The 72089-nt window shown below is 44.7% G+C and overlaps 1 long non-coding RNA gene across 1 annotated transcript; it reads right to left on the bottom strand.

Moving 5' to 3' along the window:
• Positions 1 to 24759: 24759 nt before the first annotated feature.
• Positions 24760 to 48223, bottom strand: LOC144768281 (uncharacterized). Its single transcript, XR_013598521.1, has 3 exons — positions 48067 to 48223; positions 33522 to 33657; positions 24760 to 24922 (listed from the first exon to the last, which is right to left on the bottom strand). It is a non-coding gene; the product is annotated as an uncharacterized LOC144768281 (long non-coding RNA).
• Between the last annotated feature and the right edge of the window lie 23866 nt (positions 48224 to 72089).

The raw sequence follows: 72089 nt of genomic DNA, 5'->3' as shown, positions 1-72089 counted from the left end.
CAATTCTTGGGGAGAGGTCAAATCTGAGTCCACCAGGTGCTGGTGTAAGAGCTGGTTCTGACAATTACTTAGGATCTGCTCCCTCATAATCAAATTATACAATCCTGTGAAGTCATGTACTTTGCTGCCATTTAGCCAACCCTCCAGAGCCTTAGTAGCACAATCTACAAAATCAGTCCAGTCCTGTGTCTGTGTCTTCGGGGTGTCTCTGAACTTCAACCTGTACTGTTCAGTGGTTAAGCCAAACCCATCTATTAGGACACTTCTCAGGACTTTGTAATTGTTTGCATCCTCATGTCTAACAGGGAGGAGCTTATCTCTCCCTTTCTCTGAAAAGGAGTACCATAAGATTGCTGCCCACTGTTCCTCAGGAACCTGCTGTACCATGCAGGCTCTCTCAAGAGCAGTTATCCACTTGTGGATGTCATCCCCTTCCTTGTAGGGGGGCACAATCTTTGTCAGGTTTCTACTATCATAGGACCTGGGTTTCTCTTTAGGAATATTGCTGCCACCAGTGGCATCTAAGCCACACAATTTCTGCTCTCTTGCCAAGGCAAGTCTAGCTTGGGCCAGGGCTACCTCCAGTCTCTCTGGAGGCGTGGGTTCGAATCCCACCGCTGCCACCAATGTGAGAAGTTGGCCTGATAGGTGATGTTTCCAATTCTGGAACCACCTGTTATCAGACCAAACAATCCCTTATCGTGTCTGGTTGTAAGTCAACCTTACTAGACAAGCTATCCTAGGGGTAGCATGGACTAAGCAGCCTAAAGGCTTAACTTAAGAGGTCGTGTTAAGCGAGCTGTTTTACCACATACAATCCTGTAATATCAAATGAAAGGACACCACACAAGTGTATATTATAAAAATATATGTATTTATTACTAAAAACAATCCCCAGTATTCTTTATGGATAAAGGGGCACAAGCGTTAAATCAAAAGCACAGTATAACATACAAAGTTGCACAATTATGGATGAGGGCGAGGGGCCACTCAGACCATATACTAAAAAAATGGTATAAGAGATACCAATCGATCAGTGGTTAGGCCTAGGGCCTAGGGAATCGCTGGGAGCAGTCGGGACAAGCAATGCTGAAGTCGGGAAAAGCCCGCGGGATTCGGGTGCAGTGCAGAAAGTGCACGCATGCATCAATGTTAACCAATGGTGCGTAAAAGTTACAAAGTTAAAGTTTAAGGACACTTCCGCTGAACCTAGAGGAACAAAACTTAAGACACAGACCCTAGAGGTGTGTACCAGTGTGGGAACACCGGCGTTGCAATGTTACCTCACCCACAGGAAGCGGGTGCAGAGGGTCGAAGTTGAGTCGGGTTTCGTCACGCAGGCTCTTGGTGCTTGAAGCTGAAAGGGCTGCAGGCAGGGTGAAAGAGAAGTGTCCGGTGGAGTCCAAGGGTGGACTCAAGTCGAAAAGTACCTGAAAGCAGAGGGGACAGAGTCTGGGTCACTCAGCAGTGACCAGGGTGGAACCAGGACGGAACCAGGCAATGTCGGGCGCAATCAGGTGGTCGTCGAGGAGCTTCTCTCCGCTGTCACGTGGGCTCTGGGGCATCTGCGACGTCCAGGAGCGGGTCACGATCTGTCCCACGCAGGCTCTCGCCGTCGGCGCTGTCGGCTTCAAGTTTGGAGCAAACAACACTTGGCAAAAGCAATCCACGCGGAACCGGGAGATTGCTTCTCACTCGAACCAGGAGGGTCAGAGTGGGGGCTCCTTTTCAGGGGAGCTGGTGCAGATCTGGAGCAACCAGAATCGCAAGTCGATTTTCAAGTTTCGTCGGCACAGGGGCCACTAGCTGGCTGGCAAGTGACCGGGCCATTGCGTTGAGCCAAAAGAAGCAGGAGGGCCCCACGCAGCACTCGTCGAGTGTGGAGGGCTGAACTTCGGTGCAAGAGTGGCTCAGGGTTGGGGCTTCTCAAACCCCGGTGTACAGCTGCGAGGGTCACTCGTGGGCTGCACGGTCAGCGTCTCGTGGTCTTTCCAAGATGGCGTGCCCCACGCTTCCGGTCGCCTCCACGGGTCTCAGCTCTGCAGGGACTGTGGATCGGGCTGTTGGAAGGCAGGCAAGCTTGATCTCGTCGATCTCTGTCGCTCGAGTTCCGGCGGGAACTGCATAAAGCAGACGTCGATGGCTGGATGGTGCCTGTTTACACAGGGTGGTCACTCCTTGACCACAAGGGAGATTCTTCAGTCTTCTACGTCGAGTAGGATGTCGAAGGGTCCAGAGTTTCGTTTCTTATGTTTCATCAGGATAATCTGAAGTGCATTGGCACTGCTCCCATTCTTATACCAATCTAGGGGGCTGGATTACCTGCTAGGTCCCCTCCTATGGGTGGGACCCAGGAAGTGGGTGGATACACCCCCTTCCTTTGATCCAGGCCGCGCTGGCACGAGGGCTGGAGTGCCCCAGAACCGGTTTAGCCGGATTATGCAAGGGGCAGCCTTGTGCGCCCCCAGCACTGTCTGGTTTCTTTCAAACCTCCCTGCTACAATCCACTATCTCCTGTCTGGGGAGGTGTAGCACCTCCCTGCGACAGGAAACCCTTTGTCCAGGCCCCCTTGGCTGAGTTTCGGTCAGCTGCAGGGGGTCAGACCCGTGTCTGTGGCAGAAGCATCCATCTTGTGGATCTGAGGCTCTTTTAAAATTAACCGCATTTCAGTAAAGTAACATGTCTTCTCCCTCTAGAGGGGTGGAATGCTATCCCCGTCGCCAGAACTGGCGAGGGGATAGTATTCCAAATCGTATGACACCTTACACGACATGTTTTGATAAAGCCAAACCAAAGTTGCTATATAACCGCGAGGATTATAAGGCACTTAAGAGTATATGGTATGGCATTATCCTGAAACAGCTTAGGGAGTTGTTCCCGAAGGCTGCAGACAGGCTCAGCTCATGCTAGAGCTCCATCTCACATTAAACCACGCACTCTGCCTCCAGGATTGGTGAGGCCTTCCATAGGAGTGGCTCATAGGTTTATATGTGTCCAGATATAGGTTTAGATATAGGTATACTATATCTAAGTAAGGGGTGGTTACACCACCTTACCCCAGCTGAGGGATCAGCCAGTTGTGTCAATTTAAGAACCAGCCAGGGGTGGCAAAAGATATGCTGCAGCCCCTGGTAGACCTTGGTGGCTCCTATGCCCTGGGCACCTATAGTGCATTATACAGGGGCTGACAAGGAGTCCATTTCCAATTGTGGTATGTACCTAGGGTACATGGAATCCATTTTACAGAGAGAGCAGATGGCCTGGGGCCCTGATTAGCAGGGAACCAGGTCAACTAAGTCAAAAACCAGCTAAACACAAGGCAAAAAATCTGGGGTAACCATAGTAAGGTAGCCACCTTCCTACAATCATGATCAGTGATTGTATGTCCCTGATGAGTTTACAGAGAGGTGAACTATGAGAGGTGGTAAATACCAGAGTTTCAGCTGCCCTTTCACTAGATTTTCTGATTTTTTTGAGAGAAGGTGGGACGCGTTTTAAAAACTCCAGTGCTCACGCATGAGTTATGCCTTTATCATTCTGGGGAGATTAAAAATCACAGCCTAACAAGGGCGGTGCTATGGCAAAATATTTTTGCCTTTAAGAGAAGTATTTTATGTTTTATATATTTAACTCCATTTAACTCTCACTTCTTCTACACTCTGCCTACTTTACTCTGTCTATATGTAGCTCCCCAGGCTTTACTCCACTTTTCTTCTGTCTTATATTCTGCATAATTACTTTGCAGATAAGCGAGGACAAGGCTGCCATCAAGCTTCTGCTGTACTCTCGCCATAGGATTGGCCATTTTAAATTAGCAAAACATCAAGGGAGGTACATCGAATGTCAGCTTAAAAAGAAAAGTCATATTTAGGAAGTAATTTAGTGTACTTTCTCGTTTAAAGTTATTGATATCGATTAAATTGTACAAATAATATACTACAGAAAGTAGCAGCCATTTTTGTTTCAGCACACTACTACTAGTATCCCTTGGTATTATTAAGAGTTTAACAGACTGTCAGTGAGCTCAGTCCGCGCATGCACTCTTCACAGCCTTCATTCTGTTCAGCAGGGCAGAGAGGAGCAATGCAGCACCAAGAGGGGTAGGCAAGCAGCCAGGATTCCTAGTTCCAGAGGCCTCACCTGCACGCTCCAGGTTTCAACAGGTAATTATCAGTTCAGCGCTGGGCAAACACGCTCCTTGTTAACCTTTTGCATTCAGGGTCCATCCACTTTCAATGACAACAATCCTGCCTGTGCCACGCCACTGTCAATGTTCCTTCCAGCTACCCCAGCTTCGGAAAATCAGTAGTGTAGTGGGCGAAAGGTACACGCCACGGCTGTGCAGCAGCTCATACCACATTTACAGCCTAACCCCCCCCCCCCCCATTAAAAGTGCCCAATACTCGCCACTGCCCATGCTTGAATAATAAAGGCCTCTTCATATTATTTTCTACCCAAGCCAGTGCCACCCTCTGGGGTGAGGAATGAAGGCTAGTTGTACAGGAAGACCTCACAGTGCAAAGCACTTCTAGGCCTCCTTGCATGGCCAGACTGACCAGCCGCCCCCATTCCCTTGCCCCAATCTGCCGTCTTTAACAGCCTATAGGATGGTCACAGCCAGCCTGTCATTAAGTGGTAGACCCCCATATCTGCTACATGCTCAAAATCTTGTCCCACGCTCATGTTGTGAGTAAATTACATCACCCTAGCCTACCTTCTGTCTGCAAGTGCCATTGACAGGTCTGACCTTATGAGTCCCATCACCATGGAGTTAGTGGCAGACACTGTAGTGTCTGTCACTAGAATTGCAGTAAGCTCACCAGGCCTTGCTTGACCTGTTGATGCCCTTAAAATGCAGTGTTCCTTACAATGGTAAGATAACTATACCATGTCACTTCATTTTTTCAATAAATTCTTTTTTGATCTTTCTCCAAAAAGTGAGTGTGTTCATGTTTAACCTAGGTGGTGTAATTTCTCTGGTTAGCTCCAGTTATGTGACTGCATCTCTGTGTAATTTACTATTAGTGTGAAAGCTTTGTTAAAAAAAATACACTTTTTTGGTCTCGGCCTGCGAAAGACTGCCTCCATGCACAGTAGAGCTGGCGAGATTTATTTTTCACTAGCGAGGTTAAGCCCCGCCCCTCTTTTCCATTGGCTGGCGTCACCGTTTATGCTAAACAGTGGCCAGCCATTGGAGAAGAGGTCCTAGTGACGTTCTTATTTCTCTTCAAGCCCCGTCCTTTTCAGACTGGGTTCCTTGACTTCCTTCTGCCGTGCGGCCGTGAGAGGGAACAAGGTAGCGGAGAACTCTGGTGAGTGTGGCGGCTGCAGTGAAGGCGGGCCCCTGTGTACCAGGCGCCAGAGGTGGTGAGTGCGGCGCGGTCTAGCACAGGTTCATGGTGGCAGAGGGGGGTGTGGGAAGTGTCCAGAGAGCTGCAGAAAGGTGCTGGCGGGCGTGGGTGGCCCGGGAATTCACTGCGTGCGGCAGCACCTATATACGCATTGAAAACAGACACGCTGCTCTCTGCCCTTTAGGTGTTCAGTCTGCTGGTCCCTCTCTGGTGGCGATTGGGATGGATCATGCCCATTTTTAGGTCGAGGACCGAGGGCTGGCTTGCCAGCCGGAAGTCGGAGATTTCATGATCTTCAGGAGGGCAGTTTAACCCGCCTCTCTCCTCTGTCTCTCCTCCATTGGCTGGCTTCCTAAACGGAGGCGAGCCATTGGAGGAGAGAGGCGTCCCTCGAAAGAAGCTCCGTCTCTTTCGGATTCGGGGGCGTGTTTTTGGCATTCTTTCGCCCTGTGATGTCATCCGTCACTCAGAACGCCAAAAGACACCCCCGAATCTGAAAATGGCAGCGCTTTTCTTTATGCCATTTCGCGATGACCGCTGCCCCAAGAAGTAGCCGAGTCCTCGCCCCTGCTGCTGCATTACTGCAACAGAGCTCGCAATGGCCGGGGAGTTAGGCGGAGGCAGCCCGGCCCAGACAGAAGACACGCACAGGATCACAGGTACGGAGCGGGAGCCGGAGCGCACAAGCAGCAGCCTCACCACACCCCGTCCTGCAGCGCGCACAGCCTGCACTCCCCATGGCCACCAGCGCCGTGCTGAGCATGTCCTCCCGGCTGGGCCCGCAGCGTCTCTACCCGGGAATGCACCAGGAGGAGCCTCCCGTTTTCGCCCAGCTACAGCAGGCAGAGGTGTTTGGAGATCCAGCCTGCCTCGGAGGCCTTGTGGTGATGGGGACCACGAGGGAGCCTGAGGCCGGGGCAGTGGTGCTAAGCTGGGTCTCCTGTCTGCCCAGGCCGTCTGGCCAGAGGAGCAAAAAGAAGCACCCTCACTGCCGCGAACAGCCTAACCTGAGGCGCAACACCCATCTCCGGGACCCAGGTGAGTGAGGGGGGGGGGGAGGAGGAGAGACGGACTGCACACAGCCCAGTGAAAACACTAATCGTGAGGGCTCAACATAGCGTGTTCAGCACGGAGATCGCCGCCCTCCCCCTTCTTCCCGGGCTCCGCACCACCTGCAAGGACCCCCCACCGCGCTGAGACAGTGGGGTGAAGCGGGTGGAAGTAAACATTGCAAGGACTCGATGCGGGGACCTGCGCGGTCGGGGATTGGGACCGCCTCCCCTCCTGGGCCCGGTAATCACTCTCGCGGGCCCCACGCTGCACCTGGATTGCCAGTGAAGACACGGTGGAGGAGATCAGCACAGAGGCCTGTGTGGCGCAGGGTCATCACCGCCTACCCCCCGGGCCCAGCAGCTTTCCGCAGGCCCACCGCTGTGAGTGCACGACCCTTCCCCCTCACTTTAGAGACAAGACATAGGAACAGCAATAGGATAACTTTTAAGGGGGGTTGCGGACGCAATCCCAGAATACCGGGAGAAGTCTTCACACACCTGAGAGGCACCCAAACACGCTGGTCTGGGGGTACGGACCGGGCAGTTCGAAGAGGAGCGGTGGCGCTTCAGACCCGAGAGGTGGCCGCCATTAACCCAGCACCAATAACCGCCTGCCTAACTACAAGGGGAACGATGCGGTCCTCCGCCTGGCTCGGGAAAAGGCTCCGGTGCTGTACCAGAGCGCCACACTCTCCTTCTGCTGCATCTTCTCAGGACACCGGCATAGAGTATGCCAAGTATGTGGCATGCAGCTTTAGCGTGGAGGTTGCTTGAATTCCCGCCAGGGGCCCCGTCCGTATTTACACTGTTCCTCAGCCGGCTGCAGGGAAAGTCACATCCAGTCCTCACCGCAGCCGCTTCCGCAAACTCCTGCAGGAAGTCGGGCCACAATACAATCTCCGCTTCGTGCAGAGACCGTGGAGCGCTGGGTTTCCATCGTCGGGTGGACGCCCCCTCCCTCCTGTGCCCTCCTCACTTCTCCTTTTCGCTGCCCAACTCTCTTCACTGGCCGCGTGTCCATGTTCCTCCCCTGCAGACTCCTCCCAGCTCCCGGGTGTCCCCCGCCTCTGCCGTGTTTTTTTTTATTGTTCTTCCCTGTACCTTTCGTCTGCCTGTCTATTCCCTCCTCCCCTTGCCTGTCACCTCCATCTCTGCCTGCTCTGTCAGATCCCCTGCCCGTGTTCCTCGTTACCCACCTACAATCTCCTGCGCCCTCTCTCCTAACCCCTACTACGTATATTCCACCCAGACAGTCAAAGGCTTCCTCCGCGACGAGCCATGCCTGCAGGAGTCTGGAAAGTTTCAGCCCCTTGGAGGGATGCCCCCTCTGACCTCAACAATGTCCCAGGCGTGGGGTCATGTTTTGGAGAGCGTCACATCTGCGTTGGAGACAACTTTCGCGCCGCACATGACTGAAAGTATTGTGTTCTGCTCACGAGCGTCAGATCCAGTGTACTTTTAAAATAGCGAATTTTATAGAGGCGATGATGCAGTTTATTCCTGACAGAATGGTTTGGTCGGTTAATGCACCTGCTGCATCTTCTCAGGACATCGGCATACAGTATGCCCAGGGCTTTAAGTGGGCCGGGTCCTGCTGGTCCTCAGCACCGGCAGTTCTTAAAAGCAGGTGCTGAGACGGGTTCCTATCGGGCCCTTCCTTTTTGCCCTCACCCTCAGGAAGAAAAAGAAATTCTTAACTGAAGCAGTGCCACTCCTCAACCTCTGGCTGGGCTCTGATCAGCTGGGCTGGGTGCTGAGAGGAGGAGCTGCCTGACAGCATACAGGAGCAGTTGTGAAAGCAGACACTAGCACCTCAGTGGAAGGCAGGGGCAGCCAAAGCAGCCTCCCGAGACTGGGAGATAACGGACGAGCGTGCCTGCGGCTTTCCGAGGGACATTCCGTTCTGCCACAGTTCTTTCAGAGTGCTGCTACCTCTGGGGTGTACGGATCCCTGCGAGGTCCCCTCCTAAATAGGAACTGCCCCTCCAGTTCTCTACCATGTGGCAAGGCTGTGAGCAGGGCGTGATGACTTGAGGGAAAGAAAAAAAAGTTGAATATTTAGTTGCTGCTCTGCCCGTCACTGCATGTTCTCTTTAAGATGACCGCAGCATGACACCAGGAGTGCGAACTGGGGGGGGGGCGTTACAACACTGCCTCCAAGACGTGGGAATGTGGACTCCGCTCACTGGTCCTTATACTAGCGCCAAGAAGCACACACTGTTTGGGTTGACCGGCGCCACACCAAAGTGCACTCTAATGAGGTAAGGAACATCTTTAGGTAGGTGTGTGTGTGGGGCTCTGTGTGTGGGGGGCTCTGTGTGTGTGTGGGGGGCTCTGTGTGTGGGGGGCTCTGTGTGTGTGGGGTTCTGTGTGTGTGTGGGGGGTTCTGTGTGTGTGTGTGGGGCTCTGTGTGTGTGTGGGGCACTGTGTGGGTGTGTGTGGGGGCACTGTGTGTGTGGGGCTCTGTGTGTGTGTGTGGGGGGCTCTGTGTGTGTGGGGGGGCTCTGTGTGTGTGTGGCTCTCTGTGTTTGTGTGTGTCGCTCGGTCTGTCTGTGTGTGTGTGTGTGTGGGGCTCTGTGTATGTGGCTCTGTGTCTGCGGCTCTGTGTCTGCGGCTCTGTGTCTGCGGCTCTGTGTCCGCGGCTCTGTGTCCGCGAATACTCTCTACTACTCTCTAATGCTCACCTATTGCCATTGTAAATGACAATACCATTTATTTATGTTTAAAAAAAAGGAATAAAAAAAAACGTCATGAGCAATGCCAATAGCTCTACCTTTAATAATGCCGAGACCATTGCATTGTAAATGCTTGTTTAGTGGGGCGCTCAGCGACCGACTTACTGCCAGTATCTGGCCCTGCAAAACGGCTCCCAGTCCACGGGATCGACTCCAGTCTTCTATCCCGATACCCGAAGCCTCATGTACTCGGAGCAGCCCCGGCCGAAACAGACTCTGGTGAGTGCCGCCACGCCCCCCCACAGCAAAGACCTCCCGCAGCCCCTTTCCAGTAGCGCCTGTAGATTAATCTGAAGCGGCGTGTCCCGTTTGCAGCTACGGGGCCTGCGTATTTTATGTCTTCTATTTTGCCTGCGAAGTGAAAAGGACCAGAACGAGAAAAAAAAAAGCCCCTGGTCTTTCATAGCTCAGGTGGGGAAGAAACGCATCACACCTGTCAATGAGGTCTCAAGAGTGTGGCACCCCTGCTTTGCAGTGCTTGAAAGGCAAGCCTGGAAACTCAGCTTGTTGCTTGCCCTTCCCCAGGGAGGTCCTGATCATGATTTGAGCCCGTAGGCTCCAAACCTTCGTACAAGTGGGGCTTTTTGCTCAATGCAAGGGGCACTACAGGTAGCAGAGTCGGGGGTTCTCAGAAATGTACTAGCGTGCTTGGCTAGGCGGTGTTTCCTGTTATGAATCATACATTGGTTAATGGTTTGCCTTGATTTTTTTTTTTTTACATTTTATACAGAACAGTTTGACATTGGCAATTTGATTAAAGACTGTGTTTGTGTTGCACTTCAGAACAACCACAATTACAATTAGTAAACCTGGTCAATGATAACATGAGCTTTATGGGAATGTAATAATTTCAAATGTCTTTACCAGAAGCTCCACAGCAGGGGCAGCTTACTTCTAGGTTCGGCTCTGTATGCCGCTTGCAGTAGAGCATTCTTTTGTTTAATTTAGAGCGAATTCATGTTGTGAAACTCGAATAATCGTCCATTTCTGCTGTGCCTCTATCGAACAATATAACCGTGTACCTATCCATGTCGGCCGTTTCTCAAACAAACTATTGCTCAGTGAAAGGGACGCCACAATCAGCACATGTGCATGGCCGGTGTTGATTAACATATAGATTAAACGAGATCTGTAATAAGTATTTAAAAAACACCCCGAGGCCTGCAAGAGTCATTTCCATGTTGGACTATCAGCTGGCGATCGGGGACCGGCACGGCACAGCACAGCATGTCAGAAGCTGATCTTTCACTTGGAAATTCCTGTGCAAGAACAGAAGACAGGTTGATAGATACTCAATATGCAGTTACTGCAGCTCAAGTTCTGGCCTCAGTCATACATCTAAAGAGGGGGAGACCCCCAGGGTAATTACAGCACTGATTGTGCTACATACATATGCATGGTATGTACATAAACGTTTAAAAAACACTAATAAAAGCAAAGCTAAAAGCTACCTAATTAGAAACAGAATTGTTTAAGCTTAACTAAGGCAGAGTCCGTTGCATTGCAAATGCTTGTTTATATTTTGAAGGGAGTTAATCATATTTTCATTAAATAGCACGAAGTCCATCCTTGGGTGTGTCTGGCCATTACCAGCGGCACGTGAAGTAACAGTAGATGTTGTAGCACACAGGATAATATGCTGCATGGCTAAATTCTTATAAAGTCCAAAAGGCAAGACGGATATGCTATGCCTGTGGTATTCCATGTCTTGATGTCATTTAGAGTGACTTTATGTCACTTGGAATGTTTATCCTTGTTCACTGGTTCAGTTGCTCAGACGTCTTACTGGGAGGAATGTCTCTTTCCCACCTGTGGTTGTTAAGCGGTTCTTCCTCTGGAATAAATCTACTCAGAACCTAACTTCTGTGTGGTCAGCAATTACTACACATTTACTGGCGACGATTGGGAGGATTAAATTCAAGGAAGACAGCACTCACACGTTCTTAAACGAAGAAAAGCCTGCAATCCTTGAGCAAATGAAGAAAATCTCATTTAAAGCTTGCAATTCATGAAGAACTACAAGAAAAGTCGTCTGCGGTAATACTTTCGAAATTCCGCGACTCTACAAATGTGAGTTAAAAGACTTTTTCTTCGTTCAATTTAGAATGAATCTCGATTTGCGCTAAAGTCATTTTGTCATTCTTTCGACCGCACATATCGAGCAGTGTTCGCCGTATTTTAATTGATTTTGGCGAATTTGGGGACTGTTTGGCTGGATTGACCGAATGTAAAGGATGCAGGCCAGGCGTTTGGTAAGAACTATTTACATTTGAAAGTTGAAGAAGATTACCTCGAGCCTTCGAGTTCCGTCCCTGGAATCCGCTCGTCGTCCGAGTTTGACAAAGTGAATGCTGGGTATTCTGACGTCATCACGCACGTCTACTGCCGCCATCTTTGTTAAACTTGAAGCTTTATTAGCGTGAACTAAGAAATCTTCGTGTCATGGAAAAAAAAAAAAAGAAAACATAACGAAGGAACAGGCATCTTTGAGTTTCATATATTGTTTGGGCTTTCTTCTTATTCATCCTGCTGCAAGTCAGTAACCACGGTGATTTGCACACCTGTTCAAGACCTTATGTGGAAAACTCCACGTTGGCAAGTCAATAACTACGGTGATTTGCACACCAATACTGTTATTTTCTTTTATTCTTGCGTTTTGTAGCATTATTTATTTAATTGATTTAACCTCTGTCAATTTTATTACAAAATGTCTAATATAGCTGCACCTCCACATTTCCTTCAAGTTGCTGGAGAACCTAACATAGAATGGGATCTTTGGTATCCTATGTTTATTGCGTACGTAGATGTTTTGGAAAAGGATGGTTGTTCTGCAAAAAGGAAATTAGCCCTTCTAAGACATTGCCTTGGGGGTGCTGGGATCAAAGAATTTGATAATTTACCACCTTTAGAGGAAGCTGGTGACTTAAACGTGTTTGATAAAGCCGCAAAACAAATGAAAATTCGCTTTGGTAGAAGAATAAATATAGTAATGGAAAGGTTCAAATTTTATTCTCGTGAACAGAAGGCCGATGAAACAATTGAAGATTATGTTGCAGCATTACGTTCTCTTGCTTGTTCTTGTTCTTTTGAGACTATATCTTATGAACAAGTTCTTAGGGATCAAATTATGATGAAGACCAAAAGCAAAAAGATCCAAGAAAGACTTTGGTTAGGAACAGAGACTACATTAGCTGCAGTGGTGAATATAGCAAAGGGCATAGAACACTCTGAATTATTCGTGTCAGAAATTAGAGGGAAGAATCAGAAGACACATGTACCTGAGACTGAAGTAGCTATTGTTAAAAGTCAAACTACCTCGAGTGTTTCTAGTAGTAAAAGTAATTTCAAGAAAGAATACGTAAGAAATGCTAATGAAAACAGAGGTTTTGTGAAAAGAGGTACAATACTTTGTTATAGATGCGGAAGTTCCAACCATGTAGGCAATTACAGAGGTTGCCCTGCTTGGGACAAAATTTGTGTAAAATGCAAGAGAAAAGGGCATTTTGGTAATGTATGCAAGTCAGGGCAGAAAATTAATTATATATCACCTGAAGAAGAGGAGGTTCTTAATAGTTTGAATTGTATACTTTCTGTGGATGAGTGTTCAAAAGAATTTTCCTTCTTGTACAATTTTAATGGATGATAAACCCGTTGAGATTTTTGTTGATTCATGTGCGTGGTACACCATTATTGGCAAGAATATCTTTGAACAATTGTGGTGTCAGAGAATTATTAAGTCCGGACATATATACTGGTGGGTACACTGGACAAAAGATTGCTCTAGAGGGATTTTTCAGGGCAAAGATATCTTTTAAGAATAGGGACACCAAAGCTAAAGTTTATGTCGCTACCAAAGGGGTATCTATTCTTAGTTGGCCTCATCAACGTGATCTGGGAATAAAATTAGATCCAAATGCTGATCCTCCGGTCTACGTTGATGAGTTTCCTTGTGTAAAATCAAAAATTGACTCTGGTGAATTTAACCCTGAATTCATCTAGCAGTGCTGGGTTCACTGAGAAGGTTTTAGAAAAGTTTCCTGAAATCTTTAATGAGAAATTGGGGAAATATGTTGACTTCAAACACAAAATTATATTGAATGATAATGCTGTCCCTGTTAGGCATAGAGTGAGAAATGTTCCCTTAGCTTATAGACCAAAATTAAAGGAAATGTTGGATGACTTGGTCAAAAGAAACATAATTGAGCCAATTGAATCATCCCCTTGGGTTTCGCCCATAGTGCTATCACTTAAGAGTTCAGGTGATCTTCGTTTGTGTGCGGATCTTCGCAGCCTTAACAAAGAAATTTGGATAGATAAACACCCTTTGCCTAATATCCATGAGTTAAGTACCACATTATCTGGAGCCACTATATTATCCACCATCGACGTAGCTAGTGCCTACCACCAGGTGGAGTTTCATGATGACTCCAGGAAGTTAACAGTGCGGCTTCTGTTTTCCAACGTTTAATGAGGGAGTTGTTGATGGAATGTAAAGGGGCTATAGCTTTCCAGGATGATATATTGATCTTTGGGAAGGATAGCTGTGAACACGATGAGAATTTAGTTTCTGTTTTGTAAAAAGTAAGGTCTAAAGGTCTTACCTTGAAACTTAATAAATGCAAGTTCAGGCAGGAGAAAGTGGAGTATTTAGGCCATGAAATTTCGAAGGATGGTATCAAGCCTAAGGTTAACCATGTGCAGTGCATTGTTAATGTTCCTACACCTAAATCTAAAGAACAGTTGCTTTCCTTTTTAGGTCTGACTGAATTTTATGGAAAATTTGTACGCAATTATTCAGACATTGTACATCCACTGAGTATTTTGCTAAAAAAAAAAAATGCAAAATTTGAGTGGGGTAAGAACAACAGAAATCTTTTGAAATGCAAAATTATTGAAGCTCCATTTTTGAGGCCATACTCGGTGGGTAAGGAGTGCATTGTTTATGTTGACGCGAGTAACGTTGGTTTAGGCGCTGTATTGATGCAGAAAGATAGGTCTGGTGAGTTTGTTGTGTCGTATGCCTCTAGAGCTTTACGTGACGCTGAAAAGAATTATTCAACAATTGAAAGAGAGTTGCTTGCCTGTACTTGGGCATCTCAGCATTTCAGACAGTTTTTGTGGGGAACTAAGTTTTCTTTGAGAACTGACCACAAACCCTTAATCACTATGTTGTCTGCAGGCGGTGGAAGGGTACTTACCGCTCGTTTAGCAAGGTTGGCAGCCAAATTACAGGAATACCGTTGTGAAGTCGTGTATGTTCCAGGACGCTTGAATGTTCATGCAGATTGTATGTCACGTTTTCCTGCGAGTGTAGCCGTTGGTGAAAGTGTTCAACGTGATGTTGCATACTCCATTGTAGATGTGAATGTGATTTTAAGTAGAGGGTTCTTTGGTTTTGTCAGAGAAGGATTGGTTAGAAGCTACGAATAATGATGAAGTTTTGAACTTGGTTAATCAATTTTTGAATAATGGCTGGCCTGAGGAGAGGAAACTCTCTGGTGAATTAGCGTCATTTTATAAAGTCAGAGATGAATTAATGTTGAATCAGGACATTATTGTGAGATCTGATAAAATCGTTCCTCCATTGAAGCTCAGGGAGACTATTTGTAAGTTGGTGCATGAAGGACACATGGGTATGTCCACAACTAAAAGGAGGATTAGGGAGCATTACTGGTCACCTGGGGTTGATTCCATGGTAGATAATTGGGTAAGGAATTGTACTCCTTGTTTGTCGAGTGACAAGTCAGTAAAGAATGTCACTGTTGAGATGACCCCTACTGAATATGCCAAAGGTCCTTGGCGGAGAGTAGCTATTGACATCATTGGACCTTTCAATTATCAATCTGGAAAAGAGTTGTTTGGTTTGGTTTTAGTTGACTACTTTTCGAAATGGCCGGAATTGAAGATTGTAGAGAGAATTTCCTCTGAGAATGTGATTGAATTTCTTGATGAAATATTTTCGAGAGAAGGGATACCAGAGGAACTTATTTCGGACAATGGTCCACAGTTCATCAGTAAGGAATTTGAATATTTTCTTAGTAAATGTGGAATTACACATAAGAGAACTTCAAATTATTTTCCACAAGCTAATGGCCAAGTCGAGAGGTTTAACAGTCATCAAGGAATCTTGTCAGCTAGCTGTGAAGAGTGGTTTGAAGTGGAAGAAAGCTCTGCAGACGACTTTATTAACTTATCGTTTATCTCACAACTCTGTGACTGGTTTGTCTCCGTTCGAGTTATTACGTGGCAGGAAATCTGGTTCTCGACTTTTACCTTGGTGGTTAAAAAGTAATTCTTCCTATGAGGTGGACTTTAAAGAATTGAAAGAAAAAATTGGTAAATACCAGGAAAGGATGGTCCAGCACTTTTTTAAGAGGAAGTATGTTTGCAGATTAAAAGTCGGTGATTTTGTACGTATGAAATTGGGTGGATTATTACACAGGAGGGTATCAAAATGGTCTGATCCTGTTAAAGTAATTGAAGTTTTCAGCAAAGCTGTGTTAGAAAGGCGATCCCGGGGGAGGCAGAAGATGTCTGACTGACCACCCCTAGGTCCACCCCTCCGTCGAGAAGTAGCCGAGCGTTATCGAGAGGCCTCCTGGGTGAGGGTCCTCTCCTAGGATCGTACAGCAGAGTAACCACAACACTACAAACTGACACCACACAAGAGGTTAAAGTCTTAGGCTTTATCAAGAATAAAGGTTGCTGGGTCTCAGCGGTATATACAGGCAGATCGAGGGATCTGTAGAGTCTCGTAAAAGGGACAGGGTAGCGGGACAGTCTCAGTATGGGTGCAGGAAGGGATACCCTGCGCACAGCTCTCAATCCTCGAGCCAGGGGTTCAGAGAGGTCGAGCCGCGGCAGCGCCAGCAGGACTCAACAGGTGGTCTTAACGGAGAGGAGGCCGCGGCAGCGCCAGCAGGCCTCGAGGTGGTTTCGGCAAAGAAGGGCCGCGGCAGCGCCAGCAGGCTCTCAAGATGGTTCAGCCGCGGCAGCGCCAGCAGGCTCTCAGGATGGTTCAGCCGCGGCAGCGCCAGCAGGCTCTCAAGATGGTTCAGCCGCGGCAGCGCCAGCAGGCTCTCAAGATGGTTCAGCCGCGGCAGCGCCAGCAGGCTCTCAGGATGGTTCAGCCGCGGCAGCGCCAGCAGGCTCTCAGGATGGTTCAGCCGCGGCAGCGCCAGCAGGCTCTCAAGATGGTTCAGCCGCGGCAGCGCCAGCAGGCTCTTAAGATTGTACAGCAAGGGTGGGCCGCGGCAGCGCCAGCAGGCTCTCAGGGTATCTTCAGGTTACAGGCAATGAGTTCTTCTGGTGTCGGCCGTGACAGCGTCAGCAGGGCTTCCAGTCCAGGATACAACTAACGTCCTACTCCGGGGCTGGCCCAGATATAGGACTGGAGTCCTTTGATGTCCGGACCCTCTCACCTGGGGGGTCAGAGGGGCCGGGATGATGGTGTCCAGACACCCAGCAGGAGGGTGGAGCCAGCGCCCAGGGAGGCCGGTGGGCGATCGATACCAGGCGTCCGGGGACGGCTGGAGGGCCATCGAAACTCCCTTTCCTCCGGGATCTGTCGAGTGGCCACTCGACCACCTGGGTGGATCTTGGTGCCTCGATGTCTGGGCTTTGCTGGGGCATGGGCCGGGGCCGAGGCCACGTGGTCGTGACGTGGTGGGCCCAAGATGGAGTCGGGCGCAGCCTCGTGCTTAGGTCGTGATGGGCCCACGATGGAGCCAGGCCGGTAGTGGGGGTCCGGGATGGTGACCGGAACAGCAATGTTGGTGCGTGCAGTGTCGGGCAAAAGGGCTGCCCGAGGCTGGGTGGAGGGCCGATGTCGTCCTGGGCCCGCCATGCGGGAGGGGTAGGACCACTCCATGAGGCCGGGTCCAACAAGCTGTTAGATTGGAAGGAGGTAAAATATGGAATTTGAGAAGAATTTCTTTATGTAAGACCACTGTTGTTCCTTTCACTCAAAAGATTTCTTTGCCAGAGAAGAATGTATTGGATCACAACTCTGATGGTTTTTCTTGCACACATGAGGTTTATGACAATCTAGAAAATAAGTTTGGGATTAATCACTACGTCAGAATTATTTACAATGTAAGATCAGATGTTGAAGTGGATAATCATTCATTGAATGGGGATTGTCATGAAATTTCTTAGTGAACGTGTAAAATGTGTTCCTTTAAAGTTTAAAGACTATGTTAAAGTTTAAAGAATATGTTTTGGCTTAACTTATTGCTACTTATTTTCTTTTTGTGGTTTTTTTTGTGGTTTTTTTATTAAAAGGGGGAGGTGTGTGGAATTCCATGTCTTGATGTCATTTAGAATGACTTTGTCACTTGGAACGTTTATCCTTGTTCACTGGTTCAGTTGCTCAGAAGTTTTACTGGGAGGAATGTCGCTTTCCCACCTGTGGTTGTTAAGCTATTCTTCCTCTGGAATAAATCTACTCAGAACCCAACTTCTGTGTGGTCAGCAATTACTACAATGCCAAAGCTTGTTCAATCTCTCTCCAATTGGCGAGGCAGATTGCTCCTTTATGGCATTTGTCATTGGTCCTGTGGCAGAGCCTGCTTCATTTGTTTAAACAGACAAAGTTCTTAACTAACAATTCTGCCAGGAAGAGGGGGATGGGGGAGAGGGGGGGGGAAATCGTGTTCTCATTTGAATGGGTCAATTTCTGATGATTCTCCCTACAACGCTGGTTTTTCATTTGGGATCAACTTTTTCCCCAATAGATCGATCCTGCTTTCACTATTCACGATTGGGGTTCCAGTATTTTTCTAGTCTTCTGTGAAACATTTTTTTGTGGATGTGCGGTGTTCCTTTACTTAAGCGGGACCATTTTTGACCGGACATAGTATCCATCACTTTGATGCTTCATGTAGAGTTTGGAAGGCTTCTACCGAAGGGTTAGGCAGATGGTTCAGATACACAATTTCACTAACTTACTCGAGGGCTGAGAATAGATCAATGAAGGATTTCTGTACCTTATCCTGAGGTCTTGGCTGGCATCTATAAGGCGGACGTTGCAACTTCCCATACTTCTGTAGGTCTTCTTTTTCATGTTAAAGCATAGTCATCTTAAACAGGTTTTGTTTTAGATGCTTATCGTGTTAGCTTACTCCCGAATTTCCACAGCGCAGAGATACCACTTCGAGTTGATTCAGTCGCTATGCAAAACTCATAAATAAACAAATAGGCTTCGAGTCTTGGATCCAGGCTCTACAGGCTGTAGTGAAGTATGTATTGGTTAGGAATAAATATGAGTTTAAGCAGAACTTTGTTGCCACGGTTCTTAGTCTATTGCTCTGGTATTCTTCACCATGAAGAAGGGACTGGACATGGAGCACGGGGTGATGACGAATGTATGACGTTACATCTTATACATTCACAATGCGGTAGTTTACATAGCATTCGTTACAACGCATGTTGTTACAACGACTTGCACTATAGGCGCTGAATTTAGGAATAGTCTGATTTATTATTCCAACTCCAGGGCGCGAAACAGTAGGGAAGGTGTTGGAATAGCAAATCATACTATTCCTTAGTGTAGAGCGCCATCCAGCGCAAGTCGTAACGACTTGAGTTGTAAAGCTATCGCAGTGTAACGACTGCGTGTGAAGTTTGTTCTCCGGTGATGACACAATCACTTACTTCACTGGTTAGAGCTCCTCTTTAGATTACCAGGTGATGGCTGTATAATCCAGTTACTCTTATAGCACACCGTAAGGGGTTAACAGTTGCAGATTGTTTGCATTGGCAAATAGTGTCTAGTCTCTGGGGTGTGTTGGATCGCATTAGTAAGGACTTGCAAAATTTAGTAGTACTGACGAACAAATAGGGGTATTTCTGCTGGAGGACATTCTTACATAACCACTACAAATTATTTATTTTTTGTAACTTGGTTGGGCATGGAGAAATATAATGCCACAAACCCCAACCCCACTTTCATGGAATCAACAATTGAGAGCATCCTTGGACATGAACAAACTGAAATCAGCTTATGTTTTCCATCATCAGAATTCAGATTTTCTCCACATCAGACGAGATGGTCTGTTGAATTAAAACAAGTTTGAACTTAAGCCTTTTTAAACAGAGTATAAATAACAAACCATCCTCTAGGTTTTGCAATTTACATCAATATGGGGAAAAACAAACCAAGAATGTGTTTTCATATTAGAAAGAAAATAAAAACAGCAAGTTTATCTGTTGTCCAAGCGTGCATGGTGTGGCATGCATTAAATTTAAAGAAATAAAACAGCTTAAAGAGCTGAATGCACTCGGGAGGTGAACCACATCACCCCGACGGACGCACCAGACCTATTTAGGCCTTAGAGTAGGACTGAATCATGTTGGTATAAGGCCAAAAGACCATCAGATCCTAACACCCTACATATTTTTAGTTGCATCACCCCTGACCACTCCACCAATAAAGGGATACTTTGGAGTAGTCGAGGAAATTTTAATCTCGACATTACAGCCCCATGTCTTTTTCTTACAAGCGCTCCCTAGAAGATGGTTAAGCCCACCCTGAACTTTAGGAGCCAGGGTGAACCGGATGATGAAGCATGACACTACTAGAGAATGTGAGGGTTACATAAAGAAAAGGAAATCTTTCCTTCCTCCACTTCTAGGAACGCTGTGCCATAGTTAGGAATAGCATTGCCCAACACTTCATATAGAATACTTTAGGTGGGATACCTTTTTGTCTAGGCAAGTATGACCATATCTTGGTCCCCTCTAGAGTCGGACACTGGCGTCCTAGCAAGGAAAGAATCCAATAAAATCTTCTGCACCATACAACAAGCCTTCTATTGCAAAAGTCCTACACTTCTTGGATTGGACGGAGCCATGTGCTTCTCCCACGTACTATAAACTGTACGTCACTGTCTTGCGGAGATTCCTCAAATATAGGAAGTCTTACTACAGAGTCGAGTCCTTTCAAATAATGGGCCCCCACCTCGATTGCTCTTCCTTTTCACTTGGAATACACATTTTATACTAGCTAGTCCTCATGTTCCTTTTCTCGTTCCTTGTTGTTTTAGAGTCCTAATATGTGCGTGCTGGCTTGTCGTTTGTGCTTTTTGTCACAATGATGCTTTTGGAGACTGTGTGCTTTGGTAATAAATGTAATAAATAAATGGCTGTCTCTCAAACACCGTGCTAGCGGAGGCATGACAATTTCTCCCAAAAATAGACTAGGGCATTTACCTGTAGGCATTTAAACGTCAATTTGAATGACGTGCTTGTCTAGTTGTAGCTAATTAAGGGAAGAATGCTATCAAAGTTGCCTAAACTTAAGACTAAAGAAGCTGCCATTTTTTAACAAATAGCAATTGGTCGCTTTGTCCATTGGGAGACCTCCCCGCATGGTATTACCACAATCAAATTCTGAGTTTAAAAGCATTTTTACAACAGATTTACAATTCGTATTCAAATAGGGGACTGATCGTTTGAGATTTTAAAACCAGAATAAGACAGGGCAGATCACTATCCCTAGAAGAGCTTTAAAATCTAAAGTGCACCCCACTCCACTACTAGATTCGTTGCTGTTAGATGTGGAGTCAGGAAGACCGAAAAGTCCAAGAGGTTGAGAAGTATTGCTTACAACCTACATCTTATGACAGGAGCCCTTGAGGAGCAGCTGTGTTTTATCCTCGTTCAGCCTAAGTCCACTGACTTTCAACCAGAAGCCCAATACGTGGTCCTCTCCTCAAGCGATCTATGTACAGTAGGTTCATCAAAAAGGAGTATTGTCGTATGTGTATATATATATATATATCTTTTTTTTTTTTTTAGTTAAAAGCCCATACAGGGCACAATTCTGAAACAGTTGGGTTTATGACAATGAAACTTGTTATTACATATGAATTTATTGTATATACTTGTTTTCTTTTTCCAACAGTGGTTAAGACAAACAGGCGTTGTATATTGAAACTGATGAATTTTTGTATAATATATACACGCTTTGAAATGAATTATTCCTCGTTTTACAATTATGGTTTAAATTAATTTTTATGCTTTGCACTTGCACTTTAAAATGAGTTTAAGTATGTTTTTTGTATAATATTAACCCCTTACAAGATGGCCGCCTTGTAAATTACATCATTGAGGTTGGTGGAAAGTCCATCTTTTGTTTTCATGGATATGACGACGTGAAGGGTTTAAAATGTTTTTTTTTTTTCACATTTGTAATGGGCATTGAAAAAGCCGCGAGGCGAAACGTGTCTGTCGATAGGGGGAGAAGGCTGAGCACCGAATAAAGCATCTGTAGCTTTTACCAAGAACTCCGTGTGTGCCTTTCATTGCAAGCTGAAGGAGTGCCTGCAGAGAGGGATATATGGGAGATATATATATATATAGATATATATATATATATATATAGATATATATATAGATATATATATATATATATATATATATATATATATATATATATATATATATATATATAGCAGCACGTCTCGACGTTGTCCGGGTATGAATTGCTACCGGCCAGTACTATATTGTTTTGTAGGATTTCGTTTTGATAGCATTTCTTATCTGTGACAGGCCTGTGAAACGCTCCGATTCACAGTGCACTGCCGAGGCACTTAAGAGTGCGCGTGAACTCGAATTTTCCTACTTTATTTTTCCTTGCAATATTATATAGCGCGTACTCGACAACATGGCATGAGCACAATTTACATTACAGAAGAACACATTCATTTGTGGTAGGCACGGGGAGACAAAGCGTTTTCCCTGGAATCACAGGATGTTGAGCTGATGCAGAGATTCGAAGGTAGCTCCCCAGCTCTAAAGTTCACAATTCTAGAACTTGTGGCGAGAGGTGTGTCTAAAAGTGTATGTCGGTGCTGGCCATCAATGAGAGAGACCTGTGCATTTTTCAAATCGGTGGTGAAAAAAGTATGAGTATGTTGCTGGAGATGTGGGCCGCCGTGCCACCAATGTACTTACCGGGAGAGGGTAAACACCCATTATTCCGCAACTTTCTTCCCGCATACCATCACTCTGCATACTTTCATTACGAAAGTACCATGACTCCGCAATGCCATTATAACGCATTACAAAAGGGGATGATGGACGGAGCGTTTGAGCAAATCAAACACTCACCCCCAGTAAACTGATCTGGGTTTAATCCATCACCATTCTTTAGCCCACTCAGCCACCCCATTTCAGACATGGCTATATGCAAATCAGTCTGACCCTGTGCCTCATGGGAACAGTCCAGCCCGAACTGCCATGCCATGTCTTCCATGGACCGGACACAAGCATCCTGGGACCGGTTTCGGATTCATAATCTCATCAGCCAGGCTATCTTGAATCCAGTGGCCAAGTGAGCAAGGGACTCGCGTCTGAGCATACCCTGCCACACTTAGGGCGAACAAAGCGATACAAAAGGGGATGATGGACAGAGCGTTTGAGCAAATCAAACACTCACCCCCAGTCAACTGATCTGGGTTTAATCCATCACCATTCTTTAGCCCACTCAGCCACCCCATTTCAGACATGGCTATATGCAAATCAGTCTGACCCTGTGCCTCATGGGAAAAGTCCAGCCCGGTTCCGGTCCAGGGAAGACATGGCTTGGCGGTTCGGGCTGGACTGTTCCCATGAGGCACAGGGTCAGACTGATTTGCATATAGCCATGTCTGAACTGGGGTGGCAGAGCGGGCTAAAGAACGGTGATGGATTAAACCCAGATCTTTTGACTGGGTGTGAGTGTTTGATTGATTCAGATGCTCCGTCCATCAACACCCCCTTTTGTACCGCATTATAACGCATGGCATTACATTTTATATGCTTTTACCACGCATACATTTACAACGAAATTCGTTGTAAATGCATGAATGGTAAAAGTATGTTTTTTTTTATGTTTGGATAAGGTAAGTATGGGTATAGGGGTCTATGTTTTGGGGTACTGGGGTATATGTTTTGGGGTGTTTGGGTATTTTAAGGGTTTGGATATAGTTTTGGGTTATGGGGTTCAGGGGTAGTTTTAGGGATAGGTATGGGTTTTGGGGTATAGGGGTATTTTTTTGGTTCAGGGGGTAGGTTTGGGTTACAGGGGTATTTTAGGGTTCAGGGGTAGGTTTGGGTTTTTGGGGTACAGGGTTATTTTTATGGTTCATTGCTAGGTTTGGGTTTTGGGGTACAGGGGTATTTTTAGGGTTCAGGGGTAGGTTTGGGGGTACTTTAAGGGTTATGGGGTACAAGGGTATTTTTAGGGTTCAGGGCTAGGTTTGGGTTTTGGGGTACAGGGGTATTTTAGGGTTCAGGGCTAGGTTTGGGTTTTGGGGTACTTTAAGGGTTCAGGGGTAGGTATGGGTTTTGGGGTATTTTTTTGGTTCAGGCGTAGGTTTGGGTTTTGGGGTACAGTGGTATTTTAAGGGTTATGGGGTAGGTTTGGGTTTTGGGGTACAGGGGTATTTTAGGGTTCAGGGCTAGGTTTGGGTTTTGGGGTACAGGGGTATTTTTAGGGTTTAGGGATAGGTTTGGGTTTTGGGGTACTGGGTATATTTATAGGGTTAAGATGGGTTAGTGTTTAATGGTGTTGGGGTATTTTGAGGAGTAAGGGTGGGTTATGATTATGGGGTGCAGGGGTATTTAAAGGGAGCAGGGTGGACACCCGGAGCTGGATTGTACAGAACCTTGGAAGAAAAAAACAGTGAAATATTGGGGACAACGCTTGCTTTTTTCCCCCGTAATCCCGTGCCCCGCACACGCCCCCAGCACACGATATGAGACATGGCATGAAGGGTGGAACGTACCACACGCCCCCAGCACACGCCGACAGCACAACACAGACACGCCCACAAGGGGCTACTTGGCTGGCACGGTTCTTTTACCTTTTAAATGTATATGGTGGGCGTCTGCCTAGCCTATGTCCTTCTGCTGCAACTGCCCTTTCCAACGCTGTATTGGGTGTTGTGATTGGTGCTGTGGTTCCTGAGATTACCCGCCTCAAAGGTTTGGGCTCGCTATTATATTAGTATAGATACACATACATAAATACACACTATATATATATACACAATATATATATATATATATATATATATATATATATATATATACACACATACATATATATACACATACACATACATATACATACATACACATATATATACACACACACACACACACACACACTTGCTCTAGTTAGTTATGCATTAAAGCCCTTGCTGAACCTCTGTTTATAATCCACGGGAAGAGTGCACATCACTCAAAGCTACTGTATGCATTATCCATGTGCATCAGTCCAGGCTGCTAGTATACTAGTTTATACCTCCCATTCAAGTAATGGCAGAAGAACGACTGTCCTGGTGCAATTCTCATTTACCTCCGGCTTCCCTATTACAGGACACTTTAAGTCACTTCCATAAGTGGACACATCTGACCACCTACTTTAGCATCTAATAGTTTCATAACAAAAGCTAATCATGCAGAAATCAACAGGAGCGAAAATGAACACAAGGTTAAGCATAAATAGAATACATAAAAGATTTGATAAATAATAGGACATAAATGACAGATGACTTTACTCTGACAATTCGGGAACAAATGGAGACTTGGTAGAAGTATTTAACCTTCACTCAGGCAAAGACTCGTCCTCAGTCATTCCAAAAGTATGGTTTTATTTGAACTTTTCAGTATAAATTACATCTACATTTCAAAGTAGAACCCATCAGATTACTTGTCCCCTCTCTGTAAGCACACGTGCTTCATTTGTCTGTTCGAAGGTGCCGTGTTCATGAGACAGCCATCAATCGGCCAACTCTAAGGAGAAGAAAAACAAAGGTAGTAATTTTTTTATTCATAACATTCTAAAAATTTCAAAAAGCAAACAAAACACCCCGCGACATCAGCAAATGAGTGCATACTTGTGAATGAAATTCATTATTGGTCACCAACTGTGAGAGTACTATCTTGCATAATTAAGTAAATGATTAAAACTGCTGTGGAGGAGGAAATGCCAAACTTGATCACTCAACCCCCAACCCACCATATAAGACAAGTTTTTAGTCTAGACAACACTGCTATTTCTGCTGCAAATGCGAACCATAAAACTGGTAGAGGTAGGTGGGTTTAGTGCAAGAGACTACATTCACATGACACCCACCCAGCAATCAATGTCAGAGCTAACAATTACACAGGCACACCTCTGTACACCTACAGGCCAGGAAGTGCCAGAAGGCGACACAAATGGAATAGGACCACCTGACCTCTGTATATGTGCTATTATTACCCTATTGCTTTACCTCGACACAGAAGGATGAATGACCGGGATAGTAAATCACTATGCAATGAGACAACATTTCTGGGCTGGGCTTATATTTCGCAAACCTGCCAAATAGCTCAAGTTAACTAAACCAAAACTACAAGCCCAACATGCTAGTACGATTAGTGCTGCCTTCCGAATAATTCGTGTCTAGTTCGCGCTATATAAAACTCTGCAAAAAAAAAACAAACTAAGTGGGCTGAACTATTGCCACAGGTATATGCTGTTGTGGGTGGAAGTAAAACATGAACAACAATACAACCAACGAGTGGAGACGGCTATCAGAAAACTCATACATAATAGAAGGGCTTCAAAGTATTTTGTGTGGCAAATAAAAAAGGTAACGTCAGACCTCAAAACAGGAGCAGATCTGGCTGAATGATCATAAAGGATTTTCTAAATGCTATTTTGTTATATAAATAACAGGTGACCGTGAACAGTAGTTATTTATATAACAAAATAGCATTTAGAAAATCCTTTATGATCATTTCATATGCTGTGATTGACTGTGTTCCAGAAGTGGATTATAATTCTTGGCCCAATATTGAAGAGTTCCCATGAACTACTACTAATCTCATCCTTTGCTCCACTTTAGAAAACAGGGAATCCGCATTTGTTTACAGTGAGAGAATGCATAATAATTCCTATTTGTAAAGCGCGAGCATTTCACCCATTTAAGGTTTCATGGATGCGGGGGCCCTCGAGGAGATTAAGTGAGCTACTGCCCAGAGTCACATGATGCGGAGCTACTGCCGGAGACCAAACCGCAAGCCCCACACTCCAGTCAGCCGCTCTGGCCGCTGTGCATGCATGTAGAATGTTTCCTTGGTTTTGTATATCAGATGACCAAATGCTATTTAAATTTTACCCTCATCTCAGCTCAAACTGTGATTAGATTGGCTCATTCGGCCTTTGGATTTTCTATCTCTTAGCAGCAACCAGCCTTGCACCAGGAGGACCTGCCCACTTCTCTTGAGAACCCTAATATTTGCTCGACATTTTATTTATTTTACAAGCAGAGACGTCCATTTGTGATGTCCGCAGAGAAACTTTATGGTGCTTTCAGCCATGATGTAACCGCTAATCCCCTTTAGAGATTTAGTAGCCATAACGGCTTGCAACAGCATCCAGTGCCGCAACCAAGGTTTCATTTTTTCTTTCTTCTCAGTCTTGAAAGTGATCTTCTACTGTTTTAGAACTTAATTTCAATATATTGATTCTGGAAACTTTACTGTGCTATGGTTCACGGTGATGAGTTGGTGGTCATTGAACTGGTCTTATGCAGGTATTATACCTTCTTGATTTTTCTCATTGTTTGGTGCAGCAGTGCCTCTAGCTTTTTAGATCCAGGATGAATATTTTATAGTTGGTGTTTCGCCCAAAAAAAATAATTAATCCAAGACATTCTAATTTACCTTGCCGCACACATCCTAAATTGCAATTAATGATGGCACACGTATCTAAAAGGTATTGTAATCCCACAGGATTGGGACATAAGCATAGTTCTATACAAGTTATTACTTAACCTAGAATGTCTCCCCAGTGACTCCTATTTATCTCACCGGAGAGTCGTTCTGCATAATACCCGTCTATGTACCCAAAGCCTTCATGGTTTATGAATTTGACAAGAGGCGAGTGAGTTTTGTTAAACTACTGCAACATAAGAACCTAACTTGACAGGTCAGACTAGCACCTCAGTAGAAGCGCTGAAATTCTTCACGCACGATTATTCGAGAGCGCCTCTTAAACACCCATTTGAGCCACCAGCTCACTTTACAGACGAATGAGCTCTGAGGGCAATGTCTTATCAGTCTATGGCTGGGCCCGACCTTTTAAACTATGTACAAAGTTAGAAAGTGAAGGACATGGACTAACATCACGAGCAACCCTAGAGTGATGAGAGGGCATTCTGGGTCTTGGACAACCACACTCCTAGTATAATGACCAGTAAGCTACCTTCCCAGGGCACCCATGAGGAGGTCCCCGTCCTGGTACAGAGTTTCACTCTTTACACGCCCTCTAAGGTCCCCAATAGTGTTGAATACATATAGATCCGAACATTGAGTTTTATTAATTTGCAACTATTACACAGATACAGTGTACGGGGTTTCTAAAGACAAGCTAACTTGGCATGTGAAATTAGAATTCAACAATATCACATCCACGTTCAGCATAAAACATTAAGTACACTGGGAAAAACGTGCTTAAAAACTACAGGCCATCACATAAAGAGTGGGTCTAATGAACCGTTGCTGCCCTCTAGTGGCCTTTTGAGACACATTCTACCTAGTGGACAATACAATAGCTAGTTACGGTTTTCTGGAATGAAGAAGAGGCAGTTACACTGTGAACTGGTGAATAAATGACCAAAGGAGTCGATTGTGAATACATGATCACAGGGGCATATGCAACATATTCAATGTTACAGAAGGCTATCAAAATCCTACTGCACTACCCTCGCCACCAGTATGAAGGTACCTGGACAGTGAGACAAAGGAGGCACAAGAGAGTAAACTGCAAGAGAACTCCAACACTCATAATTCTATGTGCATTATTCGTAATAGGTCCACTACTGCGAGGAATAAAGGAACTTCAACCTTTTACTGCTTGAAGTTCTGCTCCTCGGGTAAGAATTGTGTAAATATTGGAAATGCATAAGATTAACGGTTGTCTGCTCTCTTGATTTCTGTTATTTCTTGTAGGATTTCTTTTTATTCACGGTTTGGTATTATTTTTGTTGTGACGTGGCCTGCATAGATCTTTTTTTATATTTTTTTATTGTATTTCTTGTCTCAATACACGTCAACCTAACACTGATAAACAGTCTGGCCCTGATGAAGCAACTTTAAAACGTTAAAGTCACGTAACATGTGTTCGCCTGTTTCCAGTATATGAACTAAAATAAATGGTTCATGACTTAAGAAAACGGTCTAAAAAGCCTGATTAATTACATGACAGACATTAGCCAAACTACAGAACTCAGTTCTTGTCTTTTAATATTTCATTTGAATAGCGCAAGAGGAGAAAGCACTATATCTTGTTTGAGATCTAATATTCTTCCAAAAGAAACTCTTTCCCCAGTTCCGGTCTATCAGTGTAAAGTAGATACAAATCAAATGGTTCTCCAATATTTCTTTATGAGGCGGAGTACTAAAAAAAAATTCCTTATTGGTTTAAGGAGCAAGAGGGTATTCTTATGAAAAAAATATTAGGGATACTTAAATCTGCTCCATATGAATAATCGAAGTTGGAATTGGGCACCACTAGAACAAAGTAATACAGGTTTTCTGCTTCACATTAGAAGATGGGGTGCTAATGATTGAGCATTTGATATACAGAACCTAAGATGGTCTTTTATTTGATTTTAAATTATACAAATGTTTGAGCTAGCTTTTTTGGACATGCTTTTTTGTTCCACCTCCTATGGACTCATGAGAATAATTAATAATATTATGGTGAAAAAGGAGTGCGTTAAAAACAATTTTGTGCAGTCACAGAAAAGACTTACAAGCTTGCATTTTTTTAAATGGACTGCATTTGGAAAAATAAGACCTGAACCATGATATGCTGCTAATTCTTCCGCTCCCAACAGGTCTGACAGCTCTTTTTGAAACTGAACAGGTGTCATTTACCCTTAAGGTTGGTGGGAGCCAGGACTAGAAAGCAGTATGCAGAATGGAGACATTGCCTTTGAAAACTTTCTCCAGTCGTTTGCCTGGTAAAGGAAGCAAAGTTTGAGAAAGATATTACGTCCTTCTCAGTTTCAGCAGTGCACGGTTATATTATATGATCTGCTGCCTCTTACGGTGATTATTGGGGCCGGGAGGGGGAGAGGGGGGGGGGGGGGGTTGGGGAGGGATGAGGGGGGCTGACAGAGCAAGCTCTATTCTGCAGAGTCGTGCCCTGGTTACCATAAATAATTCTTAAACAGATGGTTTTAAATACCCTTTTGGGTTCATTTATTAGGTCTTGCTGGCGTGGGCGGCGCACATGCGCAGTCTCGCTCGCAAGATTTTATGATTTAGAGGGGCTTTCAGTTACGGGCTTTAAGCCCCACCCCTCTTTCCCATTGGCCGGCATTACTGTTTTATGCTAAAGGTGGGAAGAGGTTAGTGGGACGTACACTTTTCTCTTTTTGCGATGGCCCACTTGGACGGGCTCGTTTGACATCCTTTTGGCGTAAAAGCTTTCTTATCTTTATGGGGCTAACAAATGGCCCCATAAAGATAAGAACCTTTTACGCCAAAAGGAAGTCAGACGAGCCAGTCCAAGTGGGCCGTCTCAAAAAGAATGAAGTCTGTCAGAACCGCGGCTGTCTGGCGAGCGCTTGTTAAAAGTTCACCCTTCAGAAAATTTGCCTACCGATCTCTGCGGGAATTCGTCAGGGAATTCACCATGGTTGTTGTTTGTACTGGCCCTGCTCCTGCATGGTTATTTCAGAAGAGACTGAATCGCCTACGTCTTGAATAGAGCTCTCGCTGCAACATCACTTCATTCCAAAGGCATGGCATAGTCACGGGATCTCGTGTACTCCCAAACGCAGGAAAGTGGTCACTATCTGCACACCGTGGTCACCATGGCAACCGCGTTCTTTCTTGCAGGGTAACCAAGTTTGTATTGCGCACGCGGACGAGGCCATTTTAAACTCAGGGACAACAGAACCAGTTCATTCACTAACTCGTGTGGCGTGGCAAAGCCATGTCTCCCATGTACTAAAAACTTCTGTCATTGTTACATTTGATTCGATTATTTTCACTCTTCACATTGGGCTTAATCTGCCCCACTCCTGTGTAGTACGTGGGTTGCTGCACGCAAAGACGGGCTGTTGAAACAACTAAGAATGAAAAGAGACGAAAAACTATGTTCTATATAGACTCTAGGCCGATATCGACCTCTCACGAACACCATTCTAAAATGAAAGTGGACACATAAAACCCAGGAAATAATCAAACGTTCGATTGACATAAAACTTTTCCCCCCAAAATGACATAATACTGAAATCTTTAGAATTCGAAAAATAGGCAAATTATGTAACAATGTGTCAAACTGCATTGTTTTCTACAATGATATACATTTTTTGGGGGAAAAACAAGTGCAGGTCGTGTAAAAATATCGGTTTTCAACTATTTTTTTTTAAAGTGCGAGGCTGATATCTCAATTTATGAACATTAGCCTCTACACGCTTGGGGAGACGGGCTGGGGGCTGCTTCTAAGCCGACATGAATCAGCCTCAAAATGCCTAACGCCTGCCCCCGGCTCATTCACCACGCTTGGATGGCACCAGGGGGGCCGTGCCTGGGGAGGGACAGATGGCATCCCTGGGAGGAGGCCGGCCTGACTTAATCCCGGTTTTCACCTGCAGCGCCCATGGGAAAAACTCCCAGCTGCTGTACGAGAGCCGAGGAATGCTCAGGCGGGGCGATGCGAGGGGTGGGGGCAGACTTCTAGGAGGAGGGCACGCAAGGGTAAGCATCAGACTCTCCTGGGGGAAGTGGAGTGAAAAAAAAACGTTGTGAAGCAAGATAAACACTGCAGCATTCACACGCTTCTGTTCTCCCACCCCCTCTTGCTAACGGCACACATACGTGTACCTTGTTATTATTTCTCACACCTTCTGAGACACCAACTTTACTGCAGGAAGCGGTGGTCTTGGGCCAGTCGTGAAATTGATATTGTGTTGCTCCTCACAGACTGCAATTTGCATACTTAACCTTGAAACAAGTGGCAGGGAGAAAAATATTGCTCACGTTTTATTTTTAACCATTGATTTTTTCTTACATCGGATTAAGGTAGAATACATTGCTTTCTTTACCTTTGCGTCATAATTTTCAATTATTATTATTAATATTATTAAAGTATAGCTATGAAAATATAGCCACATCGATAACAATAAAATAATTTGTTTTTCCGCGCCGAATTGCATTTTACGGATAAATCAGCATTCTCTTCTTTCTGTATATGAATATCTTTTTTTTCTAACTTCACGCTGTTTTACGGATGGTGCACGCTACTCATTTATGTTTTAGATACGGCCTTCTGCCAAGGTTTCTATAGCACATACATCGGGTGTTAATACTCCCCTTCTCAGTAGTATCACCATCCACAAAGATATTAGTTTTGTCGACCTCAGACAGACGAACGTCGGAGTTGCCCCGCTATTGTTCACATCTACTGCTTGAAATTCGCAGAGATCCCAGAAATGACCACTGACTTCATGGGATGCTATATGTCATCATCATTATTGCGTCATTGCACGCGATATCTGCTTGTGAGCAGTTGCTTCGCGTTATTGATTTCAGTGGTGGTGCTCCAGTAAGACTAAAAAGAACTATTCCCACGCGACACAAACAACACAGCGGCCTAACGGAACATGGCGCCCCCTTCCCCGCCCTTCGCCACCCATGTTCTGTCCATCTTGGTTGCGTAGAACTCGCGAGGAGAAGAACCTTGCAAGCCTAATAAAACTATTGTGAAAGACGGAAGAAAGCTCACACCAATCACCAGCTCTGAGAATCAAAGAGCAAAGCAATTCATTCTCACGAACAACCACGCTGGAAGTTAAGAAAGTGTGGAAGGGCGGGAACTCCATCACTGGGCTTTATTTATCAATGCAAACGAGAAATGCAAATCCGCCTTTGCTTTGATAGAAATCTGCTCCGACTAACTAGCCTCGAGTGTGCCTGAGTTTTAATGCGTGGAGCTATTGTTAAATTTGAATAATTAATTTATTTGTATGTTTAGTGAGTATTTGCTGCCAAGGTGTATAAAGACGACCCCAGATAGTGTGATACCGCTTCAGTTTGCTGAATGCCACTTCAAAGTGAAGAATGCAACCTCAAAGCAAAGCGTTGAATGTCCCGCTGGAGCACGGAATTCTGTGTCAGAGTGCTCACTTCAGTGAGCACATTACCACTTCAGTGCATGGAATGCTACTTCAGAGAATGGAATGCCCTCACAAAGCACAGAATGCTAGTTCCCTGGTGTCACGTCAGAGCATGGACTGCCACTCCAGAACATGGCCCATCCCTTCACAATACAGATTGCTGCTTCAGATCTTGGAATGCAACTGACACGGAATGCACACGTTCAGTGTGGGATGCTGATTCAGAGCATGGAATGCCCTTTCAAATAGAATGTTTTTTCATAGGTGTCATTTCAGAGCATGGAATGCCACTCCAGAACATGGTAGGCCCCTTCAGGAAGCAGAATGATGCATCAGAGTGGGCAATGGTGCCTCTGAGCACTGGAGTCCCTCAGTGGACGGAATACTGCTTCTGAGGTTGGAATGCAAATTTAGAGCGCAGAATGCCAATTCAGATTGTGGTATGCCCCTTCTGGGCATGGGATGCAACTTCATGGTACAGTGTTTCTGAGTGCTTCAAAGTGCGATATGCTCTCCAGGGCACAAGTTATAAAAAAAGCATTAGCATAGCCAATAGGTCTCGCTTTTGGGACCTTATAAGTGTTTAATTATCCAGCACAATATCCTTGGTGCAACAACATCAAGTGTTGCATGGCTAAACACTTATAAGGTCCCAAAGGTGAGACCTATTGGCTATGCCAATGCTTGTTTTTAAAGTGGGCGATGTGTGAATCTATTAGACATTGAGGAGAAATGTTGTGTTTATGTTTCATGCAATAGGCATAAAAAATATATTTTAGATGAAACATGACCTCACAGAGGAGAAGTGGGAGGATGTCACAGAAATCTGAAGTAATATTAGTGAGCTGCTGCAGGGGTACAACATTGAAAACACATCACTGCCCCTGAATATCACATGTAAACACATTTAGAATTTGGACCAGTGTGCCTATGCGCCAACAGTGACCTGGCCAAAGAGGGCATGAAAGAGCTGAAATTGTATCAAATTCAAGGCTGTCCTGAGCAGGGGCCCCCAAAATACGTTTGGCCCAGGGCCCCAAAAATAGATGTCCCTGAGCTTACTATCCCAGAGCTCAGTGAACCGTCAGTCAGTGCCTTTGTGGGAAGCATTTCTTTGGCAGTTGTTAGCCCAGCTCCATAAAGAAATTAGGCTTGGCATTTAGAAGGACCCACTAAAGGTGAACAGTTAAAATACTTTAGAGACCGTAACTCACCTTATGGACATTCTAGGTACCCTTGGGTTTTGCAAGTTTGACGCTGGACACAGCAGCTTTTTCGGCCTCTACTTTGAACTCTGGCTTCAAGGCAGCACGTACCGCCTTGGCACAGATGTGAGAGTAACGGATGTAGCTAGAAAAAAAAAAACATTTGGTTAGAAAAAGTCTGTTTTCATAGAGAAGAAATCTACCCAAAATTCAAAGTGTTAATCCAGAAGATTGACAACCCTCAACAACACCCCTGCACAAATAGGTAAGACCACAAAAATCCAAGGCATCACAAGCATCGGCCAACAGGTCCAAAGACCTGGTCCAAGCAAAGTTTTGTTGCTGGCAATCTCATTAAAAGGTTCATGGAAAACTGAGATGGTTGCCATTTCTGACCAGAAATCGTGCATTTTTAGACTATTTATTTCACATAATTTCCTTATTCTACATAAATGTGACTTTGCCTAAAACACACTTTACATACACTGTGTTATTTTACTGTGCTATGTCACTGAGCAGTACAAAGCACTGAAAAAGGTACACGTGAATGAAATTTTAAAAACGCTGCATGCATTTTCCAGACTGGATGGTTCTGACCAAAGCAGAAAATCATGTTGCAAATTTGAGGGGAAAGCAGTACCATCCAGGGAAGACGGACAGTAAGATGTACAAAGTTCGACGAAGGAAAAACACACACCACAACACATTTGCTTAATACTACTACTAAGAACACAAGCTGAAAAATAAATTGTTCACTTTATGAACATCTGTTCTAAGATCATAAACGTCAGCGCATATGAAAAGATGTCGAAGACACACAGGAAAAGTATTCTTTAGATGTAGTTTATTGTAAGGAAAGGAGAGCCGTCCCAGCAGGCAGGTCGATGGCAAGGAAATAACTGCCCCAACTAGAACACTGTACATGGAACATTCACAGTGACATAGGACGGTTCCAAGTTGCGCAATGCACATCACCACACCTCCCCTCTTTTGGAAAGAGAATCACCAAAACATCAATTACAGTGAAAGTAAAACACAGATCATGGGAAAGTAAATAAGAGATACAATAGGGTTGAACATAACTTCGCAGCTTGTTAGATTCAAGTGAAAAGTACAACAGGGTTAAACATAATCTCGCAGCTTGCTAGGTCTGACAGACATTCTAGTGCTTTTCCTAACCCCATCCCCCTCTGAAACATTTTTAAAGTTGACATTACTTGGAAAACCAGAGGGATCTTTTGCGATTTGGGAAGTACACCACCAATTACCATTGGTCAATCTGACCGCATTCTTGCGAGTATCCACTACTTGCTGAGAATCTAAAAACTTTGAAAGACCTTTCCTAACTGAAACAGGATTTTTGACTTTGACCCAATCTCCAATCTGAATGTTGTGAGACATTTTCTTTCCAGGTTTAACCTGTTTAGAACACACGTCAGAGGATTTTCTATGAGCAGCATCCCACATATTGCTCATGTCGCCACTTTGATGAAAATTTCTTACCATCCAGAAAGGATATACTTGTGAACAAGCTTTCCTCCCTCTCATGAGTTCAAAATGAGTATAATTGGTAGCAGAATGAGGGGAAGTGCGGTAGGACCATACAAGATCTTTAACTGCTTTAAATACACAACTTCTAGATTTGAAAGCAGATTGAACACACTCCACAATAACTCTGTTAAATCTTTCAGTCTTGCCATTGCTTTGCGGATGATAAAGAGGAGTTCTGGTGTGTTTGATACCACACGACCTCAAAAAGGAGTTCATTTCATGAGAGATGAATTGAACTCCGTTATCGGTTAAGATTTCCTCTGGATAACCTTCTCTCAAAAAGATACTATTCAAGCAATCAATGACACTTTTAGAATTTGGTATACTGATTGGTTCAACATCGACCCACCTTGACAAATGATCAATGAGGACCAAAAAAATATTTGGAGTTGTTGGGAAGAACATGGAATTGTCCCAAAAAGTCCATTCCCAACTTCTGCCAAGCACGACCTGGAACATAAACCTTAGATTCAACAAGGCCTTCCAACACTAATACCTTGTCACTGGCATTACAACGTGGACATAATCTGACCATCTCATCTATCTGAGAGTCCATTTTTGGCCACCAGAAATCAGATCTCACTTTTCTTTTAGTAATAGTAGCACCGAGATGGCCAGAATGTGCTGCCAAAATAATTTTCTCTCTAAAACATGATGGAGGAAGCAACTTGTCACCACGGACAATTACACTATTTTCCATTGAGAGCTCAGTGTTAATTTTCCAAAACATTTGGAGATCGGGAGAAAGACATTTCTCCTTCGGCCACCCCTTTTTGATAAGAGAGGAAACTTCTTTAAGGATTACATCATTACTTAGTGCTTTGATCCAATCATCCTCTAGAAAAGAAATGGGTTCTTGACAGACATTAGCAACAAAACACTCCTCTACCTCAGTCTCCCAATCTTGTTCATCACTGTCAGTTATGGGAAGCCTGGAAAGGCAGTCAGCTCTGCTGTTTCTTCCCCCAGGTATGTATTCCACGCTAAAGGAGAATTCAAGTAATTTCGTGGACAATCTTGCTAAACGAGCTGTCGTACGTTTGACATTTTTTCCATTTAAGATATCAACCAAAGGTCGATGATCCGTTCTGAGAACAAAAGACCTGCCCCACAAATATGATTTAAATTTCTCCACACTCCATGTGCATGCTAGAAGTTCTTTTTCAATGACGGAATATTTCCGTTCCACAGGACGGAGGGTGCGGGAGGCAAAGCCAACCGTATACTCCTTCCCGCCAGAACATTGAGAAAGAACTGCACCCAAACCATACTCACATGCATCAACCGTGACAAAAGTTTGTCTTCCTTCAACAAATGCTTGTAAAGCTGGAGCCGAAAGTATATGATCTTTGATGATCTGGAAACCTTTTTTGCATTCTTCTGACCACTCGAAAACAGCTCCTTTCTTTAGTAAAGACCTGAAGCATTCAGTAGTTTTTGCAAAATCTTTCATGAATTTTGCATAAAACTCACACAAGCCGAGGAAAGACAAAAGTTGTTCCCTGTTTTGAGGAGCCAGTGCCTCAATAATACTCTTAACCAAACCAGGCCTAGGCTTGATACCTTTTTCTGAAATATGTCCTAAATACTCTATTTCTTTGGCCTTGAAAATACATTTAGTTTTCTGCAGGGTTAAACCTCTATTCTCGAGAACTTCGAAAACTTCATTAATTGCTTGGTCGTGCTCACTCTCTGTTTTGGTGAAGATGAGAATGTCATCTTGAAAGACCACTACATTGGGATTATGGGCAAACATTTCCGACATGAGTCTTTGAAAGACGGCTGCGGCTGATGCCAGCCCAAAGGGGAGACGACAGAATTGGAAAACACCATCAGGAGTGACGAAGGCAGTGAGATGTCTAGATTGAGGGTGCAATTCTACCTGATAGGCAGCTTTGAGATCGAGTTTCGTAAACCACGAAGATGATCCCACTTTGGCAATAAGGTCTTCAATTCGTGGCAAAGGAAACCCATCAACCCAAATGGCTTCATTTAGGGTGCGTAAGTCAACACACATTCTCAAATCTCCTGACCTCTTCTTGGCTAAGACAATGGGGGAAAGCCATAGAGTAGATTCGACTTTTTCGATGATCCCTTGATCACACAGAGCCTTCAAATGTTTAGACAGATCGCTTCTGATGCTCAAAGGAACATTGCGTAATTTGTGCTTGGTGGGAACAACATTGTCTTTTACTCTGATGGTATGCTGAAAGTTAGTGATTTTTCCAAGACGGTTCTCGAAGATTCTACTAAACTTTTGCTCCCAAGTGTTGTGCGCATGAATGCATAGTGTATTATTAGTAATCGTGGTAACAGGAGTGTCTTTAATCTGTTTGTCGATGAAAACTGGATTAGCTAATCCTGGCTTGATAGTTAGACCTATTTCAGCTTGGTGGATAAGACCAAGAACATTAATTCCTTTCTTGGCCACATACACCTTCCCCTTGATGGTTACTCCTAATACATTGATGTCGGCCCAGAAAAATCCAAGTAAATTAATCCTACTGCCTTCAAAGGCTACAGTAAGGATATCTGGGGGTAATAAACTCTTGTTATGCCAAAATTTGGTGTATTTATCTTGTGAAATAATGGTTATGCGTGCACCAGTGTCGACTAGCAACTGAACGTGATCTTTTCCAATGATAACATCAACTTCGGGATCAGGAATGTCATGAGAAATACTTTTGTCATGGGAATCCATGACTACTACTACATATTCTTGATGCATGACGTCTTCATGAGAAAGATCACCCTCATACGGAAAATTGTCATTATTTTCGTTCATGCTTTCATCATTGATGACACATCGAACATTTCCTCTTGTGCCTCCTCTCCTGCCTCTCATGCACATCTTAGCAAAATGCCCCATCTTACCACACTGTCCACATTGTTGATTGGCTGCAGGGCAGTTCTTAAAGGAAGAAACATGAGAGGAAGAACCACATCTATAGCAGAACATTCTAGAGTCAGACTGTCTGAATCTACCACCTCTAGATAAATTGGTTCTTCTGAAATTGCCACGCGGCACAAAAGGAGTTCTGGTTGCAGGAGAATTAGAAATAGCACCAGAGATTGTGGTATTGGACATAGCACCAGAGATTGTGGTATTGGACAAGGCTGTTTCCAGCTGTTTGACATCATCCATAGAGGTTTCTATGCTTTTAGCTATATCTACCGCCTTATCTAATGAGGGGTCTTTACACGTTAGCAACTTCTTTTGAATTTCCTTACAATAGCAACGTGCAACAAGCTGATCTCTAATAAGCTGTGATGTGAAATTGTCATATTCACAATTTGCAGCTAACATTTTTAAAGCAGTTATAAAGGTATCAATATTTTCATCACTCTTTTGTGTCCTTGTGAAGAACTTATACCTATTTACAACTAAGTTTTTTGTTTTAGTAAAATATTTCTCTAATTTCGCCTTAGCTATTACAAACTCATCAGGATCTTGACCCTCAGGTGGATCATATGGAGGTAAATGGTCAAAAACATTTTGACCATCGACCCCCAAATGGTAGTACATGAGGTTCTTTTTCCTCTCCGGTCTATATCTTTGACCATCAATGGCACCCAAGTAAGCCATGAACGATCTGACCCATAATTTCCATTCCAATGGAGGATCACCAGGTACCTGCAAGAACGGAGCTGGTGGGGTGACGCTTTGCATAGTTAAATGGAATAGTTACTGATGAAGTGTAGGTAAATTCTGGTAGTTTGGATTAGTTTCAATAAAAGTTATTTGAAAATTAGGACATGTTCTAGACCTTCAATAAAATAAAATATGTACTGGTCGTGAAAAATGTGCTTTAAAATCCCCAGAATTTACTTCCACCCACAAAAATGTGAGCATATCACAGAAGTAATATGCCGCAAAAATTGTACACACTGTAATAATTGTGTGTGTATCACAGAAGCAATGAGTTGTCTTGAAGAAAGGAAGAAGAAAGGAAAAAATTATTGTCCAATTCTGGTTTAGTTCCAGCTTCCGTCACTAGATGGCAGTGTGAGATAGAAAATCCTGTCTTTCTCTTTGAATTCCGAGACAGCGTGAGAATTTGTTCAAACGCTGTGAAATTAAAACAAGCATTGGAAATGCAATAGGTCTCGCAGCATTAGAGTTAGTGCTTTTAGAATTGTTTATGGGTTTTTTGTAAATCTTTAGCATTTTTGTTTCCTGTAGCCAATGCTAAAGAATTAAAAAAAAAAGCCATAAACATTTCTAAAAGGCCCGCAAGTCCTTACCTGCCAGCGAATTACGAAGGATTACTAAATGGCGTGTTTAGGCATTCGGAGCAGATGTAGACCCTCCCTCTTAGGGTGCCCGCACACCTGACTCGGTTCGCAGCCAGGGAGCATTTGATTTCTGCATTCTGTGCCAAAATCGTATTTTGTCTTTTGCAATTCTGCAGCTAAGAGATGAGCTTTTATTGTTAAGTAGGCGTATTCTAATTGCATAAAAATTGTACATTTCAATAGTATGATATTCTACACATTGTTGCAGCAGGGCCTACTGTTACAAAGGCTGGATTGGAAAGATGGGCCGTTTTTTTTAATATACATTTTTTGATTTTGCACCGATTACCGTACATGGTCGTAGTGCCAGCACATGGGGGCATGTGTATTTGTGTAGAGTAAAGGGACGAAAGTAAAGACATGAAAGGCGCTGGCTGGTGTCCATATCACACACATGCTTTGTAGCCTTTGTGTTTTTCGCTCATTCGAGTTATTAGTACCCGTTGTTACTTTCCTAAATCACAAGGGACTAAAGCCCTCTTGTTCGTACTCATTCTGGTGGCAGTTTCCAGATCAGGGCGCGGTCTCTTTGAGAGCAACAAATGAAAACAAATGAACTAGGAACACAGCTTCAAGTCATAACAAGCCGGCGTTGCGGGCTGATTCTGCTTGCAAAGGCATCATCAGCCTTCATTAACCACCAATGCCAGGCCCTGCCCAAGCCTCTAACCAGCTGCAGCTCCACTGACTTCACACATGGGGAGATTACAAATGACACGTCGGGTTACCCTGGGCCGCAGCCTTTTCTGCAGCGAGCAGCTCACCAGGCTGAAGCGGTTTAAAAGGGTCAGCGAAATCAAAAGAAAGTATTCACTCCTAGACTGACCGACTGTGACAGCGTTGTGCAAATTAGTGAGAAGGCACGAGATGAAAGGGGCTAGCGTGCTAATTAACATGTGTAATAGTTACTGCAAACAAACCAGTTACACCATAACTTGTTAGCCCCGTTTAAAGGACTCGAGAAAGTACGGGACCATGTAGGTTCCAATAAAAAGAAGAATAGTGGCATCTCCCAGTCGCAGTGCGGAAAAAAACCGAAGTGCGGTATCAAGCGCTAGATAACATACGTTATTGGAATAATTATCAGTTTCTATAGAGCTTTAACTTATTTTAAAACGGAACTCTCCCGACTTCCTTTTCAAATTGCTTTGACAGCATTTTCCATGTAAAAGACGTTTAAAAAGTGGAGTTTCAACAGCATCAGCAGTGCACCAATCTCACGCCCCCACTACACACACACGGAAGCCCATTTTCTGTAATTTCATTACAAGCCTCTCTCATACATGCATCAAGCATGTTAAAGCAAAAACGGTAACGAAACAACCCATACCCACAAAGGTAAAGCGCAAGAAGCAGCAGATAGCCCCAAATGACAACAAGACGGAGGGAAGAGAGGGGAGGGGGGAGGAGAAATGCGACACGGCGGGAAGGGGCAGGCAGGATGACTCAGGGGAGGGGGCGGAGCGGGGCAGAGCGGCATGTGGGTGTGAAGAAGCCGGGCCTTTGAAGTGAAGCTAAGCTTCACTTCAAAGGTGTCGGAGGAATGCGGGCGGCTGTGCACGCGCTTTTAAGCTCAATGCACATGCGCATTGAGCTTAAAAGTCACGGGCACTGCAAGGAATCGCCACGATTCCTTGCAGTGTGGATAAAGAGTGGATAACTCGCAATACTCTCGCCTTGCTCGATGCGCATGCGCATCGACAGGCGAGACCTAAAAAATAAATGCTTGACAAACACATGTAGATGCTGTGTGTGTCAGCGCAGCGTTACAAGCATTGTCTGGTAAGGTGAGCAATTTGATCTCGAGGAGGATCTCTATTCGATATGTAGACAGGGCAACCAGCACTAAAATCGATTTGTTGCATGTGGCTTCATCACAGTCAATAACGAAGGAATAAGTCAAATATTAGATGTGTAAAATTACTAACTCCCTTTGAATTGGTAATGTAGGTAACAGCCCAGCGCTGGCTTCGGTTGGTATGCAGTATTATCGAAGTCAGTTGCTATGGAGGCTTGAAGTCAACAAATGGTTTCTTAGAACAGTTGAAATGCGTCAGTGCGTTAAGACGTGCCTGTAATTGGTTAACAATGCGCTGCAGACAGTCCCGTCACTTATTTAATATACGACCACGTCATCACAATCATGAAAGTAGCGTTCGGGGAAGGTTCCTTCAGCTTCGTGGAACACGGTGAGAAACATGACGCATCTATTAATTTGAAACGAAAATGTTCCTTTAATTTCGTGCGCTTGCTAGACCGGGGAATCACCTCTGTGAAATATGTCTTCAGTGAGAGTTTTTTTTTTTTAAAGGCGATAAACAGATTTCTTTAAGTTTTCCCCTTATTATCTTTCCAATGCTATCGGAGATAGACTATGTAAGTAATGTTCGTGGGAACGGCTCTCCTGAACGAATCTATGTTGTATAGATTAAATGATGTACTCACGGTTTAGCGTTGTCAGTTGAGGAGTGAAAAAAAAAACGGGTTGGAAGGAAAGTTCTCCTTGATGAATAGGAGGAGACGTAGGGTAGATCCCGTCCTCAGTCGCCAGTGAAAAGATGTCGAAGACACACAGGAAAAGTATTCTTTAGATGTAGTTTATTGTAAGGAAAGGAGAGCCGTCCCAGCAGGCAGGTCGATGGCAAGGAAATAACTGCCCCAACTAGAACACTGTACATGGAACATTCACAGTGACATAGGACGGTTCCAAGTTGCGCAATGCACATCACCACAGCATAGTTTCTACTGCACACATTATTGCTAGGCCCAGGTGGAGTTTCCAAACTGACCAAAAACTCTGCAGCATTCCACTGCGTGCGGAACACATTCGGTCACGCAGTTTGCCCTGATTTTTATCACCGGGTGTTTGACCGGCGCTAGAAAATCAGTGCAAAAAGGTCCATTGCGCAGAGCAGGAGGGCACGGCTTCTTTCTGCTTCTCGAGTAGACATTCTACTCGAGTGGCAGCTTCATCAACGCAAACAGAAGAATTCTCAACGCCAGCGATAGCAGCCACCCTCAATCGCCAGTGTTGAGAAAGCTCGCCGGGAGGTAGTCTGGAGTAAGATTTTCCTAGCTCACGTAGAACTCCAAGCACTACGCAGAGAAGGGAAAATTCCAAACTCTTAAAGCAGAACGGAATTTCACGCAGATGCCTAGCCCTTGCCGTTTCGAACTAGGAGACTTGGCTAACCAGAGAATGTAAGATTGGACAGCAGGCAAAAGCTTGACGTCAGCAACACCCAATTATGTTGAGACTTTGGATGGTGGACGAACAGCGGCACTCTTGTTGTTAGACTTCAGTGCCGCGTTCGATACTGTATCCCACGAGATCCTGTTACGGCGGTTGGAGGAAGTGGGCGTTAGGGGATCCGCTCTTTGCTGGTTCCACTCATTCCTCTCAGATAGATCGTTCCAGGTTGCTATCCCTCCCGGGAAATCCACCTCTTACCCGCTCACTTTGGGGGTCCCACAGGGATCAGCGCTGAGCCCCACTTTATTTAATATCTACGTTAGACCGCTGGCTGATGTAGTCAAACGCTGGGGCCTGACAATGGTCTCCTACGCGGATGACACACAGCTGGCGGTCACGTTAAGTGGGGACTCAGCAGGGGAGGCCCTCAAGTTCTGTGAGGGGCTTCGTGCGGTGGCCAATTGGATGAATCAGAACTGTCTCCAATTGAACACTATGAAAACAGAGGTCATGGTGTTTGGTAAGCAACCTGGGTGGTGGAATGATCGCTGGTGGCCTTCTGAGCTTGGAATAATCCCAACTCCCATTACAGAGATAAAAAACCTTGGAGTCTGGTTGGACCCCTCCTTGAGCTTTACGTGTCATACTGAGAGGGTAGCTGCTACCTGTTTTGGCGTTATTAGAGGCATCAGGCCAGTATTGAAATTTTTTGATGCCCCCACCAGACAGCTCGTGGTCCAGGCCTCAGTGCTATCCAGGTTAGACTACGCCAGTGCTCTGCTAGCAGGGACCAACCAGGCGGAATTAAAAACGGCTGCAGCGAGTACAAAACGCCGCGGCAAGAGCGGTAGTCGGCCTGCCTAGGAGATGTTCGGTCTCAAGAACATTGCAGGCGCTCCACTGGCTTCCAGTAGCCAGGAGGATTGAGTTCAAGGTGCTCTGCCTTGCTTTTAAAATTTTAAAAAGGTACAGCCCCACCCATTTTGGAGAATCTTCTGACCCCATATGTTCCCTCCCGACCCCTGAGATCGATGGTCAGAATTTGTCTGTGGTCCCACGTTTTCTGTTGAGCAGGACTGGCGGCCGCTCCTTCCGAGTGGTAGCCGCAAAACTCTGGATCTCTCTTCCTGCGGAAATTCGAGCACTGGAAGATCTTTTCCAGTTTAGACGTGCGATAAAAACAGTACTTTTTAATAAAAACTTCTGATTCGGCAGCTATATGTAATGTTGTGTTTACCTTCCTGGGCGCCAGGACGCCCCTTTGCTGGGGCAGCTGTGCGCGATACAAAAGTAATTAACATAACTACTGAAGGTGCACTGTCAGGCACTTTTGCACAACAAAAAAACCTAAGAATAAATCAATAACCTATAGACCTAGTTGAAGTCTATTGGTTGCAGCTTGTATGCTCATAGAAAACTAGATAAAAGGCAAAAGTTAATTTTGCACACCCATAATACTCATGCATCATAGAATGCCTCATTTCCTGATTTTACATTACCACAGGTAGTGACATGAAGAGGAGTTAAAAACCGTTTAAGAAACCAATATATGGGGAATAGAGAAAAATAGTGCGCTGCAAACTACGTAAATGCAGTGAAAAGGACGGCCGTATGGAATTGGGGCAGTCTCCCTTCGAGGGATCAAACCACCATAAGGAGGGACAAATAAAACAGATGCCTCTATCAGGAGCACCGATTTATGCACGGCATGAAGAGGAACCAATTAAAAGTGATGGGAGTAGTTGGAGTCCCTAGAGCCTGTCACTACATGTCGAAAGACCGCACATGTGCTGCCTAGGCTCGACCTAAAAAGGACATGAGTGGACTTTATGGGTCAGGTGATTTACACTAGTTTTCTTTCACATGCCTGCTAGGTATGGTAGGTCACGTTTGTTGGCTGATGTGAGAATGTAAAGAAAAATTTAGCATAATCCTTCCCTCCATAACCTTAATATAATTGAAACTTCCCTTTATGTTTGCTAGGATTTTTTTTCCATTTTCCTTTCTTTCCCGTGTGACTATCACATCTAACTGCTTTTGCAATCACTGTTTTGGTAAATTAGAATGCAAGTTGTTAAGAGAAGTGTTAATGTTAGGGAGGAGATGCTTTCATTTGCATCTAAAAGGCTGTCTCCACCCTCTGACAAAAAAAAGACAAAAAGCTGGAAACTACACTTTTATTTTGCATTTCACAACTCTGTACTTTGGTACTACCATATAGAATACTATAGTCTATTTCTTTTATTTTATCAAATCATCATGTTACATTGTAGTTTTGCTTCTAACAGTCAATAAGGGCTTAAAACCTCAGCATGCAAAAGTGCTGATAAGGAGTCAGTTGTGAGCTGGGTTTTAAAATGTTGTAAAGCTGCCTCCATTTCAAAAACGTCTCGTTTGGTGTGTAAAACCAAAAGCAAACCCTGCTCACATATTTTGTGAGGGTTCACTCACGTTGTGCATTCAAACAAGCATTGGCAATGTGGATAAACTTTCCTAAAGCGTGGTGGAAAGTTCATCACTGAGCAGGACGGGTACAACACAAGTAGCTTACACACTAACCAGTGAGTGAGCAAGACTAAAGGACTGTTGAATGATTTCAATGACAAACATATAGGTAGTACAATACCCCTGCAAGAAACAGCCAAACCTGCTATGGAATCACAGTTTATCTGAGTACTCACATAGGATAATGAATGCTCACCTACCTACTATGGTATGCTACATTACTGTGTTCAAGATCTTTCGCTGGGAAACGAAGCATTCAAGAGTACTACTGTTCATTGGTAGTACAGTTTGCCAGCTAGGGCTTCTCTAGTTTGGGTGATGTTACGTCATTTATGTCTACATTTATGTTCTCCCTTTGTTAAATTGTCACACCTATATCAAAATTGCATGCAGGTGCTTTACTGGTATTTCTACCACAAGATTAAATGCAGGAGGCCAGAGCAACAGCAGTGGCGTAACTAAAGTTGAGGAGGCCCCCCCTGCAAGGTACACGGAGGAGCCCCTACTACGGATTTAATCCAGAGCTCTCAGGCCTGAGTACTGTGCTCAGGGGCCCCGCGGGGGCCTGCGTTACGCCCCTGAGCAACAGACCATACTCTTCTTTTCCATCAAAATGTTTTGTGCTTGAATATGCCCCTATGGGCTCAGGCAGACTCCCCAACAATACAACCTGACCTTCCATCAAATATTGTAAAATAATCCCAGCTTCATAGGGCAGGTTTACCAGCCTGGGGAGGGGTTATTAGGTCCCACTGCTTGAAGAAGTTATGCAACTTGTAATTGATGAGCCCTTCAGTTTAGCATGGCAAGTCACTAATCGTAACCTGTGCCAAGAACAGGCCATGCCCAAGTTGCAGTTTACTGGGTGTGGGCTGATACTGTGAGCTACGCACCCAAAACCAGAGAATCTCCTACCCTATTATCACTGCCAAAAGAGAAATGGAAGTGAGACAGTGACTGCCAGGTATCATAATTTTCAGCTGCCATATCTGTGTTGAAGTGTGTCTGGAAAAGCAGCTCTGAGCTCATAAGTGAGTTCTACTTTATTTACAAGTTTTACATAAAAAGTTAATTTTTGTTTCACTTTAGCAACTTAGATTATAGAATTGCACTGAATGGCCTTCATTAAAATGAGTGATCCACAACCCTTCTGCTGCGATAGTTTATTAATGACTCAAGCGGCCCAGTTTCTTCTAAATAAGCCTTTTTTGTATGAATGGGGCAACAGTATGACCTATTAAACCATATACAAGAGAGGTTGTTGTACAGAGTACATCCTGAAATATTTCAAGGAACTCTTGAATGTGAAGAACACTGAAAAGACAGTGCGGTGCTGAAAAGTAATTTTATAGTGTCATGCTGCCTGCTCAAGATTGGAAACCAGGTTTCCTGATTATATTGTGCAATTGAGATCCAGGATAAATAACACATTCTTTCCCCCTTAGGCTCGGATGACAATTTTATTGGTGACCCAAGAGGCAAGTCGGTTGTCTTGTACCTCCTATACAAGGCCATTACTGTTATGGAAGGGGTAACATTATAGTATATCAAACTATACACACACACACGAGGTTTCTGTAAAATGCACATCATAAACGTAATGATTTTAAGATGCTGTCAAATGTGATAACTCTGAAAAGGAAGCACAGGAAAGAAAAAAAAATTCCCTAGTGTCAGTTTGGTCAAGCTGCAAAGCTGTGACTGCAACAAGCTTCTCTGTGTCAGTATGCCGCTACTTGTCTTGCTTGCCCTGTGTCCAATAGAAGCTTCTGACTGGCCTGGGTATGTAATGCAAGTCTATTTGTTTTTCTGGGTGATGGGGAAACAGCTGGGGAAACACCCCTTTTCATATACCAGCTACGCCATTAGGAAGAAACACTGCTGCCCTCCTTCAGAGGACAGGTACAGCTAGGGTAGCATCAGCACAAGCTTTTCCGCTTACTGAACAGCTACAAATTGGGCAGTAGCAAAGCAAGCTTCCCTCCGTCTCAGATGACAGAGCAATCTTTCATTTCCCAGCAACACAGAACCAGCAGGGTAGAGTTGTACAAGCTTTCATCGTTCACAGAACATGAACACTTAAGTGACAAGTAGCTTACAGGGAGTACTCTAGACTAGAGCTTAACTCGCCGAGAGGAATATTTAGGAGGATGAATGAGTGAAAAATGTGAGTTCTGACACCATTCTCTCAGATATTTCACGCAGCACTCTGAAAATCCTGCTCCAATGAAACCTGTTTGTGTTGATTCTTAACTTTTCAATGTATTGAAAAATTGCAGTAACCTAGGTCAGTGTTATTTATAGCAGCCTCCCCGCAGACTAATTAGCGATGCTGTAGACAGGCAACAAGCTCTTCAAAAAGGTTTTGAGTGGGGTGCATCAGACTGTACGATCCAGCCTCTTCAAACTGTAGAGGGCCTCCAGAGAGTTACTGAATTTAAAGTGTGAGGTTTCTGTGTATGGCCGAGTTGTAGAGCAGCCCATGAACGTTTGCAATAAAAGCACCGCACAGGAGGACGAATGATATACGCCAAACAGCCAACACCATGGGGCGAGAAGAAAACCGCTTAGGAGAGGCAAAGCAAACTCTAATAAATCGGTAAAACTAGGTAGTATGCGGCTGGCTAACTGTCACACCAGGATAATAAAAAGTGCACCGCTGAGAACGTATTACTTGGAAACTAGACAGCTCTCTGCTGCAACCATACTATGTCTCCTTAACACCATTTGAATCCCGAACTGCCTCACTCCAGGGTAATTTAACCCGGAAATCTAAGTAAACGTCCACCGGAAATCGATCGCCAACTGAACACGGTTAGTACGCATCGCAGACGCATGTCTTTAGCGAACTCTGTGATTGTTCTGGATCCAAAAACTACAACAGAACCTCCAACGACCCCTGCAACTGGGCCAAAAGGAAAATACTGAAATAGCACCCCCACCCCTCATTTTAAAAGCCCCAAATATGGCAGAACAATCTCTGTTCCGGTAACACCCCACCCTCTGTACCTGAGTCCGGCCTGTCTCCAGAACGCCACCATCTTTGCTACCGGTGCTGGAGCTGCAGTATGATCTGCTCGTGCGATGGCGGACAGGCAGGGGGCGGGACTCAACCCAAGGGTAAAAGGAGAAAAGCTCTGCAATCAGCCAATTAGACAGCGCGCCGGTCAGCATGAACATAAAAGAAATACTGCAGAATCCGGCGGAAATACAGGTCAGAGTGAAAGGCGAATCATATTGTAGTAAAAAAAAATAACAGAAGGTGTTGATACAACTGCATTTCCAACAGAACATATACTAACGAGTGACTTTATTTGTCCATGCCGAAAGGAAGAGAAAAACACATTGGCCAATGAAACATATTGTCCTGGTCATAATACGGAAACGACGATGTTTAATGCAGTTCATCAAGAATTTCCAATACAGCAGGTCTGGCATTTGTGGAAAGTTGAGTTTTTGGCGTTGTAAATTATACTTTTTATTTTATTTATGTTTAGTTTTTTTTGTAGTTGAGTGGATGCATGTTGTTTGTAGTGGGATCATGTGGTTTGAATTGGAATTGTTAGTGGTGGAATTGTGTGGGTTGGATTTGGGTGGTCTATGGTGTATTTGTGTTTTGTTAATGTGGGGTAAACAATAGATACAGGTGAGAGGTGTATAAATTAGATAGAAAGTAAGAATCAGAGGGAATGGTAGTTTGTGTATTAAGCAGTGAATGAACTGTAGACAAAGTAATATAAATAGTGTGTGAGAAAGGGATAGAAGGGAAGAGAATGTTATAGATGTATAGAGAGGCTGTGGTTGTTTATGTAGAAAATAGTGAAAGAAGAGTAGGGGAGTGTGTGTGTGTGTTATTTCAAAGTTATGGTATTGAAAGTGTGTAGAAAGATATAAGTGAACTAATAGTATAAATGCTAGATTAGTGTGTGAGAGAGCGAGATAGTGGTGTGAAAGATTATGAGAGGGAGTTGTCTCCAACATATGTGATAAATTGTGCCAATGCTATAGCAAAGTTAAACAACTGTAATGCGCACATCTGCTGAACAGACAGAATAAAAGAGTTATACATTGGATTGTTTTTTTTAATTAAAAGTCTTCCTCTTATATATTTACACACACATACTGTCATAATACAAAACAGCAAGAACACAACATTAATATGATAAAGCAGAGCCAATAAAAACCAGATCATTTTCCAATTGTTTTCTCAAAGGTGATGAGTACATGTTCCTACAATTTACACAAACTTTAACATTTAGTATTAATACAGCATGTGTACTAATTTAAAAGGTGTCTAGTTTTGGGCACAAAATGGAAAAGCAAATTACATTAAGTGGGAACAGTGATGCTGCCACAATTAAAATAAATAAAATATTAAGCACAATGCAGCTGGTCCTTCCCATGCTGCACAACATTTGCTTAACAAAACAAAGTAATAACAGAATGCCAGCATGCAGTAGTGCAGAGTAGAGTGGTGTAGAGTTTGGTGACATAGAGTGCAGTGTTGCAGAGTAGAGTGGAATAGAGTGCAGAGGTGCAGGGTGGCAGTGAGTGCATTGGCATAGAGGGCAGTGGCATAGAGTACTGCAGAGTAGAGTAGAGTGCATTAGCATATAGTAGAGTGGGCTGGTGTAGAGTGCATTGGTGTAGAGTGTTGCAGAATATAGTAGTGCTGAGTACCATGGTGCAGAGTAGAGTGCTGCAAAGTAGAGTGCAGTGCTGTGGAGTGGAGTGACATAGAGTAGAGTGAACTGGTGTAGAGTGCATTGGCGTAGAATGTTGCAGAGTATACTGAGTGCAGTGGGTTAGAGTGTGGTGGCATAGATTTCAGCAGCTTACAATGCAGTGTGGTAGAATGTAGTGGCATAGATTAGAGTGGTGCATAGTAGAGTTCAGTGGTGCAGAGTAGAGTGAAATAAACTTCAATGGTCTAGAGAGTGCAGTGACAAAGTGGTGCAGAGTGCAGTGGCATATAGTGCAGTGATGCAGAGTGGCATAGAGTGCAGTAGGACGGAGTGAAGTGGCGGAGAGTGCAAAGTACAGTGTCATAGAATGCAGTGTCGTAGAGTGCAGTGGCATAGAGTAGAGTGTCTTAGAGAGCAGTGACGTGGAGTACAGCGGTGCAGAGTAGAGTGCAGTGACAGAGTACAGCGGTGTTGAGTGCATTTGCGTAAAGTGCAGTGGTTTAGAGTGCAGTGGAATAGAATGCAGTGGCATAGAGTAGAGTGGCACAGAGTGGAGTAGAGTGGCATTGGGTGCAGTGACATAGAGTGGAAAAGCATAGAAAACATGCCACTTTCCAATTAAGTACAGCCAAGAAGAGGCACTAGCCAATAAGCCTGGTTTAATGTCTTAAAGCATGCTGAGATACCACATTAGAGGAAGACCCAAGACAGAAAGTCAACAGGGATGGGCAGAGAGAGCTTCAGTTGTAAAGTAGTACCTCATGTAGTTCAATACAAGCACTCAATTGTGAGGCGTAAGGAAACAACCAAACTGTCAATAGCATTTTGACAAAGTATAACAAATTCACTCAGATTGATAAAGCCAGTGGCTGAAAAGGGACTTAACCACAAACCACTCAATATATATTGTTAGCAATCAGACCTAAAATAACCAAGTTAGGGATAACATAAAAATGGTGAATGTTTATAAGTGGATTTCACAAAAGTAAAACAATACTTGCATGAGTGAACTAGCAAAGTTGTGAGGGCCTAGTACAGAAGTGCTATTGCACATGCAAATAAAAAAGGTGCTGAAAGCAAAGGTAGTGAGGGCGATAGATAGAGTGAGGGCGATAGACAGATAGAGAAATATGCAGCCTTGTAAACCACTTAGAATGCAGAGTGGAGTTACTAGGTTTAGGTTTAATATAATATATATAACGAAAAGAAAATGGAATTTCTTAGCGTACATATCTGTTAATACTGTAATACATTTGAAATTTATTATGGAGAAGGATTTAAGTAGACCGAGTTGAACACTATAAGAAGATGGGTGGGCTTTCTGAGTAAATTGTCCTATTCCTCGGTGAAATATGGGCCACGAAGTTAAACATTTTCAGGGTTGGTGATTGTTTAAGCTTTTCGTTCTACCCTGTTCAGTGTTCTGTCCTATATCTACTTAAATCAGTAGACCTACCCAATCTCTTGTAGCTCGTCATCTGTGCCTGAAATTACGTCATTGGTGATTAGGGGCCTGATTTACAATTTGTGACGGACATCTCGTTCGTCTAATTACAAGGCATTGCATCATTTCAGACTTGCAATAGGCCGGATGGATATCCCTCACGTTTGTGTCGTAATAACCCGCCCCTCCTAGTCCATATCAGTCCCTTATCTGGTGATTGGCGGATGGGCCAGACCTGGGAATCTGTGCAGAACCTCTCCGCCTTTGAGCGAGCTGAGGTAAGAAAAAACAAGACTATGCAAAGTGGTGATTCCGCTCTGAGAGTCAAAACTGTCAGGTTCATTATAGAACGAGCCTTTGGTCAAAGTCGACTTCCATAATTCGACTGCCTGCTAATGCTCACTAGACATGTTTTTCCCAGCGTTGCAAATGAAAATTTATTTTTAGACCCAACCATCACCAGGTCGGTCTCTCTGGCATTTAGTGCTTACCAGCCTATGAATGACTTACAGGTAGAGTGAGCATTTTTTGGCAGTTATTCGATTACACTACTGTTGGAAGGCTCGATGAATGTCATCAGACCAAGAAGCGAACTTTTCTTGTTGTCCTGTCTGATCAACAATATACAGCTGACCTTAACCAGCCCCTTAGTCTATCACAGGAAAGGATCTAAGATCTCAAATTAGATTGGCATACATTCATTCATATTGCTTCCTTGGCAGCCTCAGTAAAGAGGCCAGAGATTGAATGGGCCCAGATGCACATGTATATTCCCCTCTTCGCCCTCAGGCAGCACATCATTGCAGAGCATGTCCTGCTGCTGCTCACAATACCCACAAAAAAATAGCAAAAAAGAACTGCTTCTGGGAAGGGTGCATAAGGAGTGGGCACGTGTGTGATTAAAAATAGATCAGAAGAAGCCATGTTTGTGGGCATGGCTGCTCACAATACCCACATAAAAACAGCAAAAAAAGAACTGCTTCTGGGAAGGGTGCTTAAGGAGTGGGCACGTGTGTGATTAAAAAAAGTCATGTTTGTGGGCAGGGTCTGCATGGCGATGTTGAAAGCTTCATTTGCTGTGTTTAATTCGGGGTTGAAAGCAATGTGGGAAAGAGCAGAGGAAGTGAGCAGGCAGACACAGAAGCCAAACAGTCTGTGTAGCTGCCTTTAAAAGAGCACTAATTAGTGGCGGAAATGTCAGGGGGGGTCTCAAGGAGCCCCTGCAGGATGCGGTGACGGGGCTTATCAAAGAGGCATTGAAAGGGTTGGGTCACCCCAGTAGGCAGCCTGTCTGTCCTTTAGAGACATTTCAAAGGCATGCGCGGGCAGACCTGGGCTCTGTGAGGGCTCATGGAAGGGCTGGATGTTTACACCGCGCGGCTCACTAAGGACATTAAAGGGGTGCCCCCAAAGTGATCGCGGGCGCTTAATGAGATGTGTACCTCTCGGTTGGCCTTTGGTGGAGGGGGCTGGTCTTTACTCCTGCAGTCTGACTGGTGAGTGGCAGAAAGAAAATACTGCTTTTGTATGCATTTGTTTGGAACGGTTGGGCTTCCATGTTAATTTGTAGTGGGTAAGGCAGTGGCCCTCGGAGCCCTGACTGGCTATATTGTGTACACTTGGGTGGACCTGCGCCAGCTACCAGTCTTTGCACTGGTGGGGACGAGCAGCTCCTTTGACTGGTTTTCGAAGCACTAGTTCACAAGTGGGACTGTCAAACCTAATGTTTAGTACGTTTCGCAGTTGGTGTGCTTGTAGGACGATATTCCGCGAGAAAACCTGGACACATGGAGGCTAAGAAGTGACGCAAGAGGCTGCGTGTTTTGCAGTCCCTTCAGCAGGATAACGCAGTCACAGATCCTGGGCCAAAAATAATACTTACGTTTTCGCTTTTAATATTGTATGCTGCGATTTTTTTTACATACTAGAAAGTTGTTACTCTTCAAGAAACTGAGGATGCAAATCGTGTGGACACTTTTCAAATGACTAAATACAAATATAAAAAATACATTCATTCATACTGCTTCCTTGGCAGCCTCAGTAAAGAGGCCAGAGATTGAATGGGAGAGCATGCACGTGTAAGAAAAGGAGGACATACAGTGAATATTGGGAAAGAGCTGAACAGAGACTGAGGAGAAAGCAAAGAGTAACATGCTCTCGACATTGCGGGTGAGCGGATTCCTTTGAAGTCCGATGCGGGGGGCGAGGGAGCGGATTCCTTTGAAGTCTGATGCCGAGGCTCAGAAGCTTACAAATGGTGTGCGCTGTGCACGCGCCGGGCTCACATGTACTGTAGGCAATCCGCCTTTGGGTGCATTTTTCAGAGCCCTTACTTTATATCTCGCCAAGCATTCCTAACGGAATGACTTAGGCTCGACCTAAAAATGCTGAATGTATATAAGTGGATTTCACAAAAGTAAAACAATACTTGCATGAGTGAACTAGCAAAGTTGTGAGGGCCTAGTACAGAAGTGTTATTGCCTGTGCGTAACATGGAAATTAATATAAATATGTTTTTAAAAAAGAGAAAAGAAAGAAAAATACATTTTAGTTGATAGTGCTAACATTACATGAACCCCCTTGTGTAAGCAAAGGTAGTGCTAAAGGTGAGAAACATGACTTTTTCTTAAAAGCAAAGAAAATGAAAGATGAAAGGCTAACGACATCAAGATATGTGGATTAAAATAAAAAGAAAGTGATCAATAATTATAAAGTAAGTGGTACAATATGTTTAAATTAAATGGCTATGGAGCACTGTGTCAAGGGTTGCTTTTACTAATTTCTGGTTGGCTTGGTTGGAATTTTACAATTTCAAAGCTGTAATACTGTGCGTGGAGTGGTAAATGGCTTTTGTCATTTTACAGCTCCGCATGGACAGCACTATGCTAGTCCTATGCTTAAAGACTTTGCTGTAGAAATGGCAAAAGACTTTGTCCCTTTCTATCTTGGCATGGATGGCACTGTGCTAATCCTATGCTTAAAGACTTTGATAGAAAAGCAGACATTTGAGGTGAGCAGATCTAGAGTGTTGCTGGTGTTGAGAGTGCTATATACAGGAGCTGCTTTCCACCTAAATGTGAGAACTACCCAGAGTTCTCTGCTTCTTTTTTGCATAATTTATTTGTCACTCTATGCCTGAAAGGGTATTGTTTGACTTATACTGGGTGCTCCCTTGTGTCTGGACAAAGCTATACCTCGTCTGAAGAGCTCTAAGTAGAGCGAACCACTGTGTCAGGGATTGCTTTTACTCATTTTAGTTTGGCTTGGTTGGTATTTTATCAATTAAAAGCTGTAATACTGTGCCTGGAGTGGTTAACGGCTTTTGTCATTTTACAACTCGGCATGGACAGCACTGTGCTAGTCCTATCCTTAAAGACTTTTCTGTAGAAATGGCAAAATACTTTGTCCCCTTCTATCTCGGTGTGGATGGCACTGTGCTAATCCTATGCTTAAGGACTTTGATAGAAAAGCAGGCATTTGAGGTGAGCAGATCTAGAGTGTTGCTGGTGTTGAGAGTGCTCTATACAGGAGCTGCTTTCCACCTAAACATGAGAACTACCCAGAGTTCTCTGCTTCTTTTTTGGCTAAGGAGCATAGTCAAAATGTACAATATATGTAAACATTAGGGCTCATTTTAGAATTCAGGAGCACGGCCCTGGTAGATTGCATCAGTACATTTGCAACTGGTATGAACCAAGGCCATGCACACCAATTATATAAAAAATAAAAGGTCTGAATTTTGGGCATGCACTAATGAACTGGTTTGCTAATGAGCAGTAGTGAGCTCAGTACAGAAAGAGACAACAATTATGTCACAGGTAAACTGTTTGCTCCATTTATGTGTTGAGCAGAAAACATCTTGCACATTGAGTTTGATTAATGCTTGCCCCAGGGAGAAAAAGAAAATATAAAGGGGGTTCGAGGAAAGTCTATTTTTGTTTTATTAAATCGGTTAAAAATACAGCAAGTTTTGTACAAAATGAAACTTTAAAACCTTTGTTTTTACTACAATTGCATACAGGACTGCACAGTGTGTGAAATGGCTTTCATAGTTCCAAAAAGCTCAGTTAGTGAGCTATTTGGGAAGGGCCCCAGAAGAGTACCTGGCCTGTATTATAGACCGTTTAAGATATTCACTGGAGATACCCTGTCCCAGTTAACGACATTCCTTGAAAGTTTATCATGGTAGGAGCAGAGTGGACTTAACATGAAGTGGTTCATGCTCGGGCGCCTGCACCGGCAGGTCTTGAGACGTTGTTTGTCTGCTTGCATCCTTGGAATGCAGGTGGGGGTTTCTAACAGCATCCTCTGAAGTTAATATTGGGAAGTTTCAGTCCTCTAACACCGCACAACTATATTACATGCAGTAATAAACAGAAAGCAAATATGAGACAGGACTCTAAAACTGAAAATGTAGTGATTGTGACCTTCTCTGCTCCGGACAAATGTTTTATCAAGCACAAATTACGAAAAGGTAATGGTAAAATACTAATGTACACGTTTACATGTGTATTTGGAGATGATCTGTGTTTTTATTAATATTAAGATCCAAGTGGTGCACATCTTCGTGGAAAAAAAAGGTTTAACATGCATTCCAAAATAGTATTGTACCTTTCTAGTACATTATGGCCCAGATTCATCAAACAAAAATCAGCTTGCAAAGGGGCAGATTCTCAGAATCTGCCCCTTTGCGAGCGGTATTTTTGCATTTGGGATGCATCAACCCAAATGCAAAAAATCGCAATTTTAGAAATCGCTAAATTGCGATTATTTGCATTTAAGGATCCTCAAATTGAGATTCCTTAAATGCAATGCATGAAAGTTTTTAAAACAGCGAATTCGCTAATAGGGCACGCAAATTACCATGAAGTATGGTAATTGCAAAAACGTTGAAAAATGCACTAAAGTGCATTTTTCAAAGTTTCATGTTGCGCACACACATGCCCTAAGGGCATGTGTGTGCGCAACATATGTGCACATATCAATTTCAGGGGTGCAACAGGGTGTCCTTTGGACACCCCTGCACCCGTGAAATCGCAATCTCAATTTGCGAATCGCTAATTGCGATTCGCAAATTGAGATTGTCTTCCCATTCATTGGAATGAATGGGGAGGTATTCCTTAATTGCGACTCGCAATTTGCGAGTCACAATTAAGGAATTCTAAGAAATCGCTATTTTTTAAGTGATTTCTTGATGCATTCCATTTTGCTATTCCTTAATAGCGAATCGGTATTTTTCGCTATTAAGGAATCGCAAATTGGGTTGTTGATGCATCTGGGGGTATGTCTGTGAAAGTTGTAAAAACAAGCAACACACCGTGGACATGCGGCTTGGCTGGCACTGGCAGAGATTGGTTGGGGGATGCTGGCTGGGGCCCTTGGTGGCTACTCACTTCACAGACAGTGGGTGAACCTTAGCATTCACCACGGAGGCAGGGAGTGCATGCCGTAATGTCACCTCTGTTGTTCAGCTTGCCTGAGGCTTGGAGGCGCTTCATGGTAAAGCTGTTATCGTTACAGGGAGTTTGAAGGATTCTGGTGGTGCCAGGTAATCAATATGGACAACGGGAGGTGAGCGGGGAATTTACAACTTGGACAGCATGAGGGGGGGGGGGTTTGGGGGGGGGTGTAAGCAACCCTGACAATGGGTAAATGAAAAGCAGGACACAGGGCAGCGATTGAAGCTACGAGCATTAGCAGGGAACATGACCAGGAAATTAACAAAGGAAGCAGAGGCAAAAGAAAAAGTAGTGCGCAACATTGACGTAAATGGCCGATCGTGAAATAATCCATGTAACAGAGGTAGTCTCCAGGACGGGCCAAAACGGCAAAAGGAGGGAGGGATAAATGTAAGCTATTCACCAATGAAAGCAAAGGAATCTGGAAAAGCACATGAAAGGACCAATCATAAGTGAGGGGCTTTCTTAATGCTTAACGTAGCTACAGCACGTCTCAAGAGACATCGCTTGAGCTGCCTAGGCGAGACCTCAAAAGTGATTGCGTCCCATAAGATGTTTATGGCTGCTGATAACTTCAAGTGCTGTCCACCTCATTAGGCCTTCATAGCTTCGTTCTTTGTTTATGTCTAAGACTGTGAGTTCTAATACCTAGAGTGTCAAGTGATTTGACACTCTAAGGCAACTACCAGTACCATGCTGATTGGGTAAACAGCCTTAAAAATATTATATTGACCTCTGAGCCCGCCAGATTTAATCTTGTTTGTGTTGGTTGGTATCACTTGTACAAGTAAGGTTTGATGCAAAAAACACAGCTTATCCCCCTACAGCTGTTTTTTGCAGTTTTCTTTAGCCTGTGAAAAAACATACATTCTCGCATCCAATAGTGTTTTAATTTGACTGCCACGTGGTGCAGATTTGATCTTGCATGGTTCTGTTACAGTTTAAAAACATCCAGAAATCATAGAGGTCTGTGGTTCAGAGGGGGAGATTAATAATTTTTTTTATGTGTTCACTGTGTATTTGTTACATTAAGTTTACATTTCAGAAGGGAAAAATACCATATTTTAAGGATTCTTCTGATGTGTTTTATCTATTTATGCCACGAAAATAACAGCCAGGACTGTAAAATGTTGTTGAGTTGGTAAGATTAAAGCAAGGCCATCTGCAGGACATATACACTATTCATGCACACACATTTCAAAAAGGAGACTCTTAATTTTTTAAGCTAAAAATGTTATTTTACTATTCAACTGCCAAACCCTCCCCCCCCCCACTCCAATTAAAGTAAATGAGGAGATTAAATGACCTCCTTTTTTCTCAAATTCTCCTTCTTAGATTTTCTCAGATGCTGGCAATTATTGGACAATTCCACTATGTAGATACTTCCATTGCTCTCAAGCTTCCAAAGGTTATGAGTGGAAAACTCATTCAGTCCAAGCATTTTCCTCTGCATTGTGGGACTTCTAGTGCATTCATCCCACTACAAAATAAGGACTAAAAGGGCCAGAATGGAAAGAAAGAATCTAGCCTGATGGAACTACTCACACATGGACCAGGGAAACTATGGTTCCCTAATTTCTGCCGTGGTCCCACAGCTTAGCTTCCCAAGCATAGGTTAAGGAACAGCGCATTCATCGGAAAAAAGCAATCAGCACTTGCGTAATGAACTGGATGCCCTGGAGTATGATGACACTGCACCATTTTAGGTTTCTAATACATTGATGATTTTGTCATCATTGGGGACAATTCATAGCAATTAACTTCATTATGTGGCCCTATAGCACCGAGGGCTTTATTTACAAGATTTTGCCATAGGGCAGCGCCGCAGGCCTTCCTGCGGTGCTGCTCTACGGCAAAAGAAAAGGGCAGGAATGTGCTGTATCTATTAGATACAGTGCATTCCTGTCCTTTTCCCTTGCACTGGTGCACAATGGGTTGCCATACGCTAACGCAGGCACCTTTGCGCCTTGGTGCAAGGGTGCCTGTGTTGCAGGGATGATTGTTATTGTGCAGGAAGGGAATCCAAATCAATCACAAGACGCTTTTTCCTCTTTCTATGTGTTCTGCAGAATGCAGCACACATAGAAAATAGAAAAATGAGGAGAAATATAGGTATTTCTCCTCATTGCATTTCCCTGAGGCGTACGTTTTTGGCGCTGCCTCAGAGTTACGATTCCTCATGAATCTGGGGCAGTGTCAAAAAGCCATGAGTGTTGCTTGGAACTCCTCCAGCAACACACATTGCACGCCCCTTTAACACAGAAAACTGCATTCAATGGATCAATATTTACAAGGCTGCGTTAAGCCATGTAAAGTGGCTTAGTGCTGCCTGGTAAATATGGAGCAGGCCCCTGCACCACCAGAACGTCGCAAAAAGTGACCCTCCGGTAGCGCCAGGCCCGGACTGGCCGTTGCGGGCACCGGGCAATCCCCCGGTGTGCCGCAAGGGTGGGGGCCGGTTTTGGGCCCTGGGGGCCGTTTTTGTTACAGGGCCATTTTTGCAGTATAGCTGCAAAATCGGGCCTGTAACAAAATCGGCCCAAAACCGACCCCGGCAAAGAGCTCGGTCGCACCCACAGGGGGTCGGCCAAGCACTCTGCCAGGGACGGTTTTGGCTCTCAGTCCGGCCCTGGGTAGCGCACCCTCACCGTGAATGAAGCCCTGAATAATTAGAAAAAAACATGTTCCTCTGCTGGTGGGCTGAACGTTTTACCAAATGAATTTGTGCTAGTAAGCAAAAAGACAATTTATAGTGTGACTGGTGTGATCGAAATGCTACCACACACTATATTGTATTTAGACGATGAGTCTTCAACTGCAATATACTTGACACTTTACAGTGAAGTTCGGGACAAGAACCGTCACAAAGTAAGGTAAAATCTAGTGATACAAACACGCCCACAGCAGCTGCAGTGTCTTACAGTAATATTAAGCAAAAGGCTGTCGGTATCTGCTATATAATGCCTGTGAACTATGGGCCAGATGTATCAAAGGGTTTTGCCCATTCTGTGTCTATGGGGAAATATGTTGATACATATGGCCGTAGATGATTTGTGCTAGAGGAATGCTGAATCTCCATTATATCTCTCGCATCTTTCTTTGCTTTTCCCTAAAACTTCAGCAAAGGTTTTTGCTGTGGGTCAAAGTACACAGTAATTGATGGAGACTGCAGCATGGTGATTGGTTACTTGCCAGGAGCAGAAGTGCTTGTGGACAGCAACTTCCACAACAGAGTTCAATTTTCAGCTAGCGAGTTGGAAGTTTGGGCGTTGCCTATTGTACACTCTGTGGAGGTCATTGCACTGCCAGGCCTGCCATGTGACTGCAAAGAGTCTTCACCACTTGAACAGGATCCCTAATTATTGAGCGGTGTCCCGGCCCGGCGGAATAGCTGGATCCAAAGGCTCCTTGGCCTCAGCACTTGGCCTTTTCAAGACAGATTCTTTTATGTTCATTTTTCAGTACTTGTCTTTGTGAGCCGCAGAGCATGGAGTGGGATCAGCTGATCCAGACCCACCAATTCCTCTGTCCAGCAGTAAGAAGGTCATTGTAGTGTATAGTTGTGATTTTTCTGGGCTGGGTTTTGGGCTTGTAAATTTCCAGAGTATGGCTCGCAGCCGGCTGTGCATGTATGATTCTTTTACTGGATAAGCGCACATGGAGGGTTTTCTGAACACACTGTCCAGGATGGTGGTGCCATGATTGTTCTCATATCAGCAAACATGCCCACAGACCCGATTCAGGCGGGAGAGTCCCGATTGCTTAAGCCCAAAATAGTTTTTTTTAACAATCTCCCACATGAAATTGCCTCTGTTTCAAAGAAAGTCTAGGGAGAAATTACAGTTCCCTGATTTTGTTTCAAAATCTCCCTCTTTCTGTTTTTAGGTCTCGCCTAGGCAGTGCTTGTGCTATATCTTCAGACATGCTGTATTCAGGATATGGGCATTACGCTCCACCCATGTTTCACCCATCTTTACAATTGGCACCTCTTCCTGTCTTTTATCAATGACGACTTTTGATTCATCAATAGGCTTAATAGTCCCTCCTTAGTACCTCCCTCTCTCCTGTTGTTACCTCCCATAATTACAGCCCTTCTACAAGTGTTCCTACTCTAACGCTTTCATTAGCAGTTAAGAAGAACTATTTATTTAATTAATGTCTTGCTGAAGCAGGCCCGAGATGCTGTCTGAGCCTTAGAGGCAGCGCTTTTTTTTTCTTACAAATTACTACGGACGGGCACTTATGTTGTTGCTTGTGTGTCCGCTTTATATTTGCAAAAAGCACTTGTGGCACGCCGCAACGTTGCGATTTAACTTTAAATATGGAGGCAGCACCTATTGTGTGGCCGCTTTAAATTTACACAAAAAGCATTTGCTGCGCGCCGCAACATCATGCTTTAACTTTAAATATTGCATTTTTTTTTTAACCTTGATCAGGCCAGTTATATTTACACAAAAAGCACTTGCCGCAAGCCCCAACGTCGTGCTTTAACTTTTTTTATAAGGTGCCACACCGTGCTTCAGCCTTCTTCTGACTAGTGCCATCCGGTGTTTACTTACTTCACGAATGTGTCATTTTCCCCGGGGCCCAGGCACCACCCTATGCCGCCTCAGGAAAATGCTACTGGTTTCTGCACGGCTAAAGCCGGAATTCATGGCTCGCGAACCATTTTGCACAGCTGCAACCCACCTCGCCCCCGTCACTGGCCGGGGCCCCAATAAGGGCGGTGAGAGTGACTTGCAAGGCTTCACTCCTACTGTACCAATTGTCTCACAGGACTAATGGAGCACTTCAAAGGCCGGTTTTGAATGCAGGCGATAGAGTGCAGATATCATCTGCTACAGCTGTTTCACATTACTTTGTTAAAGTACTCATATGTTTTGACCACTGAAGTGGTAGTCTTGGGAAAAGGCAATTTTGTCATGTATTTTTAAATATTTTATGCGTGAAGTGGCTTTTAATTGCACAAATTGGGAATGTACTCATCTGTAGATACTTGTCTCATAGTCCATCATAAGCCAAAGCTGGATATTTCTACAGTAGACAGGAAATATGAATGTGAAATGCCAATATGCGTTTACGAGTCTCTATTGTTTTGTTTTTCAAAATGATACTACAATGCATTTGCAACAGTCCTGTGCACACATACAGTTAAGACATGGTATGTTTATATTCTACACATAGACACAATAATCGCTGTGGTTTTTTTCTTGCTTTTTTTTAATGCTTGTTGGCACAAAGAACCACATTGATTATTGTGTCTGTGTAGAATACAAACATACCATGTTTTAACTGTATGTGTGCACAGGACTGTTGCAATTGTTATATGTGGTTGGTTTTCCAACGCAAAGTAAGGGGTTGGTAGGGTCGCCCCTTTCCTGTTAACACCATAGCAAATAGATCTGTGTCCATTTGACCACCGTATACTGTGGTTCCTTTACATGAAAACCCTAGTTCTTAGCATCATAACCACAATGCATTGCTTGTAACAATTCTTTTTTTGAAAGTGTTTAACTGTTGGTAATTAAACACCAAACCTATCTATAACTAGGTGCACGATTATTGAGAATGTCCTTGTTGGCTACGACTGTGCGTTGCATGCCCAGAGACTCAGAAAGTAAGGTGCACTTTTTAGCTTGTAAAAAACGAAAAGTAAAATACATTGTCATTTTCAACGCCAACAGCTCTAACTTTCACAAATGCGAGACCTATTGCATTGCAAATCCTTGTTTCCAAATGTTGACATGTATGTATCAGAAAGGCTTTATGTCCCTAGAGACAAAGGCACCAGACAGATAGTAACTTTGTAATGAAACCATGGCTACAGATATACTTGTTTAGAGAGGACATCACCCAAAGGTGTTGCAAATCTTTACGTAGAGAACAAGAGAAATGCAGGAATAGCATATATAGGATTCAAAGGACATGGTTTGGCAACTTTATGAGTTTGGCATGACAGAATTTTTAAATAGTTTTTTTGGTACTTTCTGTAGGAAGTAGGGATTGTGCATATCTTACCTTCCCAGACAATGTGCTGTATACCATGGGAACAGAACAGGAAAAATCCTGGTTTACAGTCTTACCTTTTTTCATAACATCCCGGATAGTCCATGATTGGCGTCTTTGTAGATAGTGGCACCTCAGGTGGTTAGACTCTTGTGGAGATAAGTGGTTTGAAAGAGGTATGTGTATAATACAGCTCTATACTTCTTTTTCTGTTTCTTAAACAGTGAAGATTTTATTGCTAATTGATAAAAAACATTGCAAACAAAAAATTGCAAGATTAGAAAAGAAAAAAAAAGAAAACACAAACTCATGCTAAAACGAGCATTAATAAATACAGATAACCAAATGTTTAGTTACACATTGTTTTAAAAATTGGTTATTGGAATGTTCAATGTTGATGTGTGCAGGACCTTCAGTCACACAAAAGATGATGGGAGGAATGCTTGCAAAAAGTCTAACCACTGGTAATCGGTTGAGGTAGCATTCAATCCCATCGTTTTTTGCCTACGGTGCTACTCTAGTTGTTGCGCTGCTTCCTCACCCGCACTTTGGCACCAGCAGTGAACACTGGTCGTGGGAGAGATGTTTGCAGTGGCACATCGCACCCCATCCATTACTATCGGTGGGAAAAGCCTGCCATGGGCGAGGTGCATGGTTGACTGTGTACCTTGGGAGACACGGAGAGAGCGAGCGCATCGGCGGGCTACTGTCGCCCCCTATTACTGCTACCTTAAAGCAGCCGTCCTGCTGGGGCTACCATCTAGATCGTTATTCCTCTCCCTGGGGCCATGTTGGGAGGCAAAGTTTCCTCCTCAGAACTTCTTCACAGAGTGTCTTGCTCATTCCTCTGGGAAGACTTATAGCTTCCAAATCTAAGATGGAGACCTTCTATAGAGGCTTGAAGGGAGATGCCCAACTTAAGATGGCAAATAAAGTACTTCCTGCTTTTTTCCCTATATAAGGAGCAAAAATGCTGGTTACTCATTGAGTTGCAACGCTTCGAGTATCTCAGTCGTAGGGCTCTCGCTCTTCCTCTAGCTGGGTCGTGATTCCTGCTCACTTACTCTGCTTCCTTTTCCAGTGTACTTCTCAGATGCTTGGCCAACCTCCAGCCTGAATCCAATTCTTGTCTTTGGAGGCTTTTTACACCAGGTCTTTTTCTTCCTATTCCTGGGGCCTTTTATGGGGGACACTTTTCTGCCTGGTGCTACCCTGTTTCGGCGGCAATGTGACTACTGGTAGGGGTAGCCCATATCTCTGGCAGGCACGGACTATGAAGTCCTGGAGGTTAAAGTCAAGAAGAAAACAAAGGCCTGGAACATGGCATCTAATCCCTGAACCTGACACCATTCAAAGGCACACCTTGACCCTGCTACTCACAGAAACAGTCCATCCCAAACTGCCAGACGATGCCCCATCGAGAAGGGAACACAAGCAGCCCAGACCGGTTTCTGCCTTGTTAGGCTTGGTCAGTAAGGTATAGCTTGGATCCTATGGCACATTGAGCAATACTCCAACGTCTGTGCATACCCCGTTATGTAGCTTACATTTAGTCTCCATTTTAGCTTTTCGATTCAACTTAGCATGGTTTTCAAATGGTGGTTTGCACATATTTTTCCTAATATCAGAATGTGCCAAGTAAGCATTTATTTCTGATAGCCATTGTCGCCCTCTAGTTTTCACATTTAGTTACAGGGTTGCAAACTGAGAACATGATGCCCCATTTTATTTTCCTTAATTTGTTGATTGTTAGATAACTATTTCTCCCCAGACAAAGTAAGACGCTGCTCTGCACCTTTGGCACAGTGGGATAAGCTTGCAGTTATATTATTTGAACAGCGTCCATGTTGAAATCGGTGAGAGGTTCACTTGCTGCCGGAGTCATTATGGAACGCTGCTATAAGCTGTGACTGAGATGCACTTCCACTAACCCTGAACTTTCATCCTGAGAAGGAAGATAAACGCTCAGGAGAAGTGTGCAGGCCTGTACACTTGGATGGGTGCATTCATTAATGCACAGAGGCTGGCTTCCTGACATACAGTACTAAGGTATGGGGTTAGGTAATTCCACGAGGCCTGTCAGGAGGGTACTTTCGACATGCTCTCTATTTAGCATAGGGAAATTATTGATAGATAAGAGTAAACTTAGTAACATTATGAAAATTAACATAGTTGAATTGTTTGTGTTTTTCACCATTCTAATAATGCTTGTAATGATGGGTCTCATCTTTCTGATGATCGTAGCTCATGTTTTACTTACAAAGATTAGAGCTTTTCAACAAACATTTGAAAATGCAATATCATATATTTTCTTTATGATTAACTTGGGCATGTAAAAGGGACAAACAAAAGGGTTAGATTTGTTTCCTCAATTTCCTTGGGAATCAGAGTGGTCATGTTGGAGGTTATCAGTAACATCTATAACTCTGAAAGTTTAGGGGTTTGGCTATAATACTTTTAGGTAGCCAAAATATAAACAATTACTGATTATATGAGAAAACTCAGGCCCAGATGTAGGTCGCCAATTACCGGTCGGTAACGGCCGATTTCGGCCGTTACCGACCGGTATTTGGGAATTGGCATGTTGGGGGCATTTTATTTACAGAATCGGTATATTTACAGATTAAATTTACAGAATCGGTAAATATACCGATTCTGTAAATCAAGATGTAGGTGGCACTGTAATCAGTGCCACAGGCCCTTACCGAATCGTTATTTACCATGGTATACTATTCGATGGTAAATAACTAATTCCAGTGTACATGCACATCTGTGCATGTACACCTGTGCCATGTGGCACACAAGCCAGAAACAGGGGTGCAACAGGGTGTCAAAATGACACCTGTCCCCCTTGTAAATTCGGTAATTACCGAATCGGTATTTGCTATTGAATCCTATGGGCTTCAAGGCCCATAGGATGCAATGGCAATTACCGAATATTACCGATTCGGTATTTTTAACGAATTATTTAGCTACATAGCAATTACCAAATTGTAAATACCGAATCGGTAAAATTCGGTATTTACCATTCGGTAATGTGCTATTACCTACATCTGGGCCTCAGTTTTTGTATTATGAAGTTTTGATGTTTTATATACAGTCTCACTAAATTTGTAGGAACCATATAACACCCTAGCCACCTACGCTGTAACATCAGTCATACAAAAGATGTGCAGGACCTGGGTCATGAATTTGATAAAGTGCCCAGTAAGCTGTGGACACCATTATTCAAACATGCTAACACTGCTTCTTTACATTTCCTCATGCCCATGCAGTTAACAATTTGTTTCAAAAAGATTCTTGGAGGTGATTTAATTCATAACATAGCCATGAAATAAGAGTCAGGGCTTCAAACAAATACTGCAAATTGATTTACATCAGACTTCCTTTCTGCCGGCTCTAAATTCTAATAATCGAAATAGCCGGAAACGAAGTCGGGCTAATTTACACTTTTTCAGTAATGGTAAGCTTAGATATTTTTGTGGCTGGATAAAAGTAAGAGAATGGTAAGAGGTGCCTTGAATTCTTCCTTGCACCGGTGCGTTGTTACCAGATTTAATTAGGGCAAGCTATTTTTAGGTCCTACTCGCCCTTTCTTTGGAGTAGAAGGAAGACTGACATTTGACCTCTGTCTCTGAAAGCAGAGCAAATGTGACAAGATAGCAAAATATAAAGGCATCTTTATTGCTCACAATGTGATTGAGCAATAAAAATGCCTTTAAATCTTGTTAACTTGTCACATTTGATCACAGAGGTCAAGTGCATTACAATTAGGTCAAGTAGATTTTTAAAGTTACTAGACCTACAGGTCTAGGGAGAATATTTTGATTTTTCGAGCCCTGATTGCATTTGAGGGAGTCTAGAAGATGTGCAGGTTTCCCATAAAACAGCAATGTGCCAAAGTTGAGTCGGCATTAATTTTCCTCTCATAATTTTGAGTTTAGGAAAGGCCAAAGGGCCAGAAAGCTTTTTTCTAAGGTGCAGGAATGAATTTGCATTAGAACATCACCCACTTGAAACTTGATTTTAGGGTACAAACCACTGATAAGAGGAGTGGGCCTAGCAGGTAGTTTTAGGGAGGTTTTTGTTTGCAGCACATTATCTCGAGGTAACTCCCACCACAATTACCTTCACCCCAGATATATGGTGCGCTGATTCACTAAACGTTGCTTTGGTAAGGACATTTGGTAGAATGCTACCAACAAAATATATATTCATTATTAATGCACCATTTTATCCATTTAAAGTTATTTAAATGTTTACTGGTCCTATTTATTCTTTAAATACTCATGTTTGCCTATGTTCTTCGCTTTTGGAATTTTGATATCTACACTATTTGAACTATGGGCAATGGTGCCTGTTCTCTAATTAGCGTTACAAAAGGGGGTGGTTCTCTGAATAACAGTATGCCTACCCATTATATTTTAATTATTTGAAGTGGGCGCACAAGTTATACATGGCCTACCGAGCCTTGATGGCACCCTCGATAGTTCCAAATCATCCATACAATATAAACATGAGAATTAAAGTCACTATTCGAAATTGCTAGTTTTGTAATTCAATCTTGACACAGAGATCCACAACTCCGGTTATTTAGGCGTTGGGGTATCTTGGTACTGATTGTACCTGTTGCACAATGAAGTAACATCACAGGCCGCCGGGTAGGTGTGGCAAGGCTTCAAAATCCTCCATCACTAGAATTTTAATTTGCCTCCACCAGTATTTCCTGGTTTCAGCAGAGTGGACACTGAAAATCTGGAGTTTCTACCAAACTCTAGATAGCAAGCGCTGTGCTCGTTTCTGAACATTCGTTATGTAGTTATATTGCGTTATTCTCCATTTCAAGCTACAAAACAGGATGCAGAAATACAACCATCGGGAAAATAGTGAATTTTCCAGCATTGGCAATTCCCTAGTGTGGAATTACCACACCAAAAATCGCAGCACTCGTGATGACCCCAAGGGCCTGGGCATTTTTAGTATTCTCAGAATACTTTCTGGGATGGCAAGGGATGTGTGACCGCTTCCTTTCTGGCCCTCCTGACTCAGTGAGATACATGCGGGCAGCATGTCACCATAGGGCACCAGTTCCCTCTCTTTAATCACACAACAGGATAATTGCTACATCACTTACTGGTACCCTTGATGCTCCTAGTCCTACTTTTGTTCATCCCGAGTCTTTATGGTGGGGTTAACCTTCAAGACAGGGAACTTTGGCTGAAAATTATTGGAATGCAGGCCTATCCACCCTAATTGAATGCCACAATTAAGTCTGGACTTTCCAGCATTCTTCTGAACGTATCTAAACTCACCAGAATAGGATTTGCCAAATCCGGCAAAATGAAAGGGACGGATTAGTAAAATATGAGGGAGGGAGAGAATGAATTATATATTTTTAAAAAGCATTGTTTAATTTACAATAAAGTTGAAGTGCAGTGGTCCAAAGTTTTGCTTAAGAGTTTGCAGCCAAATGCTAGGGTTCTGAAAGAACAAATCTACCCTTTTATTCCACCACCCTACAAGTCAAGTATCTTTCAGCTCCCTCTTGCTGGTTTACTTTTCGTCCTTGCTTTCTTCACTTTTATCTGTCCCTTCTTCAGTCTTTTTTCCTTTATCATTTTTTCCTGTCCTTTTCCTTCTCATTCTTTATTCTGGTCTACATTACTCCCTCTTGCTTGCAGTCAAAGTCTGATTGTATATAATATAGGTATTCTCTTTACGGCGTGGCTTGATCGCCGATGGCGGAGGTCGCCTAGCGTCTCGGCTCCGCGGCCGAGCTCGCATTAATCCTGGTAGGAGAGGGGTCCTGGGGGCACCCGCACCCCAACGCTGATCGCCCAGTGCCCTGTGCTCCCCCTCCTGCAAATCGAGACCGGAGGCGGCCTCGGGACTGACGGAACCGGCGAAGAAGCGAGGTCCCGGGAGAGGAACCCAAGATGGCGCCTGCTCCTCCTCTGCGGCCCCGGCGTTAAGAGGGGCCGAGATCCGGGAGAGGCGGACGACTTAGAGCCCCAGCAAACCCAGGCGACCCATCCCCTGCCAGGGCGGCTTTCAGCGACCCGTCCCCCGCTGACTCCTGAGGGGGCCGCCGACGGCCGGAGACCGGGAGACGCTGCCCGGACCAGAGTGGGGGAGGGGCGGAGGAGCCTGCTCGCGGCCGAGCGAACGGAGCGGCGGAGGCTGCGGTGGGGACCTTGCCGCCCGAACTGGAGGTGGGCATGCTGCACGGGGGGTGCGCCTCCCCTAGCCGTGCTAATAATGAGGGGACCGAAGCCGTGCTGAAGGGGTGACAAGCACTCAGGAGGGATCCGGTGGCGCCGGCGGAGCCCCTTGCACTACGACCCTCCATTACAAGGGGAGACCCGATAGAGGAGGGGGAGCAGACAACACAACCACTGCGGAGGGGCACCGCCGCTCCACCATTGCTGGGAGTTGTGGACTGACTCTTTCGCCACATGGTTGTGGGGACTCTCGGGTGAGCCGGGTGGTGGAGGACGGACCCAGGGCGTACGGGGGTCCCGCTGCCCTTGGAACTTTCGCCACGCTCAGCTGGGGAGGTGCTGCCATTACAGCGGAGCCTGCGGAGCCTGGGAACACATATTAACAATGCCCGCCACCCTGGCCCCGAACTGACCCGCACTCGGACGGCCGACCTGGCCGACACTTAGAGGCCTGCTGGTCTTGTGGGGGGGCCGAGGAAACACGGAGAAACGGTTAACTGAGCGGAGTTGACTCTGAGGACTGCGACGTACTGGGAGTGACCCCGACACGACCGTCTCCGCTCCTGCTGAGGCTGTGCAGTGAACCCTGCCCATCATGGGGAAACCGAGGGGACCCAAGGGAGGCACACAGGCTGCGTCTGACGCGGAACCGCCGGACAATGAGGAGCGCCTACACGCGGAGGGGCCGGGGAGCCCTCTTATCCAGGAACAACTCGATAAAATCCTACTGGCCATCACGGAGACCAGGTCGGCCCTTCGGGAGGACATTGCTCAGGTGGCGACGGGCTTGGGCCTTCTCCGAGCGGATCATGGCAAGCTCTCCGATAGAGTAAAGGAGGTCGAAGGGTCGGTGCGACACTTGGAACCAGCGCAACAAGCTTTGGACGCCACGATGAAAGACGCTCTGTCCCGAATAGAGGCGCTGGAGAAGCGGGCGGAGGATGCCGAAGGGCGCAACAGGCGAAATAACATTCGGATAGTTGGCCTTCCGGAAAAAATTGAAGGGGGGGACATGGTGACGTTCCTTGAAAACTGGCTGCGGACGGATGTGGCACAGGAGGGGTTGTCCGCCTTCTACACCTTGGAACGAGCGCATAGAGTGCCGGCCAGGCCGCCACAACAGGGCCGCCCGCCGCGCCCAGTGGTGGCACGACTGCTCCATTTTCGCAACAGGGACCTCATATTGCAGGCTGCCAGACAGAAGGGTCCGTATCAGGTGGACAACAGCCGCGTGAACATTTTCCCGGACTATACCTACGAAACGCAGAGGCGCCGCTCGTCATTCCTGGCCGTCAAGCGTGAGCTGCAAACCGAGGGCATCCAGTACTCCCTACTAATCCCAGCACGACTTCGTGTCATTGTGGACGACTCCACTAAGTTCTTTGACACCCCGGATGAGGCGTGCAGTTGGCTGGGATTATACAGGGCGGGCAGGGATGGCTTCGGAACTTCCTCTCATCCCACGATGGAGGGCATACTGCAGAAGAAACCCAAGCGGTTCAGGCACCGAAGGGGAAGGACTGTTCGCCCCTCCACAATAGAGACTGTGGCAGAGCGGCGAGGAGTGCTGGAGATGGTCTCTAATATATCTGGCCCTCAGAGCGACCATGGAGCTGGACTTTCGGAGCCCGGAGAGAGTGGAGGCTGCTCGGACTCCGAGGGGTCTGAATCGGACAGTGTGAGGCTCCCGGAGGCCACCCCAGAGACGGCTGATGGACTGCTGGACGAACAATGAAGCCTTGGGTGAGCCGGTTCTGATTGGGTTGCTGGGAGGGGGGACGAGCACGTGTGGCTGCTGGGACTTATAGGAGTGAATTGGTTACTCTATGACGGGGGGGGGGTTGCAGGGACTCTTCTTATAGGCCCTGATGCTATCGAGCTCGGCCGCAATGCGGCTAGCAGCGGGACCCCGCGTCGACGCTAGGCCCCCTCATTGCCCTTAAGGCACACCTACGGTGACCACCGATAGGTTAGTGGAGTGGGAGGTTTTGGAGGGATTAGTTTGGATGGGGACTAGATGGCACTATTTGGTACCTGTTCTGGGGGGGATGGAAAGGGGTTCTTGTTCACAAGTTGATTTATTGTTGTTTAGGAGGGGACTCGTCATCGGTGTGGGTTTCTATGGGTACTTCTTCATGGCTGTGATGTGTTCAGTATGGCGGGTGGACGAGACATGGGACTATGGCTGACTTGTCGAATCTGAAATGTATCACCTGGAATGTGAGGGGTCTGCACACAATGACCAGACGACACAAGGTCCACGCTTACCTAGTGCGTAGGGGAGTACAGATCGCGTTGCTACAGGAAACACATCTCAACAAAGCTGAGGGACTTGCACTGCAGCGTAGGTGGCATGGGCAGGTATACTGCACTACTTATTCAGCTTACGCGAGAGGCGCGCTCATATGGATAACGGCGGGGGTGCCTCTGCAGGTTGATAGCCACACTGTAGATCCAGAAGGGAGGTATGTCGCGTTGGCAGGGAAATTAGGAGGTAGAGAGTTGAATATTTGCTGCATTTACGCGCCGAACACGGACCAGCTCGCCTTTCTAAATGGGCTGTCGGGCTCATTGGCCCGATACCTCTCGGGACCCATCCTGTTGGGGGGTGACTTCAATGCGGTGCTCGACGTGGACTTGGATAGATCTCATCCACCCCTCCCGGACTCCCCGGCGAATCGGGTCGCTACAGGTAGGGTGAACTGGCAGGCGAAATCGGGACTGTCGGACATTTGGCGAGTGCATCACCCACACACTCGTGATTACTCCCACTTTTCTGGCATGCACGAATTGCATGTGCGACTAGACGGTTTCTTGGGATCGGTTGCAGTAGCTTCCTCGGCTAGGCGGTCGGAATATCTGGCGAGAACAATTTCTGACCACAATCCATTGTTGCTCACCATGTGCTGGCTTCGGGGCACCCCTTGTGTGCCCTCCTGGAAGTTGAGGCCAGAGCTGCTGGAAGACCAAGTGTTCCACGGGGACCTACAGGGCAAGATCTCGGGATACTTCGAGATAAACGAGGGCACGACTGCAGAGAGGGCTACGGAGTGGGATGCCTTCAAGGTAGTGGTTAGAGGCTATTGTATAACACAAAAAGTTGGAGTCCGCCGCGTGCTCCTAGATGATTTGGACAGAGCTGACCGGGACCTCCGCGACTTGGAGATCGCCCGTCCTGGCCATCTAGAACTACAACAGCGGGTCCTGGCGGCAAAAG

The sequence above is a fragment of the Lissotriton helveticus genome, chromosome 7, assembly GCF_964261635.1.
Source record: "Lissotriton helveticus chromosome 7, aLisHel1.1, whole genome shotgun sequence".
In the NCBI taxonomy this organism is placed as follows: domain Eukaryota; kingdom Metazoa; phylum Chordata; class Amphibia; order Caudata; family Salamandridae; genus Lissotriton; species Lissotriton helveticus.
Note: the sequence above shows the minus strand (reverse complement) of the source record. Positions and strands in the feature narration are given on the sequence as shown.